This window comes from Pinus tabuliformis, chromosome 1_2 (assembly GCF_031772625.1).
Source record: "Pinus tabuliformis cultivar Carrire ecotype Pingquan chromosome 1_2, CPIR1, whole genome shotgun sequence".
NCBI classification, from domain to species: domain Eukaryota; kingdom Viridiplantae; phylum Streptophyta; class Pinopsida; order Pinales; family Pinaceae; genus Pinus; species Pinus tabuliformis.
In genome coordinates, this window is record NC_142298.1 from 98,962,127 (window position 1) to 99,034,215 (window position 72,089).

The window sequence follows — 72,089 nt, forward strand, 5'->3', positions numbered from 1 at the left end:
ATCACTATTTTTGCATGCATGAAACTGTTTTGCACGATCGTTCGCCCAATCGACGAACAACCTCACCCACATGCATGTTGATATGTTTGTTGAATATCCCATTCATGTTTGCATGCACTGTTTATCACTTTTACTATCACTTAGTGTCGCCATGCATTTCATCGACTTACTTGCTTTCAGTTGCTCGTCGGTGAGTCGGGCCAACCTTGGCCCAGTCTCTGCCTTCATGTTATAGACATTTTTGTGCCTTACAGCATGAAGCATGAAATGTCGATAATCTAAGGGATCCAAAGTCCCTAAACATGTTGTTCCTACCCCTAGAGGAACAAGGTCAGCAAACCACAGCACTAAAAATCAGTTCTCCACCTGAAAACACTCAAAAACAAGCTAATTCTGGATCATGTCAACTGCTCCACTGAGCATCTGCGCTGAATGTCAACTGCTCCACTCTGTACCTGCGCTGAATGTCAACTCTAATGAAGGCTACCTGCGCTGGGTGAGATTGGCCAAGTGGCACAGTCATTCTACAAGGTGTCAAATGCCCAGGAAGCTTCCAAAATGACACTTGGATCAAGGAATTCGCCTTGTGATGAGTAAGAGGATCTAGACCTCCAAGTGGAAGCAAGAAACTCCAAGTGGACTCAAGAACTGAAGAATAACTGAAGTGGGAGAGGACACTAGTCAGCCTCATGCCAACCTCAAGCTGACTCATCCTTTCTCCAAAACTCCTATATATAGAGCTCTCTCATGAGGTCTAAGGAGGTTGGAATCTTGTGAATGTAAGGAAGTGCTATTGGTTTGAGTATAGAACTATTGGGTGATTGCTTTGAAGGAGGTGAAGAGGAGATTTCTTTCTGCTGGGAGGTGTTGCTGGATTGGGCCTCTTATGGTTGTAACACTCTCAGAACTTTACTTCTTCCATTAATAAAGCATTTGAGGTTCTTCTATATGCATGTGTCTCTGTGGCGTATTGATGCTTGTATATTTGATTTATTCTAATCCTTGAATCAATTATGGATGTATGCTTCTTGTAGTTTCCCTTTCTTGTGCTTTTGCAGGATCTTTGTGTAGCTGGGCCAGTGAAAGAGCAAGGAGCTGGGAGCAAACAGCAAGGAGAGAAGATTGGATCAAACATTAGCGGAAGACAACGGTTAGTGGACCTCTTTCTCCCCTCTCTTACATCTCATAAAGAAGTAATCTTGAATAGCTTTGCATTCGGTTGTTGCTGAGGTACTATCACCCTTAGAGTGGGATAGGGTCATTCCGTATTGGATACTTTTCCCAACAACAAATTGGCGACTCCACTGGGGATCGTATCTTGTTGGTTGTTTGTGTTTTTGCTATTCATTTCATAAACAAAGGGAGTACCGAATCGAACTGCATTTGGATCTTTCAAATGCAAAGTAGAGGGCAGCTACTCTAGCTCAGTTTTTGGGCATGTTTATGATTTGAAGAGCTGATCCACAAGGACTCTGATAAGCTCTTAGTGATAGCTTTTCATCCTCCTTGTCATCCCTTAGTGTGTCCTTGACTGATAGCTTCTGATTTGGCCAAAAACTCTGAATTTTTGAGCAATCTGTGACCCGGAAACCAAGAGAAACGAAAGTTTCGTTCTTCAGTGCAGGCTGTGTGAAGGCTGTCTGCATTTCAGCGCTATTCCCGAAGGGGCTACCTGCGCTGAAGGTCAAACTGCCTATGTTCCACCTACGCTGGACCAGTCTTGCCTAGTGCTACTGGGGTTTCCTGTTGTTTCTTGCCCTGTTTTCACTCTTGTTTTTTGCTGCCTGTTACCAGTCAATGTGCCTATCTAAAACCAACTTTCCTTGCCACTATTCCGCCTCGGTTGTATAAAGAAACTATGTTTGTTCTTTGTGTATTTCCTGTATCATTTACAGTTTCCCATAACGAAAGTGAACTAGTCTTGTTGTGACCTCTTAGATCTAGACCTGTGATAAAGTGTCGTTTTGATCTTAAGAGTTAGTTTGTTTGTTGTTCATAGCTGATTGGGCTTTTGCTTTCATCATTTGGTTTGAGTTTATGCATTTCTAGTGTCGAAACAAGTAAATATTAAGGTGTCTTTTGATTTTGGACAAGCTTGTTTGCTTTCACTTGAAATTGAATTCAAAGTTATACAACAACTTTCTTTTTGTGTCGCACAAACATTAAGAAAGAGAAAAGAAATACTTGCATTGTGCATGTGCATTATGACAGTTTGCATGTTGATTTAGGAAAAAGTGCATTAGTGTGTGCTCTATGATCTGTGTGAAAAGATGTTATCTTTCTTTTCCCTCAGTAGTTAAGATTTTCAAAGTTGAAAGATTGAAAAGCTTGCTTATCATCTTAGACTGCATTTAGGAGTGTTATCATACATCTCGTGGTGATCCATAAAGGCAAACTGCTAAACAAGATCAACCTTAAAATAAATTGAATTTACATAACAACGCATTGAAACATAACGCAAACACATAGAGGTCTAAGCTAGAGACGTGTTCCGGCGTCGTTAAACGTGATATCTTAGCGTTGAGTGGTTGGGTGATTCCTCCACGGTGAAGCGATAAGTATCAATACGGACTTGTGCTCCCACGTACCGTCGCGTATATATTGGGAGACCCCTATAGGAACAAAGCCTTTATCCAATAGGAAACCGTGTCGGCCGCCCTACTGATCGCAATGAAGTGAACACAGCATTCACGAAGATCGACCACTCATACCGTAAAACGTATTCTGTGGTTTTGCGAAAAGTTTGGCACACCCTCTGCCTAGAACTCCAGAGCAGTTTCTTTTGGCCTTTTTCAAACTCTATAACTGAAAAAGTCCATCCGAGCATTTGTCACTTCGGGCTCGTTAAAACATCGAAGGAGACTAGAGTCATCTTTAGCTTTTTCTCGACTCTTAAAAAGTGAAAAAGCAAGTTGTGTCTAAAGCGTCGTTATAAAATTTATTTTAAACGGAACATAATCACCTCCTATTCCCGCGTTGATCTTAGGTTGAGAACATGGAACGCCCCAACCAAGGAATTCCACATGATGGAAATCCTAGTCCTTTCTCCTCTTGGGGAGAAGTTGGTGCGCCCCACATGGCCACATTGTCGCTTCCAGGACTGACAATTGGCCTGCCTATCTGGCTATTCTCAACCAATGTAGTTCAGAACACCATGGTTCCTGAACAGTCGAGTCAACAGTTAGATCAGTCTAGAGCTGCCCACCAGCCTTCTACTTCCTATAACTCTTCCTCTAATCCTTCATCTTCGCAAGGTAGAGCCGGCAAAAGCCAAGCTCACATGGAGAAGAAGGAGAAGAAGAAGAAGGAGCCTAAGGCGACTAGGGGCAAGCAAAAGACATCTGACAAAAATCCACACACAGCACAGACCGGGCCTAAATCGCCATGTGTCATATGTAAAGGAGACCACTTCCATAGAGATTGTCCCTGTATTCCCCGGATACTAAGGGACTGGTCCCCTCGTTTGCACAATTCGGGGGCATCAACCTCTGATAGCCATGTTGATTGCTTACCGTCAACCAGCGAAAGTGAAGGTTCAAGACAAAGAGGGGGAGCAAGATCCCCCTGCAGACTGTGTGAAGGCGATCACGCCATCCACCGTTGTCCCTTCTTAGACGAAGCGAAGAGAGTTTTGGAAGATCACCCGGTTTCACCGTTGAGACTTCCTCCTGGATACAAAAAACTCGTGCCAAGTCCTTCGCTGGTTGAAAATACAGCTGGCCCACTCAAGTGGTCAGCTGAAGCGTCAGTCATTGAAAATGAACCTACTGAATCCAGACCAGACGAAAGTCTAAAGGTCGATACGGCAGTTGACTCGGTTCTTCCTTCAGAGGTTTCATCCTCAAATGACACCGTCACTGAAGATTCATCTTCAAATGACACCCTCACTGAAGAGAATAAGGAGGACACCATCCAGATTCTTTTCATCAACACCAACTCTGATGAGCATCAGGGCAATGCGCCCATTCCTTTATCGCAGGAAGGAACATCGTCAAGGTCATATCTGGCCGTGTATTCGGTCCCACCACCAAGCAACCTGGTTGTGTCCTTTGATTGGAACCAACTAGGCAGACCCCGGTTACCAGTCAGTATACCATTCAGAATCATAGTCCAAATTTATAGAATGGTAATGGCTGGAACTATCATTGATGAAGGGGCATCTGTGAGTATCCTTTCCTCTATTGCTTGGAAAGCACTGGGTTCCCCGGAGCTTTTACCTGAGATAAGAAATCTCTCGGGTTTTGATAAAGGAACCAGTCAACCATTAGGGATCCTCCCCAATGTACCTGTTACATTGAAAGGGAAGACCGTTCAGATGAACGTGATGGTCGTTCAAGGACCCTTGGATTATAACCTACTCCTTGGACAAGACTATATATATTGCATGGGAGCTATAGTCTCCTCACTCTTTAGAGTAATGTGTTTTCCACACGAAGGAAGAATGGTCAAGCTCATAGACCAACTTTCATTTCCGGGATCACGCATCGCAAATAGTCACATACCAACCCTCAATGGTCTTTTCACCCGAGAAATGTCTCCACCCCCAGTCCTCCTTCCCGATGAGTGCGAGTGATTCGGAAAGATGGGACTGGAACCCAGGGGGCATGCATCCTGGTCTGCTTCGGGCAGAAGGAACCTTGGGTATAAAGTAGAATTTCCGCGAAGGAATATGACTAGTCCGTACCTCGTCCGTGGATGGAAGAGGGGTTGTTCTAGAACAAGATTCTTTTGATAAGGTTACTTGTTTGACAACAGTCATTCATCATTGTCTACTTCGGTAGATAGTGCCGAGGAAATGTTTTCGTTTGATGGTGTTAACAAAACAATCTTTGGGTGACCAGGAAGAGGCAAGCCTCACCCTTTAAAACAAATGTTTTATCGGATAAGTAGGGGTAGCCTTGAAATTATACTTTATACCTGGGGGCATGCAAACCTTTTGGAGTGCAAGCTAGGAGCGGTTATTTATCTATTTTTGGGATTAGCCGTTTCCGAACTTGCATAAAGAAAGGATGAGAGGGAGCAAAGCTTAGTGAAGATGAAGCTCTATAAAAAATAGAGATCTCACAGGAGACATTTCTTATCTTATGACTGGTATATCGAGCAGTTTTACCGCGGAATTTATGCTCGTTAAAAAATAGAAAAGCGAGATCCGAGCAGTTTTAGCACATAGTTCATGCTCGTTAAAAAATAAACATAAGATCGAGCAGTTTTACCGCGGAATTTATGCTCGTTAAAAAGTAGAAAAGCGAGATCTGAGTAGTTTTAGCACATAGTTCATGCTCGTTAAAAAATAAACATAAGATTGAGCAGTGTTTTGGCGCATTCAAGCTCTTTTAAAAATGAACCCAGTACCGGTAAATAACCATTTGTGATCGTAAAATTATTAGCCATAAAAAGCCTTGGTCGTGTTTGCACCCGCCACCTCCATTCCATTTGGCCAATCGTTCACCTCCATATGATTGTTTACCTATTTTGAGGAACAGCTGCGAAGAGTGATTTCACCTAGCCATCCTTGTGACACTGCCGTGATTGGAAAATTCCAACCTGTACCTGGAATCTGCTGCTATCCCTGTTTATCACTCGTTCCTCAAAAGACGAGTCTTCTTTGAGCTCTTTTCATCTGACTCGTAAAATATGAAAAATTTGCCGAGTTTTGGCCTTCCAGCTCGTTAAATTGACCGGAAGAGTTATCCCTCCTCTAGATTTTAATCTTTTTGGACCGGAGGGATTATTACACAAAAAGGTCGAGCGCTTGTTTTATTCGGCTCGTTAAAGTTATCGAAAACTCATCCCTTCTGTATTGTTTTATACTTTTTCGAACTTAAGGGATTAGATGACGAAAAAGGAATTTTGGAGTTAACTTTCTGTACCTTTTCAGACTCTCTAAAATTGAAAAGGACCGAGTTTTCCTTGTCGTTAGACTCGTTAAAATGATTAAATAGCGACAAACTTGTCTTTAGACGAGAACGAGTTTCCCTATCGCTAAGCTCGTTAAAACATAGCGATGGGCTTGCCCGAAGGGCAGGTTATAGAACAAGCATATGTTATCCTCCTCAAGCTTGACAAAAATAAAGAGGTACTGGTCAGAAATGACTGGGGAAAAATTGGGAGAACCTCAAAGCTTTAATGGTAGCAAGTCACTCTTGAACATGACACTTTGTCCTCCGTATCACATCGGGTTGGGTTGTTTCATACACCGGTCTCATCACCATGGTCCTTGCCAAACCATCCAAATTTGGGGTAATGCTACCGATCCATCACATCAGTGTCGTTATATGTTCAAGAGATGTTGTTCAGAAAGAGTCAACCGTGTCCCATCCACTGCCATACATTATCCTTCATCCACCCATGATCGCCACCCTGAATCATATTTCACAGATTGTTTTTCATCTCCACTAAAATCATTAGCTCTGTTCTGTGTCACTGATGTGGGATTCATTAAGGCCCTCCTTTGACGGATCGCTTCTTGTCGACTTCAGCTCATTATCCAAGAAGTTGATCTAGGAACAAACCCCCCAGTACTTTGAAGCTTGCATGCCTCAATGGCAAGTTTCTCACTTCCGGCGATAGGTATACGTCAATGACCTTCGACCAGAAGATTTTGCGTGGTGTTCGACGCCAAGTCCTTTTTTCACACCACGTGAATTGTACTGCAGTACCTTGAGGGTCATTGTCATTATTGGTGATTCCTCTCGCGCTTGTTAACGGTTTACATTATTGACCGGTAATCAAGCGATGTCTTTCCATGTTCGACTTCAGCGCAATTCTCACATGGATCGACTTGTACTTAGAGTGAAGATCGAACGAGTTTGAAGACCCCGGATCTAGTTTCATCCATCCGGGCTGCAATATATATTCAGGATATAAAGACATTTGATATGTACATCATTGCAGCAAATGACATCCTACTCAAAGGATGATAATTTCAGCAGAGAATTATCAGTCTACCATCAGACGATCGTCTGTTCTATGTACCAAAATGAATTTATAAAGCTGAGCATGGGAATGCCCGCCTCAGCTAGATCATGAAAGCAGAATGAAAAATAATGTATTGTATTGTATTTTATTACAGGGCACCTCTCAGCGATTGAATGAACTTCGGATCCTCTTGATAAAGCATTTCACCCGATAAACGACCTCATACTTTAGGGGGCAACTGTTATAGACATTTTTGTGTCTTACAGCATGAAGCATGAAATGTCGATAATCTAAGGGATCCAAAGTCCCTAAACATGTTGTTCCTACCCCTAGAGGAACAAGGTCAGCAAACCACAGCACTAAAAATCAGTTCTCCACCTGAAAACACTCAAAAACAAGCTAATTCTGGATCATGTCAACTGCTCCACTGAGCATCTGCGCTGAATGTCAACTGCTCCACTCTGTACCTGTGCTGAATGTCAACTCTAATGAAGGCTACCTGCGCTGGGCGAGATTGGCCAAGTGGCACAGTCATTCTGCAAGGTGTCAAATGCCCAGGAAGCTTCCAAAATGACACTTGGATCAAGGAATTCGCCTTGTGATGAGTAAGAGGATCTAGACCTCCAAGTGGAAGCAAGAAACTCCAAGTGGACTCAAGAACTGAAGAATAACTGAAGTGGGAGAGGACACTAGTCAGCCTCATGCCAACCTCAAGCTGACTCATCCTTTCTCCAAAACTCCTATATATAGAGCTCTCTCATGAGGTCTAAGGAGGCTGGAATCTTGTGAATGTAAGGAAGTGCTGTTGGTTTGAGTATAGAACTATTGGGTGATTGCTTTGAAGGAGGTGAAGAGGAGATTTCTTTCTACTGGGAGGTGTTGCTGGATTGGGCCTCTTATGGTTGTAACACTCTCAGAACTTTACTTCTTCCATTAATAAAGCATTTGAGGTTCTTCTATATGCATGTGTCTCTGTGGCGTATTGATGCTTGTATATTTGATTTATTCTAATCCTTGAATCAATTATGGATGTATGCTTCTTGTAGTTTCCCTTTCTTGTGCTTTTGCAGGATCTTTGTGTAGCTGGGCCAGTGAAAGAGCAAGGAGCTGGGAGCAAACAGCAAGGAGAGAAGATTGGATCAAACATTAGCGGAAGACAACGGTTAGTGGACCTCTTTCTCCCCTCTCTTACATCTCATAAAGAAGTAATCTTGAATAGCTTTGCATTCGGTTGTTGCTGAGGTACTATCACCCTTAGAGTGGGATAGGGTCATTCCGTATTGGATACTTTTCCCAACAACACTTCACCAAGGCTGCATTGCACAATCTGGGGAAGGAAGGCTCACCTTCCTCTCAAGATTTGTGCATTCTGGCCCAGCACTGGCCTCCTGGACTGTTTTTCACATTCCTAGAGGACAGTGGTTGCTTGGCCCAGGAAATTGCGTAAATCTGTCCCTGGGCCAGCAGTCCTTCCTAGATGGAATTATGCATTATGCACTCCTAGCAACCATCTGCCCAACTGGATTGTGCATTTCACAGATCTAGTAGTCAGTCCAGCCTCCCAGATAGCCCAAACTGCCTTGCATGCAGTTCTGGCAGCCAATCACTCAGCCTCCTAGTGAAATTTGCGCAATCTTTCTCATCAGTTTTCCAGGTATGTGTTATGTCCCTCCCCAGATTTTATTTTTTTTCACTATCAGATTTCTTGCCATGTATGTTGCTTATTTCTAGATCTTTTAGGTGTTCATCTGTCTCAATGGTTTCCAATAAAAAAAGATCTTAGGACACTGATGCTATGGCAGTTGGAGCAGCAGCTGAGCAAGTGTCATCTGGTTTACAAATCTATGAAGATATGAAGTTATATCTTGACAAGGACATCACACTGAAGTGGCAAGAGGTGAATGAAACATTAGTAGGTACTTTTGGGGAAGACCTTGAAGACTGTCAGGTGTATGTGAACATTCATTAGTCTGGCTTGTACCAGATTTCTTGCAGATACCCTACGTTCCCATGCGCCAACATGATTCATTGTATCATCTCTCATACTGACCCCAAGATGATGACGTTGAGATGTGTCAATGGGACAAAGCTTGCAACCTTCTAGGCACGAGATTACAATGATATGTATCAGCTGACGAAGCCCATGACTGTCATGACTCCCTCGTTCAGCTTGCCCAATAGCAGAGGCCACTCTAGAGACATTCTGAAGGATTGGGTAAAGGATCCAGCTCGTTTCAGGATGACCCCCAATCAGATCTATAAGATGAAGATATTGAGGAAGACATACAAATACTTGGTCATATTCGCATGCTGATTGAGTGGCCAAGCGAGCACTGAGACCTTCCTTTAGAGTTGGGGGGTCATGCTGGACCAACTGGTTAGAGAATGAAGACCATGCAATTGGTCTAGCATACTGGGTCATCAGCTGAAGGAGCAAGTCATGAAGACTCAGCAGTCACCCGAAGGCATGCATGTAGAGATTTACATGCCCACCTACATTCTAGATGCAGTATGTGCCCGACATGAGTTCCCGAGATTAGAGTGGGCATGGTCACTGACGAGGACTGTTGTGAGCACGTATTTCAAGTTATTGTCCGAGTGCAGCTTCAGAGGAGTGATCATATGGCTATCTGACCATCTTTTCACCCCAGTGTACAAGTTGATGTTCGAACATCATCCACCTTGCATGTCACAAGAAGAGATGAAAGCATTATTAGGCATTGTAGATTGATATGCCTCACCGAACAACACATTCATCCGAGTGTTCAGTGTGGAGAAGCCTTCGCATGTTCTGCCAAATTTTGCATTGGACGTGCTTGTAAGGCAGGAAGTAGCGTATCATATCTTATCAGGATTAACAACTAGGCTACAGTGGAAGAGGAAGGAACCTTGGCCCACTCTTCCATTGTGGATTGGGTTATACGACATCCGGAGCATCAAGCAAGCAAATGTCGAGGTTGAATAGATGAAGAAGTACCTGTTTGACCTCCGAAGCTTCAACTCGTATGACCCACGTTGTGTTGTGAAGGATCATTGGATGATGATGCAACTAGAGTGTATATCAAAGCCACTAGCTCAAGTGTTCATTTTCTCATAGTTGAGAATGAGTGAATGGTGAAGGAACCACAGGTGACCAAGCAGGGAGGAAACGTGGTGACAATGTCCGCCCGAGCTGAACTGAAGAAGGCAATACTATATGAAGTATTGTCCTTCGACACAATTATGCGAACATTGTACTCCAATTTTGGAATCGTGCATCAAGCAGTCGCTCATCTCCACAGATGGCAGCAGCAATGTGCAAGAAGAGTACGCATCTTGAAGAACATACATACTATTGTTGATAACATGCGAGCATGGACGATGAAGTACAAGGGAGCCCCACTTCACCTGCCAAAGATGATGAAGGCCAATGCGGTCGAACTACAATAACGTATCCAGAGTTAGATCCAGAACTGTGAAGATCTACTGCAACTCATCACTAGCATAGAGGCTTCCCATGCACAAGTATTCAAAAGAATGGAGGTTATAGTGCACACTCATGCGATCCCATCACTTAGGACCCTCACCTAGGCGAAGACCAAGAAGCAGGTCCAACAGGAGCTTGACTCGTACTTCGACGAGCTGATGCACACCGCCACCAGCCTAGAATTGCCTATCAGTGCAGACATCATGTGCGAGTACGTTGCTGGTCCGTCCACACTAAAGATAATTATTCGCATGCTCACAGACGGATTGGATAGAGGAGCCCGAGCAATGTACCCAGATGCTATGGAGGCAAGGTTTAGGTTTCAGACGGATGTCACAGCAGAACACACGAACACTCTCAAGGACTACCAACCTTAGCATCAATATGTCACTGTCAATCAGCATGAGGATGTCTACCAATTGGACTTCTATGGTTGTCTAAATCTGAATGATGTCTAGTTTGGCTTGTCCAAGCCATTGTTCACATGGGTACATGTACATTGTAATGTTGAATCATGTCAAGTGTAAGTCAAATGTCAAGAGTGGATGTAACAGTCATAGAGTAGGTGAAGATTCATGAGGGTAGTTTAATGGTCACAAACGGGGAATGTCAAGGGTCACAACACCCTTTGCTATAAATAGTCCCTCATAACTTATTATAGGGGCTTTTGGTCAGCCAAGCTTCTACTAAGACTATTTTGAAGAAGGCTTGGACAATATTGTAACGTGCCTTGGCTTCTCCACTGCACGGAGCTAGTACATCTCTTTGGAGGAGCAAGCAGATGTGGCTATAACATTCCACTGTTGGGGCTAGCATGTTTACATGGATGTATTGTATGATTGTACCTTACACTTCTTTATATAATAAGAGCTAGCACATTTTCATGCATATGTTGTTATTGTAGTTCGACAACTCCGGTTGCTTTAATGATATGTGTTGTTTAACTTACTTACTTGAACTGATTCACATGAAATTATATGAATCGTGTTGTTAATGTGTTGCATATGTTGTTAATGTTGTCACCGTCCGTGTCGACTACTCTGTCAGACATTAGACAGACCTTTCACTTAAACCTTGCTATAACAACCATCATACTCATCTCGGACTGATCCATGAGTGTTGTATGTGTTATCTTACCTTGTATGATGTGATTGCCGCATCCGAGTGGACTACTCCGTCGGAGGCTGTGCATGTCTTTTGTGTTGTGTGTTCCTAGCCGAGTTGTGACTGCTCCCTTTCAACCTCGAACTCACCTTAACCTCCTTCCCCTTTCGAAGTGTTCAAACCTCTCATACACCTTCCTTGACTCACTACATCAGTCACACCCTTGCTGCTGACAGAGTTATTATACATGCCTCTGTGCGACACCTCGATCAAAGAATTACCTTACAACCCACTACTAGGACTCCTACACCAAATGGTCTGAGGTATAATTGGGACTTCTCACTGGGGAGATCCCCTTGACATGTTGGTGGGTCCAGCATCGTCAACATTTCCGACACTAGAAGGAGGGCGTGATGACAAGCAGAGTCCTCTCATCTAGTTTTGAACCTTTGCATATCTTTCATGTAGTCTTGCATTCTTCTTCCCCTGAGGTGTTTTTCAAATCGTGAAGATGTCTCTATCTCGGGGAAGACTTTTTATCTCTTTTCCACTCACATGTATCATGGTGAAGGGGAAGTGGCCTGGCCTGAGCACTTACATAACTTTCTTTCCATTATTTATTGGAAGATGAGTTTACTGATGAATAGGCCGGTTTGCTGCTTACATTCACACTTTGCGAATCTCCGTTTTGTTGGGTGCTCAAACTACCAGCTGACACCGTGCACTCATTTTAGCAATTATGTAATCTTATTGAAGACATGTTCTATCATTTTGATCCAAACCATCTTGACCGGAAATTGTTACAGTAACGAAGGGCTCCACATGAATTCGTTGTTGATTTTTGGCAGCGCTTCTGTGACTTACAGTTTCAAGCTCCGAGGAGCCAGATGAAGTTCGCTTATCTATGGGATCGGTTTGAGTACTCCCTTAAGAAATATGCTCATACCAAGAGGGAGCTTGATGTCAAGCCTCGCTCAACCTTCTTTGTTGATGGAACTACGCAATATCATGTGGGAGCAGGCACTGTCTCAATGGACTGTCCGCCTCCCTCTCATTCAATAGTTCCACCATCACTCAGTGATGTTGAGGATCATGTTTGCACACTTGTTCATCCTTCACACAATCCCAACATCACTCCACTCCATTTTCACGCAGATTTGGTTGTGAGTCCTTTGAGTTTCCATGTGCATTCTTTTCTTCGACCTCTTTCTTTGCACTCAGGTGTTCCTCCAGATGATGTTGTCTTGTGTTTGTCCACTTCGGACTCTTCACTTGTTGTGAATGAGGAACAACCCACTATCGGAGTTGGTGTTGCACAACCAACATGCACTGTTATTCATGAAGAGTATGAGTGGGAGCTTGAACATCAACACTCAGTGAAGGATGACTCCCTTCCATCCGAGCCCCATCTTTTCTTTCCTAGCCTCTTTGGTGAACCTGCCATCCATGATTTTGCATGTGTGTCTTCATCCAAGGATGCACCCATTGTTGATCACTTGCAGGACTCACCGGATGTTAGTCCATCATTCGAAAATGGAGAGGATAAGTTATTCGTTGAAGATCCACTTGATCCTTCATTTGTGTTTTGTAGAAACACAGATGACGAGTTCATTTCTCTTTTCATCTACCCCTCTGTTCGATTCATCTAATCATGAGGATGCCGAAAACTTCATTGATTTTTCTTATCATGGTGGTCGTGATCCATTTGCTTCCAATTTTGATCACGATCATGAATCTAATGCAGTTGATCTTTTGAAGCCACCAGTGTATGTTGATCTACCTGATGATGAAGTTGAGACACCCAAGACTGTCGAGGCACTTCAGCCCAAGCTGATGGTTATGTCAGGCCCTCGCTCTCTTGAGGTTAGTCTCACTTCCGATCATGAAATTGTTCAATCACCCAAGGCTCCTCATCACTCATCTGTATGCATTGAAGATCCATCTCACACATAGATCACACTTCCTCCACTCAAACTGCATGATCCCATTACTCATGCTTTGGAGGAGACTTACATTGAAAGAACTCGTTCATGATGCAAGATGTCTTTGTTTCTTTCGTCTGCTTGGATATCACAATCAAGAGTGTGATTATGCTTGAAAGTTTCACGTAGTGTCACACAACACCATGAGAAGTCCACGGACTGTCCGTCATGCACTTGCACTCACTTATGTCATGTGGGCACTTTGAAACATGAAGTGTGGTTGTCTTCATTGTTATATCTTTCTTGCTTGCTGGTTCGCACCATTGGGTTTCTCACGGACCAAGCCTTCACCAACATGGGTCTACCAATCCACCGATGGCTACATTGGAAGTATCACTTCACATGATCAGGCTCATGTACCGTTAGTGTAGGAGTAGGAGTAGTGTTTTCTTTCAGTTGTTTTCTTGCATGCTTGTTTGTTTACATGCTTTGTTTGCTTGATTGTTTGCTTGCTTTTATTTCACTTTTGCTTCTGCTTTTGCTTAGTTTTGTTATTATTTCATTCGCTTGTTTCATTCATAGGTTAGTTCGCATGAACCCATGTGTGACTCATGAAATGAGTTAGGTAAAGTAAAAGAGTGTTTGTACAGCTATCGCTAGTTGGCTATCTGTCATCTTGCCTCTGTATGATGAACTTGTTACTCTTAGTCCATGATATGTCGAAGGAAAATGTGTACTCTTCGAAGTGAACCTTGGTGTAAACACAATGCTTGTGCACTAACTAGTGTCACCTTCTCTAGTTGATTGTTTTTGGGTTAACCCTTGTTAGCTCAGTCAAGTAGATTAAGGTGAGGGGGAAAACCTCAACAGGCACGTCAGAGATATAATAAACTAATTCTCTACTGGAACAACCTCCTTTGCTCTCAATAATTCGGGATCCCTCTTTCGCCTCTGAAATGAATAAGTGTTATGCACAGTGAAAATGAAAAATGAAAAGTAAAAAAAATCAAAATGAAAAATAAAAAAGGCAAAAGAATAGAAAGGCTTCCTGCACAGGGAGGTGATGCAAGTAACTCCACGGAGGTACTGACCAGGCTTGCTGGCAGTGGAGCCATGCTTGTGTTCCTATGTGACTCCACCAGGGTACTGTCCAGGCCTACTGGTAGTGGAGCAACACGAGAGATGAAACTAAGACTCTGACAACTATAATTCTTGTGAACCTATATACCCCTCAACCCCAATTGAAACAACTATGTTTCCTTGGCTTGGAATGTGTGTCAATCGACCAAGGGCTTGGCAGATGCTATATCTTACAATCAAGTTAGTGTGAAACCAAGATGAGCTAAGAACTGAACAATACTTCTAGAGGTGTTAGACTTGCTTTTCACGAACAAGGTCTATGCAGAGAGCTAGAGTTCTACCAGTGTGTTGCCAAGTGTTGTAGCGGCTACAACCACCCTCCAAAATTTTTCCTTAGCCTGTTTTGGAGCCTCCCTACCAACCTTACACAAAACTTTGTCTTTCTTTTTCGAGTACTCAAGCTTCAATGTTTTCCTCGCTTGAAGGCAGCCTATCGATCACAGTCGATCCATTCCCTTGACAAGCTGCTTACCCGGACCTGGTCCAGCTGCAAGCTGAGCAGCTTCACCTTGAAAATTGCACATTCCTAGAGGGAAACCAACCTTCCCTCTAGGAATTGCGCAATCCTCTCTGATAGCCTACTGGGATCCAGGATTGTGCAATCATGCCAGCCAATCCTCCCAGCAGGATTTGCGCAATTTTTCCCAGCAGAAGGCTATTCAGCAAAGGATTTGCGCAAATGTGGGTAGCAGTCAGTTGCTCTACCCAGAAATTGTGCAATCCCCTTGGGAATTCAGCCCAGCTCCAAGCCAGGAATGCGCATTTTTCCCGAGGAGTTGGGCACTCGCATGCATGAGGGGTCCAGTTGACCAGTTCCACCCGGGATCGACGAAACTTGACATGCATGCATGCATGAATTGCTCTTCTCGGAATAGCAAGAGTCAACATGAAAAGGGCATCCCATGATTTAGGGGACTATTTTTAGCAGCCGAGGGTTACATGCAAAGTTTTTTTAGAAGTTTCCCTCCAAGTGTCGCTTTTTCCTAGATTTGTGGCATGTGCATCATGAGACCAAACTTATTTATTTGACGCATTAGAGCTCATTCATTCACATCGATCTTGGAGCTCTGACATCCCACAGCTCATCCAGGACTCTTTGACACGTCCGACTCATCTATTCACAGGTAAGTGGCCTCAACTTGTCTTTTTCAGCACTTCTGTCACTTTTTGTGTATTTGCTTGCGTGAGTGTTGTTTTCTTGATTTCTTTGAATTCATTTTGTTGTTTACACATATTCTAGCTTGTCCTAGGCTCCTAGCTCTGTTTCAATTTTCGTTGCTATCTCATTGTTGTCGCATGCATGAAATTGTTTTGCACAGACATTTGCCCAACCGGCGAATGGCCTCACCCACATGCATGTTGATCTGTTTGTTAAATCTCCCATTCATGTTTTTCATGCATTGTTAAGCCCTTCTACTATCACTTAGTGTCGCCATGCATTTCATAGACTTACTTGCTTTCAGTTGCATGTTGGCGAGTCGGGCCAACTTTGGCCCGGTCTCTGCCTTCATCAAGACTGCATTGCACAATCTGGGGAAGGAAGGCTCACCTTCCTCTCCAGATTTGCGCATTCTAGCCCAGCACTGGCCTCCTAGACCGTTTTTCACATTCCTGGAGGATAGTGGTTTCTTGGCCCAGGAAATTGCGCAAATCTGTCCCTGGGCCAGTAGTCCTTCCTAGCTGGAATTGTGCATTGGGCAATCCCAGCAGCCAGCTACCCAACTGGATTGCGCATTTCGCATATCCAATAACCAGTCCAGCCTCCCAGATAGCCAAAATTTCCTTTTGTGTAGTTCGGCCACCAGTCACTCAGCCTCCCAGTGAAATTTGTGCAATCTTGCTCATCAGTTTCCCAGGTATGTGCTGTGTCCTTCCCCAAATTTTCTTTGTTTTCACTGACATATTTCTTGCCATGCATGCTGCTTGTTTCCAGATATTTTAGGTGTTCATCTGTCTCAATGGCTTCCAAGAAAACAGGATCTCATGACACTGATGGTATGGCAGCTGAGTAGGTGTCCTCTGGTATGCCAATCTATGAAGATACAAAGTTGTATCTTGACAAGGACATCAAACTGAAGTGGAAAGAGGTGAATGAAACATTCGCATGTACTTTTGGGGAAGAACTTAAAGTCCGTCAGGTGTTTGTGAACATTCATAAGTCCGGCTTGTACCAGATTGCATGAAGATACCCCGTGTACCCATGCGTGGATATGATTCACTAGATTGTCTCTCACACTGAACCCGAGATGATGACCTTGAGTAGTGTCAGTGGGATGTAGCTTGCAACCTTCTTGGCACGAGATTACAATGAGATGTATCAGATGACCAAGACCATGATTGTCATGACTCCCCCGTTTAGCTTGCCCAATAGCATAGGCCACTCTAGAGACATTCTGAAGCATTGGGTAAAGGAGCTAGCTCGTTTCAGGATGACCCCCAATCAGATCTATAAGACGAATATATTGAGGAAGGCATACCAATACTTGGTCATATTCACATGCCGACTAAGTGGCCAAGTAAGCACTGAGACCTTCCCTTAGAGTTGGGTGGTCGTGCTGGACCAACTGCATAGAGAAGGAAGACCATGCAACTGGTCTGCCATACTCGCTCATCAGTTGAAGGAGCAAGTCACGAAGGGTTGGGAATCACCCAAAGGCATGCATGCAAAGATTTACATGTCTTCCTATATTCTAGATGTAATCTGTGCCCGATATGAGTTCTGAGGCTTAAAGTGGGCACGGTCTCCAACGAAGACTGTTGTGAGCATGTATTTCAAGTTATTGTCTGAGTGCAGTTTCAGAAGAGTGATCATACGGTTGTCCGACCATCTTGTCACCCCAGTGTACAGGTTGATATTCGAAGAGGATCCACCCTGCATGTTAGAAGAAGCAATGAAGGAATTGTTAGACATTGCAGATTGGTATTCCTCATCGGACGACACATTCATCCGAGTGTTCAGTGCGAAGAATCCTCTGCATGTTCTGCCAAAATTCGCGTTGGACATGATTGTCGTGCAGGAAGTAGCGTATCATATCTTAGCAGGATTAACAACTAGGCTACAGTGGAAGAAGAAGGCACCTTGGCCCACTCTTCCATTGTGGATTGGGTTATACAAGATCCGAAGCATCAAGAAAGCAGATGTCGAGTCTGAACAGATGAAGAAGTACCTGTCTGACCTATGAAGCTTCAACCTGTATGACCCACATTGCATTGTGAAGGATCACTACATGAGAGTTCAGTTCAATTGGATCCATGGGGCATGTCATTGGGCCAAGGAGGACTCATGGAGGTATTGCTTCAATTCCTCTAGACCCAATGAACAGGTCGGTTTCGCCGTAGAGTGGTTAGCACAACAGCATGAAGCAGCATCACGGAGAACACCAATAGTAGCAGCAACAGCAAAAGCAACAGAGCCAAGCATACCTGTGTGCAACAAAGGGAAGAGAAAGATTGTCGACCGCATGGAGGAGGAACAAAGCTACAAGTTTCGAGCAGATCCACTTGTAGAACAAGCGGCTATAACTATTCAATAGAAGAGATAGCATCGTGACAAGAGAATCGCGCGAAGGCAGAGGGATAAGAAGAGAATGGAAGAAGCAAAGAAGGAGTTGCACGAGCTGAGGGAGAAACTCGGGAAAGAACAAGAGCTGTGCCAACTAGAGAAGGAAGCGCAACAGCAGCAGATTCAACAAGGGGCACATCACGTGTAGACAGATGAAGCTGCGCCCGTACAAGTAGTTGATTCTTCTGAATAGCTGGCATCAAATGAATAGGGTGAACCCTTGCAGGGGCAAGACTTTTCTCAGGAGATAGAACAGGGTCTTGAACAGTTGGATGCAAACATGGAGTAGCAGGAGTTGGAACAGGACACTGACATCATGCCTCACCAAAGAGAGGTCGACTCACCTGCTTCAATGCATCCAGAGGATTAGCAAGTCTCGGATGACCAAGGAGGCACTAAGATCCGTGATGGTCAACCGGAAGCAAAGATGCACAAAATCTCTTTTGACAAATCTCATCACAGAATTGTGTAGTCTCAAAGAGTACCGACTCCGGATGACCAAACATCCCCTGCGCAAGTTGAAGAGCAAGTGATCATGACTGATGTGCACAAGCATCCAATTGCGTTGGCCGATGCAACTAGAGTGTATTCCGAAGCCACTAGCTCAAGTGTTTGTTTTCTCATAGCTGAGAATGAGCGAATGGCGAGGGAACTACAGGTGACCAAGAAGGGAGGAGACTTGGTGACAATGTCCACCCGAGCTGAACTAAAGAAGGCAATACTAGATGAAGTATTGTCCTTGGACACAGTTATGCGAGCATTGTACTCATAAAGTAGGTGAAGAGTCATGAGGGTAGTTGAATGGTCACAAAGGGGGGATATCAAGGGTCACCCCACCCTTTGCTATAGATAGTCCCTCATAACTCATTGTAGGGGCTTTTAGTCAGCCAAGCTTCTACTAAGACTATTTTGAAGAAGGCTTGGATAGTATTGTAACGTGCCTTGGCTTCTCCACTGCACGGAGCTAGTACATCTCTTTGGAGGAGCAGGCGGATGTGGCTGTAATGTTCCACTGTTGGGGCTAGCAGGTTTACATGGATGTATTGTATGATTGTGACTTACACTTATTTATATAATAAGAGCCAGCACATTTTCATGCATATGTTGTTATTGTAGTTGGACTTCTCTAGTTGCTTTAATGATATGTGTTGTTTAACTTATGTACTTGTGTATGAACTGATTCACATGAAATTATATGAATCTTGTTGTTAATGTGTTGCATATGTTTTTAATGATGTCATCGTCTGTGTCGACTGCTCTGTCGGACATCAGGCAGACCCTTCACTTGAAGCTTTTTATAACAACCGTCACACTCATCTCTGACTGATCCGTGAGTGTTGTACGTGTTATATTACCTTGTATGGTGTGATTGCGCATCCGAGTGGACTGCTTCGCCAGAACCTGTGCATGTCCTTTGTGTTGTGTGTTCTTAGTCAAGTTGGGACTGATCCCTCACAACCTAGAACTCACCTTCACCTCCTTCCCCTTTCAAAGTGTTCGAACCTCTCATACACCTTCCTTGACTCACTGCATCAGTCACACCCTTGCTGCTCACAGAGCTATTATACTTGCCTCTGTGTGACACCGCGGTCAAGGCATTACCTTACGACCCACTGCTAGGACTCCTACACTAGACGGTCTGAGGTATAATTGGGACTTCTTACCGGGGAGATTCCCTTGACATGTTGGCGGGTCCAGCACCATCAACAGCTTCCTACACTAGTGATCATTGCAATCTGGTAATTCAATTCCTTATCTTCTAATTTGCAGTCAGAAATGTCATCCCACAAATGAAAATCGAAGTTGGTTGTAGAAAGCCCTACAATGCCCCCTGTTGTAAACCTTGATGAACTCCCCTGGTTGACACATAGTATAAGATATCAAATACCCGGTGTGAGTTTGATATGTATGAACTCCACAACTGGGCAAGTGGAACTGATGGAAACACACCATACATACATTCAACATCAACATTAGGACTCCTGGGAACCAGTCCAACACTTTAGAGAGCTTGCCCTTGGGTCCCACTAAGATTTTGGACAACATAAGCCTTAGTCACTCTCATGTTATAGGCATGACAGTGTCCAGAAACCCAAATTCACTCTTATAGGCTTTCCTGCTAGTGTCCAGAGACTCATTTAGTCAGTGTTATGCTTAGTCCCCAGGATTTGAGCCACTTTTTCAGGCCCAGAGCCGAGGTCACTGCCCAGAATTGAACCACCTCTCCAGAACAGTAAAATAACATGGAAATGACAATATTAAATAAAATACTTGTTTAATACCTTGATTAGACCCATACTAAATATGATATGAATTTCGTCAAACATATCACGAATATGTAAACTACATTTGTAAATAACAATTCTAAGCATAAGGGTCTCATACTTAGCTGAGAATCGCTAAGAAGCATTGATGCCCCAACACATCAACTTCCATTCCATTTATACATTGATCATTCAATTACAAGTAAAAACAAGGTGAAATCCATACATAGACGTTGTCATAAAACACATACATAACGAGCATAATAACAACATAAATACTCATGAAAGTACAACCATATAGACCACATATAATCCATCAAAATACTCATTGAAATACAAAGAGAACTAACCTTTCATTGATGATGTGAAATCCAAACATGGGATTGGACTTCCATGTTCTACCTGAATGTAGAATGGCTGAGCCAAATCTCTCTTCATCCATTCATCCCCATTCCATATTCCAAGTATGAATGTGGGATCTCATAGAACACATCAATCAAAGCTCATCCAGGGCTTCCAGAGGCCATCCACCTTAACCCATCAAATAGTGATTCCACCTCACAATTGGACATCAAAAAAACATCATTAGATTGGTCTCCATCTAAGCCTTCCAGGGCTTTCAGAGAATTTGTTCCAACCAAGGCTTCTAGGACTAGTAACTAAATGCACAACTATCGTTGGGCTTCTAGAGAATTTGTCTAACCAAGGCTTCCAGGACTAGTAACTCAACCCACCAAGGGATTCCAGATCATTTTTCCAACCAAGGCTTCCAGGACTAGTAACTCAACCCAAGCTGTTACAGGGCTTCCAGAGCATTTTTCCGACCAGGGCTTCCAAGAACTAATAACTCAATTCAATCTAAGGAAACATGAGGACCAACCAAAAACAAACAATGAAAGTAAACCCAAAATCACCATGGCTCTCCAGGAAATGGCAAGGCTAGGCAATCCACTGTCAATCCAAGCAAACATACATGCCAATGACAGATCATGACCAAGGATTCACATGCATATACCATGCATGCCCAAACTAGTGAAGGAAATATATATGCAACTCGGTACCTACAAGAAAATATGATGTAGTTGTTGATCCCGATGCCCTCTTGATCCTTCCTATTGTTCCTTTGCCTTCTTGCTCCAAGAATCCAAGTATGCCACACCCTCCAAGAGTGCTCCAAGAAATCTCTATGTCTCCAAGAGTATGAGAGAGAGAGAGAATAATGAGAGCTCCACTAAAACCTGTCAAAAGATTGAGACAAGAGCTTACACTAACTAATATCTTTCTGTCTAATCCTCATAAACCTTTTTATTACTCAGGCCTCTATTTTCTTCATTTTCCTTTATTTTCCTTCATTTTCCTCCTCACATGCAACCTGTGACCTTTCACCTTCCTTTTCTCCTAATTTCCATCACCTTTACCAAATCCATTAGCCATAATAAACCAAATCAACACCCATTAGGATGTTTCCCCCACCATTCAACTTGGAATACGTGTCCAATCATCTGTGATATTTATATATTTTTACATGGAATTTTCACCAACCAAGGCTTCCAGGACTAGTAACTCAACCCAAGTTGTTACAGGGCTTCCAGAGTGTTTGTCCAACCAAGGCTTCCATGAACTAATAAATCAACCCAAGATAAGGAAACGTGAGGACCAACAACAACAAAAAACGATGAAAGTAAACCCACAATCACCATGCCTATCCAGGAAATGGAAATTCTAGGTAATCCACTGTCAATCCAGGCAAACCTCCATGCCAATGATAGATCATGACCAAGAATTCACATGCATATGTCATGCATGCCCAAACTAGTGAACGAGACGTGCATGCAACTCGGTACTTGCAAGAAAATTCAATGTAGTTGTTGATCCTGATGCCCTTGTTGGCATTATGATACAAGTGTTGTCCTTGATGGAAACTCACTCACAGGTAATTTTAGTTTTGATCAAAGGCAACTCACAGTGTAACAAGTCTATTCAAAGGTAACAGGGCATTGGTACAGAAGAATAGGAAGATGGAACTAAAGTCTACTGATCAGAATGAAGAAGTTGAAGGAAAAGGATTGTGTAAAGCAGGTTAAGATGTATACATAGGCCCACTTAGTCAAAACAACATATACACGCTGGTTTACAGAACAAAAGGGGTGTATACGTATACACGCACTTTCACAAGAAGCAAAGCGTGTATATGTGGGAAAATCAAGGAGATTCAAGAGTAAACAATACCAGGGGTCAATACCATGGTATTTTCCCAAAATATTGACAGGAGTAATGACTATTAGATCCCGTCCAAGAATACCAAGGGTCCTAAGTGGTTTTTGGTTTGAGGTATTGAGAAAGGCCAAAAGCTATATAAGGAAGAGAAGGTCAAAAGGCCATGGTGTGCAAGTGAAAAGGTTTCTCAGGATACTTCTATTTGAAGTATATTTTATGTTGCAGGGACTATGTTTGTGATCTGAAATATTTTGTGCACCTTGACTTTAATGTCGGATCAATATCATGAGACCTAAAATGACTTATCATTGAATGATATGATATTGTTTGGGCTAGATCTGATTGCATACACCTGTTTTATTCTTTAAATGTAATGATATGGGTCTGTCTAAAGTCTAAAATAGCAGCAAAGTTGTGAGCTAATATTTGCAGATCTATATGTTGCTTCGCCTCGGTAAAAGTGTGTATACACACAGGTTCTACTCTTCCAAGTAGTGTATACAAAGGAAAATCCTATTCTTTTGAAATCGTTGATCTATCTAATCAGTTCTACTTTTTTACTGTTGTTTGTCAATGATGTCTTCTTAGATTTGAATGTAAAACTAAATGCATAAGGAGTTTGGTGTCTGATTGATTGATTGTCTAAGTGAGAAGGGTTATCTCTAATACTGCCTATGTAAAGCTCTATAATTTGATAGTAGGTGTTCAAGATAAGCTGGTTGGTACATACTTGATTTAGAAGTTCTATGTTTCAGTAGTTTTGAAGGTATACACAAGTTTGGTTAGAGGAAGTAGCATATATACGTAGGAGGAAGTTTGGTGACAGTGATATGATTATTTAGATTAATTGATTATTGGTTGATGCAGTTTGAAAGTTCTGATGGGTCTAGTATGAAAATTTGATAAAATGAGGCCTTCATTTGTATTGTTGTGTACCAGGAGCATCTAGTCTGAAAATTTATGAAATGTGGTCCCTGGAGGAAGAGAGAAGGTCGTAGCCTTCTATAGGCCGGTGCCTACGTACTAGTAAACTCATTGGCTAGTACAAGAGCTAGGGGGTTGTATCTCCCTTCTAGTAGAAGATGGAAAACAAGAGAAGGTTGTAGCCTTCTGTAGGTGGGTGCCTGCGTACTGGTATGAGTCTACACCAGTACAAGATTGTGAACAGATTTTATTAATATTAAAAGAAGACAGAGACGACAGAAGTAGGTGGTTTTTCTCCCGCATTGGGTTTCCACATTAAAACTCGGTGTTCATGTGTGTTGCTTATGTGTGATGTTTTATTATGTTTTTACTTCACTGCTTAACAAGTTACTGATGCACTGATTAAGGTTCAACACATGATAAATTGACTAAATCATAAGTTCTCTAGGCATATGTTGGTTTCTCTAATAATAGTAGCGTGTACACGCAAGTCACTTCACAGAAGTAGTGTATATAAATCTATTTGGGAAATGAAGAATTATTGAACAGAAAATACTTATTCACCCCTCTCTCAATATTATTTCCAACAATTGGAATCAAAGCTAGGTCCTTCAGAAGAAGCTTGATCGCTTGAAGGAAGATCTTTCAAGATGAATAATGATGAAGGCATGGGATCTATCAGACCACCAATCTTCAATGGGAGCAACTTGGTATATTGGAAAATGAGAACCAGAGCTTATCTTCAATCGGTTGGAGCCGATGTTTGGGAAATTGTGGAAGGAGGATATCAATTTCCAACAGTAATACCTACAAACTCTGCAGGTAAGAAGTTATACGAAACCAATGCCAAAGATTCCAATACTTTATTGGGAAGTCTGTCAGAATCATAATTTTTCAAAGTCATGCAGCTCAAGACAGCCAAAGAGATATGGGACAAAATCATTCAGAGCTACGAAGGAGACTCCCAGGTAAAACGTGCTAAGATTCAAACTCTTAGAATTCAGTATGAAACTCTTAAGATGCATAGTGATGAGAGTATTGCTAGTTACCTTTTACATGTAGATGAGATTGTTAATTGTATGAAGAATCTGGGTGAAGAGATAAAGGAAGCTACTTTAGTTGAGAAAATTTTGAGATCTTGTCTTCTAAATTTGAGTCAAAAGTATCTGCCATAGAAGATAAATAGGATATTCAAACTATTATTGTCACTCAACTCCATGGAATCCTAACTGCCTTTGAAATGAGGAAAGGAGGTCCATTAGATATGAGAGAATTTTCTTTTAAAGCTTCAACAAAAGGAAAAGAAAAGGAAGAGCACAATGAACCAGGATACATTTCAGAAGAAGAAGATGAGGTAAATTTTGTCAAGAAGCTTCAACGGGGTTCCGGAAGATTCAGAGGTAAGCTACCATTCAAATGCTTTTCTTGTGGTAGAGTCGGCCATTATGCTGCCAAATGTCCTCATAAAGATAAATATGAAAAGGGAAAGGAATATGCAAAAGGCAATAGAAAACAGGTTGTCAATAGAAGGAGTTACTATACGCATGAAGATAGTGATGGTTTATCTAATAGTGATGAAGATGAAACTGGAAAAGATTATAGACTTCTCATGGCCTATGACAATGTTGAATTTTTGGATGAAGAGGAAGACTTTCTTGAAGAAATCACAAAACTCAAAATCTGTTTAGAAGAAAAGAATATGATCATAGATATGTTGACACATCAACTCACTGAAAGAGAAAAACACAATGAAAATCTAGAATGTGAAATTGTGGGTCTAAGAAAAGAACTTGAGAAGACAAAATCTCTTAATCTTAGATTTTCTAAAGGATTAGAAACTTTAAATGAAATCATCAAAGTTCAACATTCTCCTCTTATAAAGATAGGTCTTGGATATACTGAAGAATCATCTCAATCACAGAAGCCGTCAGCCTCCACCAGAAGCTATCTTGATGCAGCAAAGACCAGTGAATAGTATGTTAATCGTCAAAAAAAGCTTAAAAATACTCATCAGGTAAATCATACTCAATTTACTCCAAGGATGAATATCAGTAGAAGCTTCAACCAACAGGTAAACAATGCCAAAAGATTCAATGATCGTGGGAAATGTTTTTCATGCCATAACTTTGGGCATAAAGCTACTCAATGTGTTGCTTACAAAACCATCATGACTAGAGAAGCACGAAATCAAAGGAGTGTAACAAGAATCAAGAAAAGTTCCTATAATAACTTTTCTCCTCTTAAAGATGAAACAAAATGTTCGATCTGTAACAAATTTGGTCATGAAGAATTTGAATGCAGGAGAAAATTTTGGCCAACACTTCAAAAGGAGCAAAAATCATCAAATTCCAAGATATGGAGAAAGAAGGAATCTCAATCACAAAGATGTGGCATAGCTATGTATGTAGAAGGATAAGAGAATCAGTGGTACATCGACAATGGATGCTCCAAACACATGACAGGTGATAAAGAGAAACTTCATTCATATAATGCTTTAGAAAAAGAAAAGAATGTCTCATTTGGAAATCACACACTAGTTGTCATTAAAGGTAAAGGTTTTGTGTTCTTGAAAGGAAAGGTTAAAGTTGGAAATATCATGTATGTAGATGGTTTAAAGCATAACTTGTTGAGTGCCAGTCAAATGTGTGATCAAGGAAATGTATTTTTATCAAACGGATGTGTGGTTTGTGAGATTGATACAGGAAAGACTGTAATCAAAGGTACAAGAAATCCAAATAATTTATACATACTCAAAGGAGGACAACAACAATGCTATCTAAGCAAAATAGATGAAAATTGTTTATGGCACAGAAGATTGGGGCATCTAAGCTCTTCTCAAATAAGAAAAGCATGCAGGCTTAAGGTGGTCCGTGATCTTCCAGATAACAGCATCCCATAAAATACCATATGCAAACCATGTCAAGTCGGTAAGAAAACTAGAGTACATTTCATTGAAAGAGAAGGATCAGTAGGTAAGCCTCTTCAATTCATCCATACTGATTTATGTGGGCCAATAAGGAAAAAGTCACCTCGTGGAGAAGAATATTTTATTTTATTTATTGATGATTTTTCCAAGATGTGTTGGATAGGTCTACTAAAGCATAAAGATGAAGCATTGGAAAAGTTTAAAGCCTTCAATGCTTTAGTTGAAAATGAATCAGATTGAAAAATCAAATGTCTCAGATCTGATCGAGGGGGAGAATTCATATCAGATGAATTCTTTGAATTTTGTGAACAACATGGAATGAAAAGGCAATTCTCCATCGCCAAAACTCCTCAACAAAATGGAATGGTGGAAAGAATGAATAAAATAGTTCAACAAATGGCTCGAGCTATGCTTGAAGAATCTGGAACTCCTGCAACCTTCTAGGGTGAAGCTGCATTTGTTGTCGTTGTTAGAGTCCTATTGTGATAGGATTCATAATTTTGAATGGGCTAAGGTTAAGCCTTGTAATATTGTACATAACTTTGCTTTCTGCAAATGTTTTCCATGTTAAAAATTAAAAAATCTAAAGAGGGTATGTCCTAAACGAAATATCAAAGGAAAAAAAGAATAAGAAAAGATCAAAAAATGAAAATATATGAACCCCAAACACAAAAACAGATCATGAAAGTGTGCAAGTCTAAATGCCACTACTATTTTACCGCTTTACCGTCTTAAATAATGGTTGTGTGCAGGTTGTCATACATGCCACAACCCATGGTAGTCAAACTGCTTAATCTTGACTATTTCATGCTTTGAATTTTATGTTTATAGTTAGAGAATAAAATATGACCAAATAACTTAATCTTGGCAGATCATTAGATAGGTAGAGAAAATAAAAGGAGCTCATCAGTTTAATCTGAGCCCTTGGAAGATACAAGTAATTTATAAAAGAAAAAAGAATGATAAGGGTCTGCTAGTCTAAATGCACCCAAATAAATGAAGAAAAAATGTTAGGGTAAGTAATGGGTAAGTAGAAGAAAGGTTGCTGAAGTATAAAGTTGATTGGACAAAAGCACATTTATCATGCTTAATCATATGTTTCAATGTGCATGAGTAGATAAGAGATCAAAAACAATGGTTTACAAGTTGCTTTAATTAATTCTCCCTCATTCATTTCATCCCTATAATTACTAATTTCCCCATCCACAAGTATGTTCTAGTACTAAAAATCATTCAAGGCATAAAGGCTCAGAGCATTTCTCTGACTTTCGATGGGACCGGACCCTCGGCTTAATGACTTATGGACATCAAGTGTTAGAATTCCCTTCATAAAAGTCATTTTCCTTCATTACCCTAATAAAACCCCTTTTCCTAAGTTTAAACTCCATTTTCCTATGAAACGTAAACAACCCCATGCTAAATTCCATTTCATTCAAAATACCCACAAAAAGATTTTATCCTAAGTATAAGTGTATGTGAAGAAAATGCACAAATATTACATTATGCTTAGTGGTATGTCCACTCCACTCATTTCATTTCATATTAATGTTTAACATAATAATATAACTCCTGATATACCTTCTCCCCTATATAAATAAATCTCGCATATAATACCGCAACCCTTAGTTTAACTATAAACTATATTTATATCCCATGCCCCCCGACAAAACCCTCTTAACTCACCACTTCTTGGTAAAGTTAAGATAATCCCTTCCTTAACCTCGTCCGATCATTTAAATCCATGTTTAACTCGTAAATAATCCCAAACCACCATGGATTAAAGCCCTGGGCCCACCCAAAACCTTTGCCTGTTTCATCCATTCTATTCTGTCACCCAACTGTCGTCCGATCGCAACACCCAAATCCAACGGTTCACAGCCATATCGGGTTCACCCGATATCTGACCTTTACCCAACCTATAAAGTGGTACCCCCATCTGCTACGTGTCAAGCACTAATATAGATTGGTTGACCTTGCAAAAATATCGCCTCCTCCATAAAAGTGGTGTGATGGCTTGGGAAACCACCTCCCCACCCAACCTGAAAAACCACCCACTATTCATTTGTAATTTACCCGCCAAAAAGTGACTGTTGTTCAATAAAAAGGCCGAGAAGCCCTATTCGGCCCTTTTTCGATCAATTTCTGTGTAAAACCTTTGCAAACCACTGCGACACCTTCAAGCGTTGAAATCGCTAATTGACCTCAATTTCACTCCTGAAGAAGTTGCAGAGACCCCAATCAAGCTCTCAGTCCATATCAGAGCCCATTCAAAGTTCTGCAGATGCCGAGAACACCAATTTGAAGTTCATTTACCCTAATTATAGGTATTTGGAGACAAATTACCAGACACCCTTTCAATTTGAAAACGTTCAGTCTTTAAAGTGTTTTAATTGAGTAAAATTAATTGAAATTACTTTAAAAATTAAAGTGTGTGCCCAAACCCTTCTGAAAGCTTCCAAACTACCTTCAAACCTCTGATATAAACCTGTATAAGTCAAATTCAAATCCACAAAAACTGAATTATGGCTGCCCCCGTCTCCATGGATGTCAGACTTGTCACAACCCCCCATTTGGACCTTGACCACCTTCCCCTAGCAGACTGGGATTTTCAAATCAATGACACAAGCGCCTATACACTCCTGCTCAAAATTCATTGTTTGAGTAAGGACAGATATCTAAACCATGCTGATGACATTGGCCTTTGGGACTCCAATTTGCCCAAATACCAGTTTCCACAAGTACATGTCTTTCCTGAGATTGTCCATATGTGCCATGCTTGTTACATTCCCAGCCAGAGAGCTATAATGTCCCCAGACCAAAAAGTCTTGTTTACTATTACAGCTAAGTCAAGCAATGAGATGTTTCAATTCCAACTAGGTCCAAACCTGACCCCACTCTCCATTGGGGATTTGTTAAACCAGTACACCAAATTGAGTCCATCTAGACTAACCCAAATATTACAAAATTTCATTGTAGAAGAGCAACACATTCCTACAGATGCCCCTCCATATGTTTCTGCTATTTTCTCTAAAAGGGGCAAGCAAATTGTAACTATGATATCATGTATTCTGGGCTATACCACAGATAAATTCGTTGATGAGCTCATCCTGGCCTTCATTTCCATTTTTCACCCAAGGAAAACCTCCTGCTACTTTGTATAATTATGCCCAGTTTATACTTAAAAGGATGCATGAACAATTTACCAGAATGCACAATGAAAGAGTATTCAAGTACTCATCTGTACTTTACCACATGTTTTTGCATTTTCAGACAGACAGATTTCCCTTCACCATCCAGAAGTTGGATACTAAAGGCCAGCCCAGGTTTGTTATATTTTGGACACCACTATTCCACAGATATTCATCACCATGCACCTGCATAGACTTCATTGACTCTTTTGTGCATCCAGTCATGACCATGCTGACAAGAATCCCTCCACCCAGAATAAGTCAAGAAATCAAAAGAGTGCTCCAATTGTCCAAGCAAAGTAAGGTGGGAGATTGGTACCTTTACCAAAATCACACTAAAATAAGAATCTATGGTTGCCAGCTTTCCCCATACAAACTGCCCAAATACCTCCCCATGAGGTTATTTCCTCTGGAATATTATAGGCAGATAATGAACGCTGATAATATCAACTTTGTCTCAGCCAAGAAAAGGACTCATTTCAAGGTCAAAAATCAGTTAGGCCCTTTTATTTTCAATTCTAGAGAGGCAGGAGAGGAAGCAGATCAAATTCTGCAACAAATGAAGTTTCAAAACAGTTTCATGTGGAGGTATGACCCTCAAGGGTTTATGACCAAACTAAGACAAAATGCCAAATTGGGACCTTACATTCATCACCCTATACCAAAAATAGAAAGATATGCCATCCAATCTAAATGGTTGGAAAACACTCTCATAGATAGGGATAGTACAAAGGTAGATGTTGAAAATACCTTGCTTGATTTAGAGAAACAGCTTGATGAAAGCTCATTCCTGCAGGTACCAGAGCAAGAAAGAAACATGAGTACCCCCTTCCTATTTTGCAGACTCCTCGGAATGAGGAAAAGAATCCCAAAAGGAATAGAGAGGAAGCCTCCAACTCAAGTATGGACACTTCCAATGTACAGTATGAAGCTAGCCAGAGAAAAAGGCCTAGGCTCAATCCTATTTCAAAATAGGAATACACAAAAGGCTCAGTAGAAATAACTGAGGCTGAGTTAGACATGAGCAAAGGCACAACTCCATCTACAGAAACACAGGAGCCATCTACATCAAAGACTCAAGTTTTAGAAAGGCATCTCAGTGTAGAAGTCTCCTCATTCAATAAGTCTGCTGATAGAGATAGGGACATTAAAGACAGGTTCAAGGAAATTAAAATGAGAAATGATAAACTGAAGGCACAATCTTATGCACAGTATCTCAAGCTTACACCCCCAAATCAAAGTAGGTTGATGTCAGCTTTTGATATCAAGGAAGGAAAAATGCAAATGTCCTTCATTAAGCCAACTGTACAACAACCAAGAACATCAGCAGATTTCAAGAAGATAGACTTTGAAGTATTGGCAAGGGATATTCATCCCATTGACCAGATTGAATTTCACAAGTAGGCTGGAGAAATGATTTACTCCACCCTTACAGGAAAATCCATAGCTGCCCATTAGTTGCAGAATTCACTGAATAATATTTCGGCCCAGTATCAGTTGGAAAAGGCCTCCTCATAGGCCAAAGACACCAGAATCAAGTCTTTGGAAGACTTGGTAATTGAATTGGGACATGATCCCAAAGACATCAAGGCTACTGAACAATTAATCAAAAGTAAGAATGATGACATTGTAGCCCTCAAGAAATAGTTGAAGATACCTCAACTACATCACCCTAGACACAGGAAGTCTTGGAAATCCAAACAAAGCATGAAGAGTTGATGGACTTAGTCCTTAAACTCAATGATCAGTTGAGGGAGATAGAAAAGGAAATGGACAGCTTAATCTAATTAAAACAAACTGATCATGGCACTACCTCAGAAAATGCCATCCCAACAGTTACCACAGTTGTTCCTTCCACATTAGTAGCCTCATTGGCTCCCACAACTCCAATGGCCACAACACAATTGGTTTCTAAAGCATCTACATCAGCAACAGGTACATTAGGTGAAGAAGCAGCAAGATTGGTTAAAGCTATGGAAGAAATGTCCATACAGACAACAGAGATGAATAAGATCAAAGAGAAAGTGACAAGCTTGGAAACTGATTACAAACTTGCCAAAAGCATGCACAAAGAAGAAGTACAAAAGACTACCAGGATGAGTGAAAGATTGAAAGCCCTGGAAAAGGACTTAACACTGAAAGAACCCCTTGGGCAGGCTAAGGAACAACTATGGGCCAATATCATTGACTCTGTCATTGATATTTGACCATCTATTCAGGTGATTTTTGAGCAAATAGATTTGATAAAGTTGGCTACAAAGGCTATCCAAAAAGTATAAGCAGAACTGGGACAAATGCCAAAAGAGGCTACCAGAATTATCCAATTCCTTAACAACAAGAATAAGTATGAGCTTTAGGAATTGGAAATAGAGGACAGAACAAAGACAATTTTGGAGGTCAGAAAGGTCCTCCCTAAGAGGAACTTAATGAAAAACTTGGAGGATAAGTGTCAGAATATGTAGCTAGCCATTGACAAATTTATGGCTAAGTTCCATATTTTGAGAGAAAATTGATTACCCAGTCCCTTAGTGATAAATGATAAGCTGATGACACATGAGTATTACAACAAGAAAATCAAAGAGGTAGCAAAATATCAAGTGAATACATCATCAATGAAGGCATTGACAACAGACAAAGTACTCTACCAAACATTTGAAAACTTGTTTTACCTCCAGCATGAGGTAAAACACTTGTTTATCAATAAGCCTACTTTTTCCAAATACACAGAGGAAGATGAAACATATAGGAGGATGCTAAAAATCCAATTACCTGATGCTGAAACATGGGAGAAATTAACTGATATACTATAGAAACATGCAGTAAAAAAGGTTAATGTACAGTAAAAGTAAAACAACATGGTAAAAGGAATTTGATAGATCAACAGAGTCAAAGTGTATGAGAGTGAAAGTGTATCAAATGAAAGACTAAAGTAAATGAAGCATCCAACGTGAAAGATCAAACAACAAAGCAGATAAAAGGGCAAAAGATCAAAGCCAACAGAACCAAAATAAAAGGGACAACATGAACAATTCAATAGCTCTCTCTATCTTCTTACAAGAAGATATTTTTCTTTCCTAGATTAAATCTCAAATTAGTTTAAGATATTTTGTAATAAACTTTTGTATAAATACTTCACAATTCGAAGTATGTAGGGTGGATTTTATTAGACATTTCTATAAACTTTTTGATCAGAAAACCCAGAGGGTTATTGTATCATTTGCAGAGCCAGCAAGCTGGATTGATGAATAAAGATCAGACATTTCAAAGGATTCATGTGTTAATCGAATTTCAGACAAGTATTCTCATGTTTTTTTGTCATTTTTCTCAAGTTATTCATAATCTTTAATGTTTTTCCAAATCTAAATGTTATAACTGGAATAATATCTCATAACTTGCTTAATTACACTCTGCCTTAACAGTTATGAATTTAAATGTTTTCTTCTGATATTTAAATTAAAGAATTCTTAATTGCTCTTTGGTTTAGATTGATTTCTTGAATATCCAGATTAAAGGATTCTTAATTGCCCTTTGATCTTGATTACCCCTTCATTCCTCATTAATTATCCAGATTTGAGAACCCTTAACTGCTTTCTCATCCCGAGTGAAACCCTTTCACCCCTCTATCTCAAAGATTTGAAAAACACTTTGCTATCTTGCCCTTTGAACGTTCCCTTTAGTGATTTAATCCAGTTTTGCTTCCTTATTATTTGACTCCATAGCCCAATGGTCTAAAAGACATCATTCTATCCATCTGTCTAAGCAGATCCCACACCCAATCTCAAATACAAATCAAAAACCCTTTGAACAATCATAGCTAGCCTAAAAACATCTAAACTAAAAAAAAGTTAAATTTTAAAGAGAGAGTCCTCTCTGAGGATCAGGAAGGCTAGGTCCTGATCTCCAAAAGCGATTTGTGGTTACCTTTGGTTTTTGTTTCTTTTTACTTCAAATGAATTATCAGAGTGATAACATTTCTGGAAACCATACTGGGGACTTCGATCCTTAGTCTCATAAAACTTTAAGGAAACCTTAAATTAAATCTTGAGCCCCTTAAGGTCTTTACCTGAAGTAAGTTTTGAGAAAATTTCATAAAAACAGTTTAAAAACTTAAAATTTTGGCTCCTAAAAAGATTCACTATACTAGGGCAAACCCAGATCCAAACCCTGCAACCATAGTGGATGACCCAGAGAGGATTTTAAGACAACCCAAAAAAACAGAAACTCAAGCCAGTAGTAGCAGGTTAGTTAGATCCAATTCACTCCCTAATGAGTTGTCAACATTAGAGGACATCCCTTTCGATTTATCATTTGACCTCTCATTATTCAGAACTAAATCTGAGAATGCAATCCACGAAACAATCTTAGATCCTAAGTTTGTTAAACTCATTGAATCAAAAAAGGTTATTCATTCAAATTTAGATAAATTAGTTGTTGAGACTTTTGACAAATTATAAGCTCGGGCCTCTAAATTGTTAAGTAATGTACGTGATTCTTACATTCAACAATCTACTGAACTAGCTACCCTTACTACTATTGTCCTTGGAGTTTCTTCACAAACTTCACTCGCTGTAAATCCACCCTCCTTTACCACAACTTCATCATTTTATCTACCACAATTCAATTACATAAACCACTTATTAATCAATCATCTTCATCATCATCTAGTTCACCTCCATCAGTTTCAAGCCCTTTTTCAACCACCACAACTTTACCCCCAAAATCAAATCAGAATCACAACAATGGAAAATAGATATTCTCCTCTTGTTTTACCTGCCCAACTCCATCCCATGCCTATAGATTATCAGAGTAAGATTTACCTGTTTGATGTTATTGGTCATTACACTGCCCAACGACATGTAAACAAGATGTATGACTTTTTTGAATTGCATGAAATAGATGAAGCAGATGCCCAAATGAGATTGTTTGCCCAAACTTTAACTGGTGATGTCAAGAAATGGTTCAAAGCATTTCCTGCCAACCATATTGTAGACTTAACCAATTTTCAAAGGTTATTCACTGATAGATGGGCAAGAAAGAAAAACCCATTGCAAATACTTTCTGAATATGACAATATTAGGAGAGCTCCCAATGAGTCAGTTCAGGACTATTGCACTAGGTTTAATAATATCTATAATGCAATTCTAACCAACATTAAGCCTCCACCTGACCTAGCATTAATTAAGTTCCCTGATGGTTTTGATGCTGACATGTCATACTAGCTAAGGGAAAGAAACCCTGAAACACTTGAACAAATGCAGAGTAATGTTGTCAGTGTAGAGGCCAACCTGTTAGCTAAGAAAGCATGAATGAGGAATGAAAAGAAAGTTGTATTTAAAGAAGAAGCTTCAACTTCAGATGGAAAAGTAGATGTTTTAGCTAAAAGTTTAGAAAGAATCATGGATAGGTTAGAGAACATGGAGAGGAAAAATCAATGGGAGAATCAACAACAACAACCCCCAATAAGAAACCCAAATTTTAGGAAGAACCCTAATACTGCAAAAAATGCTACACCAGACCAATAGATTAGGCCCCCCTTCCAAGAAAACTATGTTGAGGATTCACAAAACCAAGAAGCAGAGGATGATACCCAAATTAACTTACTGGAAACCATAGAGGAAGACACTGTTTTTCTTACTCAAGAAGAACAGGAGTTATATATGCTTCAGAAATTGCAGTTAGAATTTGGTGAATATTTTGATTTTAAATAGGGATATGAGTCGGCTATATATGAGGTACATAAACAATATAGCTTGAGAAGTAAGAAGAATAATGAGACTCCCATTAAAAGACCCATCCAAACCCAGACTAAGATCATAAAAGAAGCTCAATTAACAAGGTGTTGCAAATTCTCCCTAGAGGAACACCGGAGACTTCAACCCTTAGGATTGTAGATATAACCTCCATTGAAACCCAAACAGAGCCAATCATTGAAAATAATCAAAATAAAAGAAATCAAGATAAGACAGTAGAAACACAAACTGAGATACCTACCACTAAGAAACAAAATAAAGACACTCAAACTGCACACATTAAGGAAGATCTGAATCAAACAAACAAACCTCAGCTCCCTTTCAACATTAAAAATGAAATAGATAAATTAAAGATATCAGTTCCTTTGAACGAATTGGTAAAGAATGAATCTTATAGGTCACAGATAACTGAGACTTTGAACATAGGAGAGTGAGAGGATTTTGTTAATTTGAATGATGACCAGCCTAAATTGTTGTTTGGCCCTGAGGAAAATGAAATTCATCAGCAAGGGGGAGTTCCCCCTTTTTACATCAGCCTAAACAGTGATGATAAAATTTTTCATAACGTTATATTGGACTCAGGAGCATCCCACAATCTCAAGCCAAAAGCAATAATGCAAAGACTGAACCTAGAAATTACTAGGCCTTATAAGGATTTATTTTCTTTTGACTCCAGCCAGGTTAAATGCCTTGGTCTGATCAAAGACTTATGTGTGACTCTTGTCCAGTGCCCTGCAAAGAGCATTCTGATGGAAATTGTAGTTGCAAACATCCCACCAAAATATGGAATGCTACTATCTAGCTCATGTGGAGCAAAACTACAAGGATCTTTGCAGTTGGATATGTCTTATGCCACCATTTCCATTTTTAGCCAACCAAGGAAATTATATAGGGAGACCTTGATGAAGTACATGGTCAATAGTGAGGAAAAGCCCCAAAACTTTCCCATATACTCCATGCATTTAGATATGGACTCTTTCATCTTATACAATGCAGAAACTGATAAAAAGGAAATTACAGCCAAAGACCTTAAGTACAGAACAACTCATAGTGAGAACATATTCCATAAGTCACTTTGGCACTTAGACTTTGATGGGTCTGTAAATAGGTTAGGGGCTGGTGCAGGAGTTTGGATCCATAATATGGAAAATAACCATGCTGAGGGACACGCTTTCAAATTGAACTTCAAATGTACCAATAACATGGCCGAATATGAAGCCCTGATTCTAGGGTTACAATTGGTTAGGAAATTGGGAGCCAAAAGAGTTTCCATCATGGGAGACTCAGAGCTGATTATCAAATAGATCAGTGGTGAATACTCTGTCAACAACCCTAGGAATGGTAGATATAGGGATATTGCTATAGACTTGATCAAGGACCTCCTGGAATCAAACTTTGTTGCCATTCCTACAAAACAAAACATGCAGGCCCATAGTCTGGCTACCTTTGCTAGTACTTGTAAATTTCCATTTCAACCAAACCACCAGTACACTGCAGAGGTCAGACATAGGCCTGTTATACCAGACAACCTTAAGTATTGGTAGATTTTTTCCTCGGACTCTCAGATCTACGATTTCATGACAATGAAGGGGAATTTCAGAATTGCAAGATAGATATTGACTGTACAATAGATAATAATATAGAAAGTAGCTTAGATTTAAATATTTTCAATATAGCTAAAACAACTAAATTTACTAGTGTAGAAATAGATAGTTTAGAGAATGTAGAGATAGATGAAATAATGGATGATGATCCAGAGATTCTTAATTTGAAAAATAATTTTTTTCCTAAAGGATTAGTACCTTTAGAGGATTTGTTTGACTCTAATGATGTAGCTAGGAAACCCAAGATGGAACCTCTAAGAGCTGACATAGAAGAGGTTAATATAGGAATTGAAGATAATCCAAAACTCATTAAGATATCTAAAGCCTTACCCCCAGAGGAAAAGGTCAAATATATCAATATATTTAAAGAGTTCCAGGATGTATTTTCCTGGAGTTATGAAGACTTAAAATCTTATGACACCAGCATAATCCAACACAAAATACCTCTAAAATAAGATCATAAACCTTTCAAATAGAAACTTATGAGGATAAACCTAGTTCTTATGCCATCCATAGAAAAAGAGGTTAAAAGAATGTTTGATGCCCAAATAATAGCCCCCATTAGATACTGAGACTGGATTTCAAACTTAGTTACAACTAGGAAAAAGACAGGTGAAATTAGAGTTTCTGTAGATTTTAGAAACTTAAACAAGGTCTCTTTAAAAGACAACTACCCATTACCAAAAATGGACCATATACTGCAAAGGGTAGTGGGCTCATCTAGGATTTCACTGTTAGATGGATTCTCTGGGTATAACCAGATATTAGTCCAACCTGAGGACCAAGCCAAAACTGCGTTTACTACTCCTTGGGGTACCTTCATGTACTTGAAGATGCCCTTTGGATTAATGAATGCAGGTGCCACATTTCAAAGAGCTATGGATATAGCTTTTGCCAAGAAAATCCATGATTTCTTAGTAGTATACCAAGATGACATCACAATCTTCTTTAAATCTGACAATGAACATTTGGACCACCTCAGAAGAGTATTTATCAAATGCAGGAAATTTGGAATTTCTTTAAATCCTAAACAAACACGTTTTGGTCTTGAAGAGGGAAAGTTGTTAGGACACATCATATATAAAGATGGGATTAGGATAGAGCCTGCTAGAATAGAAGCCATTTTGACCATTTCCCATCCCCAAAACATAAAAGAGCTACAATCATTTCTAGGAAAGATTAATTTTCTTAGGAGATTCATCTCAAATCTAGCAGAATTAATTAGGGAATTAAATAACATACTAAGAAAGGACTCAGTGATTAAATGGACATTGGAGGCCAAACAATCCTTTGAAGCTATTAAGGAAGCATTAACCAAGACTCCAATCCTAATTAGTCCTAACTTTAACAAAGATTTTATTATTTTTTCTTTTTCTTTAGAACACACCATTGCAGCAGTCTTGCTGCAAAAGAACAATCAAGGATATTAACAACCAATATCATTCTTTAGTAAATCCTTAAGAGATGACACACTCAAATACAATATCATGGAAAAACAGGCTTTGGCTTTGGTTAAGGCTATCAAATATTTCAGAGTATACATTTTGTACTCTCACATTATTGCTTATGTTCCAGACTTTGTAGTTAAGGACATTTTGACTCAAAATGGGCCTGAAGGAAAAAGAGGCAAATGGATTGCCACAATATTGGAATATGACATAGAGATAAAACCCACCAAGCTCATCAAAGGCCAAGGTTTAGCCAAACTCATGGCTAGATCGAACTGTCAGGCCCTTGATATCAACTTAATTAGTGCCCTTGATGATCAGGAGGAGATGGCGACTCCACAGATCAGTGAACCTTTTACTGATTCAACACGGTATGCAGATATTACATTTGTATTACTAAACTTACAACCTCCTCCTGGATTGCCAAGAACTAAAGCTAGATTCTTAAAAATGAAGTCATTAAGATATTGTGTTGTAGATAATGCATTGTTTTGGAAGGACAGTAGTGGTATTCTTTTAACATGTTTATTAAAGGATGAAGCTGACAATATTTTACAAGAGTTTCATGCAGGGGATTGTGGAGGACACTTGTACTGGAAGAGTACTGCTGACAAAATTCTGAGGGCTGGTTTTTATTGGCCTACTTTGTTTGCAGATGTTAAAAAACATGTGACCTCCTGTCATAAATGCCAGATTTTTGAGGGAAAGAGGAAACTTTTACCCTTGCCTCTTAAACCAATTTCCACTAAGATGCCATTTCAACAATGGGGGTTAGACTTCATTGGAGAAATACACCCAGCCTCCTCAGCTCAGCACAAGTGGATTCTGACAGCCACAGACTATTTTACCAAATGGATAGAGGCCATACCTTCTAGGCAAGCCACAGACACTGTCATAATCACCTTCCTAGAGAGTAATATCCTTTCAAGATTTGGATGTCCCTAGAAGCTCATTACTGATAATGCAGCAGCCTTTAAATCCAAAAGAATGATAGATTTCTGTAACAAGTACCACATCACCCTTGACCATTTCACAGCCTATTACCCTCAAGGTAATGGATTGGCAGAGTCATCCAACAAAAGTTTGGTCAATATTATCAAAAAGTTACTGGAGGATAACAAAAAGACATGGAATAAGAAGTTAGTCAATGCCTTATGGGCAAATAGACTGACTACTAATAAGTCCATTGGAACATCACCCTATCAGCTAGTTTATGGGATGGATGCAGTTTTCCCATCATCCTTGGGAGTTCCAGTCATGAAGATCCTTCAGGAATTACAAGTGGAACCAAATGATATTCAGAGAAGAATAAATCAGACCATACACCTACAGCAGACCAGAGAAGAAGTATATGTAAAATCACAGATAATCCAGGAAAATATTAAGAAATTATTTGATAAAAAGACTAAAGAAGATGATTTTCACATAGGAAACAAAGTCCTTAAGTGAGATTCAAGGAGAGAAGATAAAGGCAAGCATGGAAAATTTGATTTTTTGTGGCAAGGGCCTTATGTCATTTATGGCTACAGAGGCAACAATGCCTTTTTCTTGAGAAACATAGATGGATCAGATCTACCAAGAGGACCTGTTAATGGTAGGATGCTGAAGCATTACTTTTCCACTGACTTACAATAGTTCATTTTAATTTGCATCATTGTACATAACACTGCAGAGTGTAGATTGGATTGGATGGTAATCTTTTGAAGTTGAAGCCTGGAGAGAAGGCCCTAAGCTTTGAAAGATTTAATGTCATAAGTATCAATAATGCATATTCACAGAAGGACACTTTTCAAGGTAACTTTAGCCACAATTCAAAGGCTACTGATATTTAGAGTTATTGACATTTCACTAAGAAATGTCATCCCCATGTGGAGCCACTATTAGAGTCCTATAGTGATAGGATTCATAATTTTGAATGGGCTAAGGTTAATCCTTGCAATATTGTACATACCTTTGCTTTCTGCAAATGTTTTCCATATTAAAAATTAAAAAATTTAAAGAGGGTACGTCCTAAAGGAAATATCAAAGGACAAAAAGAATAAGAAAAGATCAAAAAATGAAAATATATGAACCCCAAACACAGAAACATATCATGAAAGTGTGCAAGTCTAAATGCCACTAATAAATGAAGAAAAAATGTTAGGGTAAGTAATGGGTAAGTAGAAGAAAGGTTGTTGAAGTATAAAGTTGATTGGACAAAAGCACATTTATCATGCTTAATCATAAGTTTCAATGTGCATGAGCAGTTAAGAAAGAAAAAACAATGGTTTAAAAGTTGATTTAATTAACTCCCCCTCATTCATTTCATCCCTATACTTACTAATTTTTCCAGCCACAAGTATGTTCTAGTACTAAAAATCCTTCAAGTCATAAAGGCTCAGAGCATTTCTCTGACTTTTGGTGGGACCGGACCCTCGGCTTAATGACTTATAGACATCAAGTGTTATAATTCCGTTCATAAAATTTGTTTTCCTTCATTACCCTAATAAAACCCTTTTTCCTAATGTTAAACTCCACAAAAAGATTTTATCCTAAGTATAAGTGTATGTGAATAAAATGCACAAATATTACATTATACTTAGTGGTATGTCCACTCCGCTCATTTCATTTCATATTAATGTTTAACATAATAATATAAATCCTGATATACCTTTTCCCCTATATAAATAAATCTCGTATATAAGACCCCAACCCTTAGTTTAACTATAAACTATATTTAAATCCCATGCCCCCCGACAAAACCCTCTTAACTCACCACTTCTCGGTAAAGTTAAGATAATCCCTTCCTTAACCCCGTCTGATCATTTAAATCCATGTTTAACTCATAAATAATCCCAAACCACCAAGGATTAAAGCCCCGAGCCCCCCTGAAACCTTTGCCGGTTTCATTCGTGCTATTCTATCACCCGACTGTCGTCCGATCGTCAGCACCCAAATCCAACAGTTCACAACATATCGGGTTCACCCGATATTTGACCTTTACCCGCCTGATAAAGTGGTATTTCCTGGGCCCCCATCTGGTATGTGTCAAGCACTAAGATAGATTGGGTGACCTCGCCAAAATACTGCCTCCTCCATAAAAGAAGTGCGATGGCTTAGGAAACCACCTCCCCATCCAAGCCGAAAAACCACCACTGTTCATTTGTAATTTACTTGCCAAAAAGAGACTGTTGTTCAATAAAAAGGTCAAGAAGCCCTATTCGGCCCTTTTTCGATCAATTTTTGTGTAAAACCTCTGCAAACCATTGCGACACCTTCAAACACTGAAATCGCTAATTGACCTCAATTTCACTCCTAATGAAGTTGCAGAGACCCCAATCAAGCTCTCAATCTGTACCAGAGCCCATTCAACCTTCTATAGTTGCCGAGAACACAAATTTGAAGTTAATTTACCCTAATTCCAGGTATTTGAAGACAAATTACCAGGCACCCTTTCAATTTGAAAATGTTCAGTCTTTAAAGTGTTTTAATTGAGTAATATTAATTGAAATTACTTTAAAATTAAACTGTGTGCCCAAACCCTTCTGAAAGCTTCCAAACTACCTTCAAACCTCTGATATAAACCTGTATAAGTCAAATTCAAATCCACAAAAACTGAATTATGGCTGCCCCCGTCGCCATGGATGTCAAACCTATCACAACTCCCCATTTGGATCTTGACCACCTTCCCTTGGCAGACACGGATTTTCAAATCAAAGACAAAAGTGCCTATACACTCCTGCTCAAAATTCATTGTTTGAGTAAGGACAGATATCTAAACCATGGTAATGACATTGGCCTTTGGGACTTCAATTTGCCCAAATACCAGTTTCCATAAGTACATGTCTTTCCTGAGATTGTCCATATGTGCCATGCTTGTTACATTCCCAGCCAGAGAACTATAATGTCCCTAGACCAAAAAGTCTTGTTTACTATTACAGCTGAGTTAATCAATGAGATGTTGCAAGTCCAACCAGTCCAAACCTGACCCCACTCTCCATTGGGGATTTATTAGACCAGTACACCAAATTGAGTCCATCTAGACTGGCCCAAATATTCCAAACTTTAATTGTAGAAGAGCAGCACATTCCTACAAATGCCCCTCCATATGTTTCTGCCATTTTCTCTCAAAAGGGCAAGCAAATTGTAACTATGATATCATGTATTTTGGGCTATACCACAGATGAATTCGTTGATGAACTCATCCTGGCCTTCATGTCCATTTTCACCCCAGGAAAGCATCCTGCTACTTTGTACAATTATGCCCAGTTTATACTTGAAAGGATGCATGAAAAATTTACCAGAATGCACAATGAGAGAGTGTTCATGTAATCATCTGTAATTTACCACATGTTTTTGTATTATTAGTCAGAAAAATTTCCCTTCACCATCCAGAAGCTGGATACTAAAGGCCAGCCCAGGTCTGTCATATTTTGGACACCACTATTCCACAGGTATTCATCACCATACACCTACACAGACTTCATTGACTCTTTTGTCCATCCAGTCATGACCATGCTGACAGGAAGCCCTCCACCCAGAATAAGTTAAGAAATCAAAAGAGTGCTCCAATTGTCCAAGCAAAGTAAGGTGGGAGATTGGTACCTTTACCAAAATCACACCGAAATAAGAATCTATGGTCGACAGCTTGCCCCATACAAATTGCCCAAATACCTCTCCATGAGGTTATTTGCTCTGGAATATTATAGGCAAATAATGAACTCTGATAATATCAACTTTTTCTCAGCCAAGAAAAGGACTTAGTTCAAGGTCAAAAATCAGTTAGGCCCTTTTATTTGCAATTCTAGAGAGGTAGGAGAGGAAGCATATCAAATTCTGCAACAAATGAAGTTTTAGAATAGTTTCATGTGGAGGTGTGACCCTCAAGGGTTTATGACCAAACTAAGACAAAAGGCCAAATTGGGACCTTACATTCATCGCCCCATACCAGAAATAGAAAGACATGCCAACCAATATGAATGGTTGGAAAACACTCTCATAGACAGGGATAGTACAAAGGTAGATGTTGAAAATACCTTGCTTGATTTAGAGAAACAGCTTGATGAAAGCTCATTCTTGCAGGTACCAGAGCAAGAAAGAAACATGAGTATCCTTCCTATTTTGCAGACTCCTCAGAATGAGGAAATGAATCCCAAAAGGAACAGAGAGGAAGCCTCCAACTCAGGTATGGACACTTCCAATGTACAGTATGAAGCTATCTAGAGCAAAAGGTGTGGGCTCATTCCTGTTTCAGAATAGGAAGACACAAAAGGCTCAGTAGAAATAACTGATGCTGAGTTAGACATGAGAAAAGGCACAACTCCATCTTGAGAAACAAAGGAGCCATCTACATCAAAAACTCAAATTTTAGAAAGGTAGCACAGTGTAGAAGTCTCCTCATTCAATAAGCCTATTGATAGAGATAGGGACATTAAGGACAAGTTCAAGGGAATTAAAATGAGAAATTGAAGGCAGAATCCTATGCATAGTATCTCAAGCTTACACCCCCTAATAAAAGTAGGTTGATGTCAGCTTTTGACATCAAGGAAAAATGCAAATGTCCTTCATAAAGCCAACTCTACAACAACCAAGAACATCAGTATATTTCAAGAAGATAGAATTTAAAGTATTGGCAAGGGATATTCATCCCATTGACTAGATTGAGTTTCATAGGAAGTCTTGAGAAATTATTTACTCCACCCTTACAGGAAGAGCCATAGCTGCCCATTAGTTGCAGAATTCACTGAATAATATTTCGGCCCAGTATCAATTGGAAAAGGCCTCCTCACAGGCCAAAGACACCAGAATCAAGTCTTTGGAAGACTTGGTAATTGAATTGGTACATGATCCCAAAGACATCAAGGATACTGAACAATTAATCAAAAGGAAGAATGATGACATTGCAGCCCTCAAGAAACAGTTGAATATAACTCAACTACAGCACCCCCAGACACAGGAAGTCTTGGAAAGCCAAACAAAGCATGAAGAGTTGATGGACTTAGTCCTTAAACTCAATGATCATTTGAGGGAGATAGAAAAGGAATTGGATAGCTTAATCCAATTAAAACAAATTGATCTTGGCACTACCTCGAAAAATGTCATCCCAACAGTTACCATGGCTATTCCTTCCACAATGGTAGCCTCAATGGCTCCCACAGCTCCAGTGGCCACAACGCAACCGGTTTCTACAGCATCTACATCAGCAATAGGTACATCAGGTGAAGAAGCAGCAAGATTGGTTAAAGTTATGGAAGAAATGTCCATATAGACAACAGAGATGAATAAACTCAAAGAGAAAGTGACAAGCTTGGAAACTGATTACAAGCTTGCCAAAATCATGCACGAAGAAGAAATACAAAAGGCTACCAGGATGAGTGAAAGATTGAAAGCCCTGGAAAAGGACTTAACACTGAAATAACCCCTTGGGAAAGCTAAGGAACAACTATGGGCCAATATCACTGACTTTGTCAATGATATTTGGCCATCTATTCAGGTGATTTTTGAGCAAATAGATTTGATAAAGCTGGCAACAGAGGCCATCCAGAAAGTAAAAGAAGAGCTGGGACAAATGCCAGAAGAGGCTGCCAGAATTATCCAATTCCTTAACAACAAATATAAGTATGAGCTTCAAGAATTGGAAATAGAGGACAAAACAGATACAATTTTGGAGGTCAGAAAGGTCCTCTCCAAGAGGAACTTAAAGAAAAACTTGGAGGATAAGTGTCAGAATATGCAGCTAGCCATTGATAGATTTATGGCTAAGTTCCATATTTTGAGAGAAAATGGATTACCCAGTCCCTTAGTTATAAATGATTAGCTGATGACACAGGAGGATTACAACAAGAAAATTAGAGAGGTAGCAAAAGATCAAGTGAATACATCATCAATGAAGGCATTGACAACAGGCAAAGTACTCTACCAAACATTTGAAAACTTGTTTTACCTCCAACATGAGGTAAAACACTTGTTTATCAATAAGCCTACTTTTTCCAAATACACAGAGGTAGATGAAACATATAGGAGGATGATAAAAATCCAATTACCTGATGCTAAAACATGGGAGAAATTAACTCATTTACTATAGAAATATGCAGTAAAAAGGTTAATGTACAGTAAAAGTAAAACAGCATGGTAAAAGGATGTTGACAAATCAGCAGAGTCAAAGTGTATCAGATGAAAGGCTAAAGTAAATGAAGCATCCAACGTGAAAGATCAAACAAAAAATTAGATAAAAGGGCAAAAGATCAAGGCCAACAGAACCAAAATAAAAGGGACAACATGAAACAGTTCAATCGTTGTCTCTATCTTCTTGCAAGAAGATGTTTTTCTTTCCTAGATTAAATCTCAAATTAGTTTGAGATATTTTGTAATAAACTTTTGTATAAATACTTCACAATTCGAAGTATGTAGGGTGGATTTTATTAGACATTTCTATATACTTTTTTATCAGAAAACCCAAAGGGTTATTGTATCATTTGCTGAGCCAGCAAGCTGGATTGATGAATAAAGATCAAACATTTCAAAGGATTCATGTGTTAAGTGAATTTCAGACAAGTATTCTCATGTGTTGTTGTCACTTTTCCCAAGTTATTGATAATCTTTAATTCTTTTCCAAATCTAAATGTTATAACGGGAATAATATCTCATAACTTGTTTAATTACACTCTGTCTTAACAGTTATGCATTTAAATGTTTTCTTCTGATATTTAAATTAAAGAATTCTTAATTTCTCTTTGGTTTAGATTGATTTCTTGAATATCCAGATTAAAGGATTCTTAATTGCCCTTTCATCTTGATTACCCCTTCATTCCTCATTCATTATCCATATTTGAGAACCCTTAACTGCTCTCTCATCCCGAGTGAAACCCTTTCACCCCTCTATCTCAAAGATCTAAAAAACACTTTGCTATATTGTCCTTTGAGTGTTCCCTTTAGTGAGTTAATCCATTTTTTCTTCCTCCTTGTTTGACTCCATAACCCAATGGTCTAAAAGACATCATTCTATCCATCTGTCTAAGAAAATCCCACCACCCAATCTCAAATACAAATCAGAAACCCATTGAACAACCATAGCTAGCCTAAAAACATCTTAACTAAAACAAAGTTAAATTTTAAAGAGAGAGCCCTCTCTGAGCATCAGGAAGGCTAGGTCTTGATCTCCAAAAGCGGTTTTTGGTTACCTTTGGTTTTTCTTTCTTTTTACTTCAAAAGAATTATCAGAGTGATAACATTTCAAAAGAATAAGTTAAATGAAAATGGAGAAGTTATTAGAAACAAGGCAGGACTTATTTGTAAAGGGTATTCTCAACAAGAAGGTATATATTTTGAAGAAACATTTGCACCTGTTTCCATACTTGAAGCCATAAGAATTTTTCTTTCTCTTTCTAGTTTTCGAAAATTCAAAGTATATAAAATGGATGTAAAATCAGCTTTTCTTAGTGGAGATTTAGAAGAAGAAGTTTATATTGAGCAACTAGAAGGATTCATTCTAGGAAATGATGGCAACTTGTATGCAGGCTCAAAAAGTCTCTTTATGGTCTGAAACAGGCTCCAAGGGCTTGGTATTACCGTCTTGACAAATATCTACAACAACAAGGTTTCATAAAAGGTTCTGCAGATAGAAACTTATACACAAAGATTGAAAATGATAAACTACTAATTATTGTTGTTTATGTTGATGATATCATCTTTGGTAGCAATGAAGAATCTATGAGTTAGAATTTTGCTTCGGTAATGCAGCAAGAATTTGAAATGTCCTTACTTGGTGAACTTACTTATTTTCTTGGTCTACAAGTACAACAAACAAAAGATGGTATTTTTCTTTCACAAACCAAATATCTCAAGCAGATCTTGAAGAAGTATGGAATGGAAGATTCTAAACCAGTATGTACTCCAATGGTAACAGGATGCAGTCTCAGTTCTAACAATGAATCACCAGCAATAAACCAACCAACTTACAGATCTATGATTGGAAGTCTGCTTTGTCTAACAGGTACCAGACCTAATATCATACATGCAATAGGAATTGTTGGAAGGTTCCAAGCAAATCCAAAGGAATCACATATTTAGGCAGTTAAAAGAATTTTCAAATATCTTCAAGGAACTCAAGACTTTGGACTATGGTATCCTAAAGATACAGATCTTACTCTTCATGCATATACAAATGCAGATTGGGCAGGAAATGTTGATGATCGAAAGAGAACTAGTGGAGGTACATTCTATATGGGTTCACGATTAGTGTCTTGGTTCAGCAAGAAACAAAGTTCGATTTCCTTATCTACAGCTGAAGAAAAATATGTGACTATTGCATCTTGCTGCACACAACTACTTTGGATGATGCAAACATTTCAAGAAATTCAATCACATGTACTCCACCCCTATCCATTCTATGTGATAATACAAGTGCCATCATTATTTCGAAAAATCCTGTCATGCACTCCAAGATCAAGCACATACCCATTAAGTACCATTTTCTAAAAGAACAAGTGCTTGAACAAAATGTTAAATTGGAGTATGTTCCCTCCAAAGAATAGTTTGTTGATATATTCACCAAACTGCTTCCTAGAGAAACATTTGAATATCTCAGACAAAAGCTGGGAGTAGTTGTTGTATCATCCTACTGTTAAATCCAGTTTTCAGAGGAAGGTTCTTATACGCGGGTTTCATGAAGTATAGTCGCGTATACACGCAGGTTTCTATGGCTGCAGAAGCGTATATATTTTTCTGACAGAAAAAAAAAGTGGGTCAAACTCTGATATGGGTGCTCAATATGATATTGATGATTACAATATGATGATATGCTTTTTTAATTAATTTTTTATCTGACTGACAAAGATGCCTTGATGAATGACTTGTTGGCAATGCACAGGTAGCACAGGTTCATGGGGAGCATTAGCCTTCACACACATTCTGCATTGTTGGCATTATGGTTGTTGAGTTCAGCTATGGTTTTAGATATTTATATCATTTGTTTCATAAGTCATGTAAAGATCTAAGGTGTGATATGACTCCTTCTCCCATAGTCTATGTTTGCATGAGTCCTATTGGATATATGATGTAATAATTATTGTATTTCTGTCATGTATAAACAATTGGTATATCCCCACTTGGCTGGGTGGATGAGTCAAATATGGTGTATCCCCACTTAGTTGGGTGATTGATGTATGTATGACTCATTGGTATTAGGGAGGTCATACTCACTTAGTTGAGTTATAGACTCATGTTATTCTTTTGAAACATATCTCTGCAGACTATGCACGTACTAAGGGGGAGAGTAGCTTGGTCCGCCCTTTGCCCTTGATGTCAAAGGGGGAGAGTATTTTTGTGTTGCTTGTTATCTCTAACAGTTTCTACATCTTGAAGTAATCAACACCATCATGGTTTCCATCAATTCCAAAGGGGGATATTGTTGGCATTATGATACAAGTGTTGTCCTTGATGGAAACTCACTCACAGGTCAGTTCAGTTTTGATAAAAGGCAACTCACAGTGTAACAGGTCTATTCAAAGGTAATAGGGCATTGGTATAGAAGGACGGGAAGATGGAACTAAAGTCTACTGATCAGAATGAAGAAGTTGAAGGAAAAGGATTTTGTAAAGCAGGTTAATATGTATACACAGGTCCACTTAGTCAAAATCGCATATACACGTTGGTTTACAGAACAAAAGGGGTGTATACATATACATGCACTTTCACAAGAGGCAAAGCACATATATGTGGGAGAATCAAAGAGATTCAAGAGTAAACAATACCAGGTGTCAATACCATGGTATTTGCCCACAATATTGAGTGGAGTAATGATTATTAGATCCCGTCCACGAATACTATGGTCCTAAGTGGTTTTTGGTCTGAGGTATTGAGAAAGGCCAAAATCTATATAAGGAGGAGAATCTCAAAATGCCATGGTGTGCGAGTGAAAGGGTTTCTCAAGATACTTCTATCTGAAGTATATTTTATGTTGCAGGGGTTATGTTTGTATTCTGAAATATTTTGTGCACCTTGAATTCAATGTTGGATCAGGATCATGAGACCTAAAATGACTTATCATTGAATGATATGATATTGGTTGGGCTAGATCTGATTGCATACACTTGTTTTATTCTTTAAATGTAATGATTTGGGTATGTCTAAAGTCTGAAATAGCAGCAAAGTTGTGATTTAATATTTGTAGATCTATACGTTGGTTTGCCTCGGTAAAAGTGCGCATACACGCAGGTTCTACTCTTCCAAGTAGTGTATACAAAGGAAAAGCATATTCTTCATAAACGACTGATCTATTTGATCATTTCTACTATTTTACTATTGTATGTCAATGAAGTCTTCTTAGATCTGAATGTAAAACTGAATGCATAAGGAGTTTGGTGTCTGATTGGTTAATTGTTTAAGTGAGAAGGGTTATCTCTGCTATTTCCTGTGTAAAGCTCTATAAATTGATAGTAGATGTTTAGTGTATAGTTGGTTGATATAGACTTGAATCAAAAGTTTTATGTTTCAGTATTTTTGAAGGTATACGTAGGTTTGGTTAGAGGAAGTAGCGTATATACGCAGGTTGGCTTCAGTAAAGTAGCGTATACATTCTGATGCATGATTTTTGAGGTCACAACTGGTTCTGAATGATGATGCAGGTTTCTGGGTTCAGCATGATGTTCTGGTGACAGTGATCTGACTGTTCAGATTAACTGATTATTAGTTGATGCAGTTTCAAAGTTATGATGGATCCAGTATGAAAATTTGATGAAACGAGGCCTTCATTTGTATTGTTGTGTACCAGGAGCATCCAGTCTAAAAATTTATGAAATGTGGTCCCTGGAGGAAGAGAGAAGGTCGTAGCCTTCTGTAGGCCGGTGCCTATGTACTAGTAAACACATTGGCTAGTACAAGAGCTAGGGGGTTGTAGCTCCCTTCTAGTAGAAGCTGGAAAATGGGAGAAGGTTGTAGCCTTCTACAGGTGGGTGCCTGCATACTGGTATGAGTCTACACCAGTACAAGATTGTAAACATATTTTTTTAATATTAAAAGAAGACAAAGATGACATCAGTAGGTGGTTTTTCTGTCGCATTGGGTTTCCACCACAGATCTTGGTGTTCATGTGTGTTTCTTATGTGTGATGGTTTATTATGTTTTTACTAGATTGTTTAATAAGTTATGGATGCACCGATTAAGGTTCAACACATGATAAATTGACTAAATCATAAGTTCTCTAGGTATACACTGGTTTCTCTAATCACAGTAGCGTGTACATGCATGTTCACTTCACAGAAGTAGCGTATATAAATCTGTTTGGGAAATGAAAAATTATTGGACTAAAAATATTGATTCACCCCCCCTCTTCGTATTATTTCCAACAATGCTCTTGCGCTTTCCTACTCTTCATTTTCCTTCTTGCTCCAAGAATCCAAGTATGCCACACCCTCCAAGAGTTCTCCAAGAAAACTCTAAGTTTCCAATAGTATGAGAGAGAGAGATAATAATGAGAGCTCCACCAAAACTTGTCAAAAGGTTCATCTAAGAGCTTGACATCTGATCCTTCGAAGCCTTTTTGTTAATGAGGCCTCTATTTTCTTCATTTTCCATTATTTTCTTTATTTTCCTCCTCACATGCAACCTGTGACCTTTGACCTTCCTTTTCTCCTAATTTCCATTATTTTCATAAATAAATGTGCGAAAAATGTCATTTTTCCTTTCCAAATCCTTAGAGATTGTCTTTGTCAATTTCCTTAGCTATAATGAACCAAATCAACACCCACTAGAATGTTTCCCCCACCATTCATCTTGGAATACATGTCCCATAATCCATGGTATTTATATATTTTTACATGGAATTTTCACCAAGGTTGTTACAAAGAGTTTGAGTACATGTGTTGTTCTTACAATACTCGGCCCAAATAAGGATGGAGGATGGATAATTTGTATTAATTCCAAAGTCATCAATAAAATACAATAAACTGCATATTTCGACTTCTACACATTAATGATTTAATTGATCTTTTAAGTGGTGCTAAGAATTTCATTAAAATTAATATAAAGAGTGGATACCATCATATTAGGATTAGAGAAGGGGGTGAGTGGAAGACAAATTTCAAAACAAAATCATGGATTGTATGAATTGTTAGTGATTCATTTTTGTCTCACTAATGCACATAACACTTTCATGAGGTCGATGAATGAGGTTTTCAAGGAATTTACTAACATGTTTGTTATATTTTATCTAGATAATATTTTGGTATAGTCAAACAAAGGAGTACCATTTGAAACATCTCAAATTAGTCTTAAATACCTTATAATGAGACAAATTATTGATTAATTTGAGGAAATGGAATTTTGTGAACAAGAAATTGGTATACTTGGGTATTGTGATATCCGAAGATGGTTTGTAGATGGATGATAAATTTAAATCTATCATTAATTGGATTGTTCTGAACGATGTCTTTGGGGTGAGAATATTTAATGGCTTAGGAATATTTTATATAAATTTTATTAGAAACTTTAGTAGCATGTGTGCTCATATTATAAAGACAACGAAGGAAAGCAAACAACCATTCAAATGTACTATAGTATCTAAACACAATTTCATATTGTTAAATAAAAACATAATGGAACAACATGGCTTGGCCTTCCCAAATTTTAATAGATTTTTTCTTGTTAAGACAGATGCAAGTGCAATCATTATTGGAGTTTCCTTGAGTGAGGAGGGAAAACCAATTTCTTATTTCATTGGAAAACTGAATGAAGCAAAATAGAAATATTCCTCTTGTGATAAAGAATTTATTCCATAGTTCAAGCCTTAAGCAAATGGATAAATTATCTAATGCCCAAGAATTTTTTTTTGTATGCTAAAAATCGTGCTTTGTAGTTTATCAAAATTCAATCAAAGTTGAATCAAAGACATGGTAAGGGGGTAGAATTTCTGCAAAATTTTACATTTTTTATTAAGCCCACAATTCGTACATCATACAAGGTAGTTGATGCATTGAGCATAATTAATTTAATTCTAAATGAATTTCAAGTTAATTTTTTGGGTTTGATGAGTTAAAAGAGACGTACATAGGTCATGCAAGTTTTTTAAGGATACATATGCAACATGTGAAAATCTTGTTAGCAATAATAGAACTCAATTTTTGAATTATATGGTTTAAGAGGGATTGTTTATTAAAGATATGCAAGGTATGCAAGCTGATGTTAAAATATTTTTTGATAGGTACAAAGTATGTCAACATGCTAAAGGAAGGACTCGAAATGTAGGTTTATATAAGACATTGGTGATTCTAGGTAGACCAGGGGACTTTTTAAGTATGGATTTTGTTTTGGGGTTGCCTAAAACACAAATTGATAATTATACTATTTAACTTATTGTGGAAATATTTTCTAAGATGCACATTTCATAGCTTGTAAAAAGACCAGTGATGCAACCAATGTTGCAAATTTATTTTTAAGAGAGATTGTAAGGTTGCATGGTTTTTCTAAAAGCATTGTTTTAGATATACAAGATTTGTAGGCAATTTTTGGAGAAAATTGTGTAAGAAACTAGGAAGTAACTTCAATTTCAATTCAACGTACCACCCATACACTGATGGGAAAATACAGGTGGTAAACAAATGCTTATAAAATTTCTTGAGACATTTGGTGAGTGAGCATCCCAAACAATGGGATTAAGTAATTGCTTAGGTTGAGTTTCCATATAATGATTCACCCAATAGAAGCACATGGATGAGCCAATTTCAAATATTATATGCAATGCAACCGAGGAAAAATTTAGAGTTAAGAAATTTTGGAAAACGAGAATTAAGGAATGTTGATGGTGAAGACTTTGTAGCAAGCATGCAAGAATTGCAGGAAATAGTTAAGAAACAGTTGCAAGAGAAGAACAACAAGTATAAATAAAGAGTATATATGAGAAAAAATGAACTAGGCTTGAAAGTGGTGACCTAATAGTGGCATATCTTAGGAATTTCCTATAGGGATATACAATAAATTAAAACTTACAAAAAATGGTCCGTCTAAGATTTAAAAAAAAATTATTCTAATACTTATAAGTTACAAATCCCAATTAATATTGTGATTTCCCAATTTTCATTGTTGAAGATATGTGTGCCTTCAAGGAGATATAAAGTGTCACAACAGATGAGCCTACAAATGATCAAGGTCATACTAGAATATGGCAGAAAAAAATACCAAAATAAATTCAAAAAGTGATTGAAATATTGTTGGATCAAAGGATAGACAAGAGAACCAAAGGTAAATAATATTTTCAGTATTTGGTAAAATTGAGGAACCAACCAATACAAAATGATACTTGCATGATCGTAGTAGAAATTTATAAGTATGACAAAAATATTGAAGACATCATGAATAATTATTTTCTACCCCACGAGTCTGGTGCAAGAGCATCTACCAATCAAAACCTCTAATTGACCATCTTAGGTCAATATATTTACTAAAGGAAGTCGGTTTCCTTAATTTTATTTAAATTCTAACATTTTGCTAGTTATAAATCTAAGAAATAATCCATATTGCTATAGATGATAGGATGAGAGTCGTTTAGTTGCGATGAAAATGGAGAGACTAAGCCAAATTAAGATTTTTTTTCATATTATTTAGCAAAATAGATTAATCTTGTTGAGTTTGGGTAGGAGAGATCTATGTAATATATTTTTCAATGTAATCGGGAGAAAGTGAAAGATGTTGACTTTTTGAGAGTGTGAATGATGTGTAAAAGACTATAGGAAGATTAATAATATGTAATCCTCCCCTTCAACTTGAATTAATATATTGTCTTTGTATATGATGTTGTGTTTGTGGGAATTATGTTGAGTTGAGTGCATACTAGTTTGGTTTTATTTATCTATTGTAGGAAGAATTAATTGTCGAAAGTAAGTATTTCCTAGGTTTAAATCTAGGGTCACAACTTCAAATATGGGTCACAACAGAGTTCGAAGGTTTCTAGACCATACTGCACCCGATTTATTATAATTTAAATCTTTGATAACACTAGATATTTTATTTTTTCAAATTTTTTGTCAACTAATGGAGATGTGAAAGTGTTCATCATGCATTGCCATCAATCCTAATTGGTAAGGGTTTAGATTTACAACAATAGTTTGAACGATGAGTCATCAACTAGATTTTGGATTATAGTTGATAATCCAAATTACATAGCATCCATTTTAAACTTATATGCAAATTATAACATTAAGCCAAATACTAAAATTTGGATCAAAGATAATAATCCTATGATTCATAAATTACCGTGGATATTCTACTCTATAGTTCATCACAACATATCTGATATAGCTATATCTAAAAATATAAAATTTTACATTTTCATTGTTTTATTTCTCTTTAGATTTTCAGATATGTAGAATATAGTTAATTTTGTATGTATGTAAATTAAAATTATGAAAAAATATAGAAAAATGAAATAAAACTCAAAAACCATGATTTGTCAAAATATATAATGTGGGAAACCCTTTCGATAAAAAACCCAGCTGGAAGGTGAGGCCACTTTGTTGTCTTTCTCTAAATAGAAAATGACTGCAAGTACAAAGAAGTATGGCTAGTAGCTCGTGGTCTAATATAGTGCACAAATCATCTCTATGTGCTCTATCCCTTATCCCTCTTAGATATTTTCTTCATCTATGGAAAATAATGGAACTCCCTGTCCTCCTAGTGGCCTACTTATAACAAAACTTGATAGCCTACTAGTGCTTAGGTTTGACTACCTCGACTTTTAACCTTATTTACAATATGGAATCATCTAGAGTATTATTCATCATAATCATTTGGATAGCCCATTTTCCATGACTTATGGTCATTGATGTGGCATCCTCTCGAATTATGTTGGTGAAAATAGAAGGTCAACTTCCTAATGGGATACATTTTGCATACAAACTCTAGTTGAGGTGATTCTTACACCATTGAAAAGGTATTTGTGTGAAAAATAGTAAAAATAAGGGGTAATGATAAAGTGACAAATTTTTATCCCAAATAAGAGTCATTTAATGCCTCAAAATTCTCTTGAAAGGTTTCACACCCCAATTTTCCAAATTGGGTCTCATGGGTAAAAATGGTCCTCTAAGTTATTCCTCAAATGTTTCACCCTAAGAGCATTATGATGGATGAAAAACAATATAGTGAGCCAATATGGATAATGCATACCCATTTTTGGAGGATTTTGGTCCCCAAACGATTATTTAAATGAGTTGAGGAAATTTTTCATCCACCTTCTATTGGGTTTAACAATTCTCTTTGCTTAGAAGTTTTCCTTTCAACCCACTCTAAAAAATGCCATGCTACCCCTATATTATAGATCTACATCTCTTCTACAAAATTTTGTCTTCCACTAACTCTACATGAGCATGTGGTGAAAAATATTCTACATAAGGTAGCACCTATTCCTCTTCATGATCTAGCATGGAAGGCTCATAGAGCTTCATATTTTCCATAATCACAATTAAGTAAATGCGCATGTATGGGGGTAGTTTGAGTCTTTTCCAGTATCTCAAAGGGAACATATCACAAAGCCTTTACTTTTCTTAAGAGGACCATGTAGCCCATCCTTATTCAACTATAACCATACTCTGTCTCCCACTTTGAATGACTTCTTTGTTCTGTATTGATCATGCATGGACTTGTATTTTTCTTGTGACTTTTGTAGTGTCTCTTGTACCTATATATCAATCTACTTCATATTTTGTAGAAAAATTTCAACCCTCAAGGCATCCCCGGAAAGATCCTCCCTTATTCCTTTGTGTTTCTGATACACAATATCCAAAGTTGAAGGAGGAAAATATCCAAAATAATTTTCAAATTTGGACTTACCAATAGAAGTGTGGTATTATCTATATTAAGAGTGTTGTATATATGCCATATTTTTATCCTAGGTATTTAGTTGCTTCTAGTTATAACCCTTCAAAATTTGCACCAAAATCCTATTGAATCTTTTATTTTCCTATATGTTTAAGGACAAAATGTTGTAGATCTCTTCAACACAGTGTCCATCTTCAACCACAATGTAGTACAAAATGCATTGATAAATCTCATGTCCCTATATGAAATCATGTACCTTGGTATCCAAAAGTGCACCCAAACCTATCCAATGAACAAGTTCACCACTCGTTACCTACTGATGGTCTTTTTACAAGGCATCAAAATAAACATCATGCTAAGCCTTTCAACTACCACGAATAGGTAGTCATGTCCCTTACTCGTTGTTGGTAAACCTCCCGCAAAGTCCATGGAAATGCTTTCCCATAGATGAGTGGGTACAAGTAACGGATGACAGAGACCGTGTTTCTTGTTACTAGGCTTGGCTGTACAAGCAATCATGCATCCTCTTATGAACCTAGCCACATGTTCTTGCATCTTGGGCCAATATACATACCTCTGCAAGTTTTCCACTATCTTCCCTACACCAAACTACCTTGTAACCATGTGAGGTGTGAGCCTCTCTAATTAGCTACAATCACTTGCCTTTAGGAACACGTAGCTTATTGATCCTATAGAGTAATCCATCTTAGAGATGGTAGTTAATGCTTTTTTCACCATCAAGCACATGACTTTGACACTGTAACTTTTTAAACACCTCCTTGAAGTCCTCATCCTCTAAATATGTCTCTATGTATGAATTATGGTTGAATTTCTCTATGTGCACCAAAGTTCCCAAAATTGTGATCTTTGATGTGGGTTGCCTTACAAATGGGTTGGACAACTTGTTTGTGTTTCCCTTCATACACATTATCACTAAATGAAACTATTGTAGAAACCCCATCCACTTATAATTCCTGGTATGTTGTATCTTACTCTTAGCCTACAAGTACTATAGTGGTTGTTGATCTATGTGGATTATTGTCTCCTTTCCCTTTATATAGTGTTTCCACGTCTTCACATCTTGCACCAGGGCATAAAGATCCTTATTATAGGTAGGGTAGTTAGGAACTACCCCCTAAAATACTTCATAATGGTAGCATACATTCCTTCCTGCATCAAGATTGTTCCCATAACATACCCACTTGCATATCTCTCCACTTCCAAGGGTTGCTGCAAGTTTGGTAATTCTAAAACTATTGCTTGATTGATATTCTTCTTTAACTCCTCAAAGGCCCTTCATTGACCCTTTCCCCACTACAAACTCTTTCCAATTGTTGTTTTGGTGTGGAGTGATGCTACTATTACTAAAAATGAGGTTATGAATTTCCTCATGTACTATGTCACCCCAACGAAACTCCTAGCCTGAGAAACATTAGTATTGGTCATTTCGTGATCACCTCCATCTTGGAAGGATTTATTTTTAGTTGTCCTCCACCATGGGGGCTTCACTCAATGAACCCGTAAGATGTCATGTGTGTTCATGACATACTAAATAATACCACTAATTTGACTATATATTAGAAAATACATCTAAAAATCGCATTATTTAACCCCATACCAATACAAACCCAATACACCTTCCTAATTAAAAAAAACCTAGTTTCACTAGATATTGTAGGTATCCATTTTTTTATTAACATTTTTTATACCCTTTTATATTTTTTCAGTAACATTCAACTCCATTTTTTATACCTGCCAATATAAAAACTATTTACCGCCTAATACATGTATAATATATTATGTCATTTTTTCCTAAATATATATCCACTAATATGAATGCAAGTGATATGGTATTTCTCCCCTAGTGAAGCTCTCGTTTCCTCCACCCATCACACACCCCATATACACTAAAAACTGTTATGCTCACACTGTTGAGATTTTCTAGTAATTGTTTTGTCTTTAATGTCTTTGTTGGGCCTCATACTTACCTTATTTCTTAGTTCTTATATTATTTTCCTAAGTCTTTCCTACATTTAGGAGATGATAATCTACGTAATATGGATTCTAGAAGAATTTAATGTATTTATATTATTCTATTGCCTTTATAAATTGACTTGATCACAAAAGCATTATTTACTCACAATTGGATCCTTATTTTGAACAGGAATCTATCGATGATCTAGCGCTTGATGTTGTTCCTTGGATTTATCATAGAAAATCGTATAACATAATATTGTCAATTGTTGTTTGGAGTAAATTGGTTAAAGATAGGCTTCCGACTTGGTCATCCATAAATTTTAAGATTTCTTGTAAATTAAAATAAGCATCCTGAGAATCTTTAGATTCTCAGCATTTCTCTTTATCAAAAATAGATTTACAATCTTATCTTCTATAGTCATAGTATAAAAACTAGGAATTAAGCCTAGAGAGAGGTTGTTCAATTGTAATATCTTTGACATATGTCGTGAACCTGAGAAAGCATTGAGTGTAATTGATCCTCTGTAATTCAATAAAAGCTTTTATCATTCAAAGTTAATTTGTTGTGTTGATTTCTTTTACAAGATGGTTTGATTCTGGTTATTTAGGCTCGATCCTAGAAGCAACATTGTCTTCATCTGTATAATTAAATCTGTGTTATGTTCCTTCCCTTCAGCTACTTGTTTTTGTAATTGTTTTAAATTTATAGTTGGAATTCGGTTAAGTCATTGTTAGAGCACATGTTCTGTTATAAATAGAAATTACAATTGTTGCATAGTGGATTTACTTTAGCTCATATAGTTGGGATTGTTGTTTCTTGGAAATTGTCATAGGATTATTATTTGCATGCCTAAATACCTTTCTATAGTGTTATTTTCCCATTTTATAGTTATTGTTCCTTAGGTAACAATTAAGTGTCTAATAGCCTTTTTGTGTTGTTTCTTGCAGAAAATATCTAGGATTAGATGTTTTGAATGGTTTGGTTTAGTTAGAAGTAGAAGTTCTTAATTGTGTTATGGGTTGGTTCTTTTATCATTCAAGTTTCTCTTTATATTAGGGTAATAGTAATTAGTTATACCAACATTTCTCTTGCATAAATTATGTAGATAACCTTGAAATAGAAAGACGAGACCTCAGGTTGACAATATAATTTGCAACAGCTAGTTAGTCCTTTCAGGAACACTTAAATGGCTCAACATTTTGGCATTGTTGCCAGGGAGGTTTTCAAAGAGAGTATTGGTTATATCTCTAAGGTTGGGGTATTAAATACGGAAGGTAAGAACCTTCGTACACACCTTGGTGAAAAACAAGGCTTGTGGTGGTGCATTCCCTCAGCTGATATGTTTAAGTTGTTTAGTATGTACGAGTAAAAGGAAACCTAGGACTAGGAATAAGGTAGAGATAGATCATAAATCTAGCCTGAATATCACCAAAATCCAAGGTCATGTTGGCCTTGGAAGAACGACCTTCATATAATAAATCATTCGAAATGCAAATTCTCAAGCGTCATAATGTCCCCAAACAATATCTGGGAAGGGCTCTACTATTATTTCCCCTCGAGTAGCAGAGTTTTTTGTTGTAGCTAATGCTGAGATTTATGATAAAACTTTAGGATCAGAGCAAAGCTTCTAATGTAAACCTAATAAGAATATTAGTCCTTTTAGAAAGGGTGAGGGGCACTCTTGCAACCTAAGGGAAACAAGATGCAAGAAAAGTGAACCATATCCTCAACCTTATGCGCGCGAATCTCCTGTGACACCCATTATAGGAAGAGAAACCAAAATTCTTGACTTGAATAGTGTTATAAGACCCATTCAATTCCTAGAACCCTGAGAAAATACCAATATTTTTCAGTTAGTACCCCTTGACTACGAGATTTCAGAAGGTTATTGGAAGATCTTTAATCAAATGGAAAACCCAGTAACAGGGACAAAAACCTTGACCATTCACTATCACATCGTTGATCCGCAAGCTAATTCACCAATGAAGGTTATCCCACTTCAAAACCTCCCAAATTTTAATGGGCTAGCCTCTGAAGATCCCGATGCATTTTTATTTGAATTTGATGTTATATGTCAAGGGTACAATTACACAACTAAACCCCCAAAATTAATATTTTTTCCCTCTACTTTAAAGAGAGCATCATTACGATGGTTTATGTGATTGGGGGTAGTACTATTAATTCATGGGATTAAATGAAACAAGATTTACTTACTAAATAACAGGATTATTGTCAATCCAGAGATTTAAGAGAGGAAATATTCAAGTCTCAAGATGACATCAAAAGAAGATGAAACTTTAGAAGAATATATTGAAAGATTTCAATGCAATTTACAAGGATCACCATATACCACTTTACCTAGGGATGTGTTAAAAACTGTTTTAATTAATGGTATGAAATATGAATGGATAGAAACACTCAATTTAATGGGGCGGGGTTATATTTCTAAAGAATAATATGATGATATTGTAAAAATGTGAATTCTATGTTCATGTGGGAGTACACGAACTAAGCTTGGAACTCATGATCCTCTCAACATATCTAGCAAAGTTGCAGGAGGAGAAGTTACATGAGTAGATATTGGTAATATTTTAGAAGATTTTAAAAATGATATCCTAAGTAAACCTATGACACATTTATATGTTTTACAGGTCAAACAGAAGCAACTTGAAGTGGATAAAGAATTAGCCATCTTTTGTCCTTATGGTCAGAAAAATCACAGTCGCAAATAATGTTTGTTGGACACAATCGATATATGTGTTATATATACCAAAGATAACTCAACCGATCATTTCACCTTGCTTCCCAGATTGAAAGTTGTATTCAAGGAAGCTGAGGAAGAACTAGAGTCAACATATTTCATGGCACAATGATGACAATGATAGAACCATCCACAAGGTATGATGCAGGACCCTTCTACGTTTCTTTCCTGGACAATTTTCGCAACAACAATTTCTTGGATTAACTTAATAGGGTTAGCAACATTCTATTACTTCCTAGAAACCTTAGCCATATACCTTATCACGTGGGACAAATTAATCAATTCCTGGTCCTTCTTAGCCAAATCAACAATACCCTGCACCCTCATGGAAGAATTTACCAAATAATACATACCCTATGAAAAGGGTAAATTAACCTATTGAGGGACCAATGTAGTCTCAGAGTTGGCAATGCCCCACTCAAACAATAAATCAATCAATGGGAACGTTACCTCAGTCAAAACCACCATTACAACCCCCACTTTAACTACCTTCAAACACTCCACTTCCATTATGTCCCTAGCTACCTACACAGCCTAAATCCGAACCTGAATAACATGCCTAAGCAATTTTTAAAAATTTTGGAAACCCCAGACTATTTTCTCCCTCCTTGGAATGTAATGAATTAAATCTAAGGTATGGGAGGACTATCTTTCTAAAATATCATCAAAAGAATCAAGAGAAACCAGAAAATGAAAATTCTACTAAGGAGCAACCTTTTGCAGAACGCCCTCCTCCTACTGTAATTATTACTGAAACAAAATCGTCCAGTAAATTGATTAAACATCAGGAATCCATTAATATTATGTACATTTCTCCCCCGTTCCCTCAAAGATTAGCCATAGTAAAATCACCTTTATATCCTGATTCTTATCTCATAGGGGAATTACAAAATTTATGTATCAAAATCCCTCTCCTACAGGCTATTAGAGAAACACCTATCTATGCTAAAACCATTAAATAATTGTGTGTTAAGAAGCCTGGAAGGAAACAAAAATATTCTCCTAAAGTCCATCTTATTGGGAAACTCTCTAATCTTATCCTCGGAAAATAGATACCTATCAAATATGACAATCTTGGAAACTCTGTAGTTGTCGTCCAAATCTAGGGGCATAAATTCCCAAATACTTTATTTGACTTAGGAGCTTAAATAAATATCATAACAATCGAAACCAATGGCCTCCTTGGAATAACCATATTTAAAACAACTCCAACCATGCTGGAACTAGCCAATAGATCTGTAGTGAAACCAGAAGGAACATTGGATGATATCACTATTTTTGTAGAATTCTAGGAATATCCAGTGGATTTTCTGGTCCTCAACCCTCAAAATAAGTTGGAGGGACACCCTATGATATTAGGAAGACCAATGATTACCACTGCAAATGCATACATTGGATGTCAAACTAGAATCATGACCATTGCCAGGGGACATGCTATTAAGAATCTCATTTTATATCCAACCGCTAGACCAAGCATGCCAACTGTCAATTCTAGATGGTTCCCTCCCAAATATCAGGAAGGAAATCTATCTTCTACCTTACTATTGATATATCTCTTATCTTTATTAATGGTTTTATTAACCAACCTTCCACTGTAGGAAACCCAACATGTGATATGTTAAAATTCGTGCTTGAAAATGAAGCCCAAAGATATCCACTGAACGATTTGAACAGTGAGCATATACCGAAGACCATAGTTTATAATAGCATCCCCTTTGAAATTAAACTTGGAAAAACCTTGAATATTAATGCCAAACACCTTTAGCATGAAAGAATGATCCAAGTTCTTTAGAAATATAAAAAATTCATTGGTTGGGAATATTCTGATATGAAGGGCATTGATCCACACTTGTGCACACACTATGTCTATATTTAGACAGATGCCCAAGCCATTTGTCAACCCCAAAGAAGATTAAATCCACACCTCAGGGACATAGTGAAACAAGAGCTTCAAAAACTTTTTGATGTTAATTTTATATACCCTATTTCTAACAGTCAATGGGCTTCCCTAGTGGTGGTAGCCCCTAAAAGAATGGAAAATGGAGAATTTGTGTAGATTATAGAGAACTAAACAAATCCATGCAGAAGAATTATTTTCCTCTTCCATTTATAGACCAAGTCCTTGATACTCTTGTTTAAAACAAATATTTTTCTTTCCTCAATGGATTTAGTGGGTATAACCAAATCTAGTTTACTCCTCAAGACTAAGATAAAAATACATTCACCTGTCCATGGGGAACATTTTCATATAAAGTCTTACCATTTGGGTTGTGAAATGCACCTCGGAAAATTTTAAGCATGAAATTTTTTCTTAAAGTTTAGAAACCTTGGAAAATCTTACTAGTCTCCAAATTGCAAATTATAAAATATTTGTTGATATTTTTGTAAAAGCATGCAAATTTATTATAGTTTTATATATATTATTTATACAATTTTGGCAATTTTTAAGGTAAAAGTATTTTATACTATAAAATTTTGGTGAATCATCTTTAGAAAAAAATGGAAATTGGCGAATCTTTTTTTTTTAACCATGGAAAATTAGCCCACTTGTGCATATTAGCCCCTAAAATTTTCCATTCAATGCACCAACCACTTTTCAAAGGGACATTATGAGCATTTTTTCTTATTTAATTAAAGAACGGCTTGAACTATATATGGATTATTTCACTCCTTATGGTAATGATTTTGATCAAGTTGTACATAATCTCGAAAAGGTTCTTTCACGATGTATAACTACCAGGCTGTGCCTTAGTAATGAAAATTGCCACATAATGATGAAAAACGGTGTAGTCTTGAGATACTTTATTTCTGTTGCAGGTATTCAGGTAGACCCCTAAGATCAAGGTAATTCTTAAACTCCTTACCCCTCTTAGCAAAAAAAGGTACGTAGTTTCCTTAGTTATGCTGGTTACTATCGTCATTTCATAGTACATTTTTTAAAACTTGCAACACCATTATATGTGTTAAATGGACATGTGGAATTTGAGTGGACTAATAAATGCGATATTGCTTTTGCAGATCTAAAAAGTTTAGTTTCAACAGCTCTTGTGTTGTGGCGATAAAATTGGATTCTACCATTCCATATATCATCAGACGCATCAGACATGGCGATAGGAGCAGTTCTCAGAAAGGAAGAGGATAAGAAGCCCTACACAATTTATTACATTAGGAAAAACCTCCACCTACAAAGTTGTACTATAATGTGATAGAAAATGATTTTTTGGTTGTTATTTATGCTATAAATAAATTTCATCATTATATAACAGGATATCCATTTTTTTTGTACACTAATCATTCTGTTATTCAGTATTTAGCTAGAAAACTTGTTACCAATCACAAAGTAACTCACTAGTTACTCTTATTGCAAGAATTTGACGTTAATATAAAGGACTAGCCAAAAAAAGAGAGCATTATCGTAGATTTATTATCAAGAATCCCATCTATGGCTGACCCTATACCAATGGAAGATCAATTCCTAGATGAACATTTGTTTGTTGTGACCATGAAGACGTCGTGGTATGATAATGTTGCAAATTACATGGAAGCTGGAAAACTTCCATCACACTTGTCATCCCAAGAAAGGAAGCTTATTATCCAATGAAACGTGCAATTTTCATGGATGGATGGTTACCTCTTCCACATAGGGGTTGTTCTTCAAATTCACAAATGTATTAGAGAAGATGAATTTTATGACATCCTCGAGGCTTGTCATGATGAATAGTGTGGAGGTCATTTTTCTGATTGAAGGACTGGACATAAGCTATTACAGATGGGTTATTTGTGGCCCACAATATTTAAATATGCAAAGAGATATGTCCATAGTTGTGACAATTGTTTAAGGATGGGTCATCCCATTCAGACTGATGAAATGCCCCTTCAACCACAAATTGTATTGGAGCCATTTGAAAGATGGGAAATGGAATTTTTAGGTCCCTTTAATCCACCTTCAAAATAGGAGACATATATTTTAGTCTGTACAGACTATGTAACCAAATGGGTTGAAGTGGTGGCACTTTCAAGAGCCACAAAAGAAGAAATTATCAATTTTTGTATTTGAAAAATTCATTCAATATGAGTTACCTCAAGATATTGTAACGGATGGGGAATCATAGTTCACTACTCATAAAAAAAATTCTACACTGTAAAAATACCATATCAAACACAAAGTTACATCTCCACCACCCACAAGAAAATGGGTAGGTGGAAAGCACAAACAAAGTCCTAGAGGTGATTTTAACTAATACAATATATAAAAACCGTTGAGACTGGGCTTCCAAGCTTCTTGAGGCCTTATGGGCCTATCAGACAACTTGATGCAACACTTCTGGCTATTCATCTTATCAGCTCGATTTTAGTAAGGAACTTATCTTTTTTATTGTTATGAAACCAACTCACAAAAGATAGAAAAGAGAGATAAACGCCTTAGAATTCAGCCTCTTCGAGGGGGCAACCTCCTTTACATTACACAAAGGAACAATTCTTGGATGATACAAATAACAAGACCTCCTTTCTATATATAGGAGTCTAAGGGGTCATAATATAATCAAAGCCAACGTAACAATAATATTGTAAGGGCACAATAATAACAATAGTGGGCTTCTATAGGGCACAATAATAACAATATGGGAACTACATGGGTACAACAATATAATAATGGGGTTGTACTAATAACAATAAGGGGTTACACTAGTAGTATAGGGGCTTAACATGCCCCTCTCCTTCAAAAAGTGTTGTCCTCAATGCTTGAGTAGTTCTTGATGCTTCTGTATAAAATTCATGTCCTCCCATGTGGAATCTTCAATGGGTAAGTTCTTCTACTTGATGAGATGCTTTGAAATTGATTGATTTCGTAGCTGTCGAGTTCTTTTTTCTGTGACTGCTCCAGGTTCCAATATGATTTTTTCTTCATCTTCAAGTTCTGGTAATATTGTTTGAATTGGGATCTTCTGCAACTTTTGAATGAGTGGACACACTTCTTCATCCTTCTTCCATTCATACCTTGTTTCGTTTATCAAATCTGGTTGGATAATAGAAATAGCACAAAACAATGCTTGCACATCCTCATCCTTTCTTGAGGGTGCATCTGCAACAAACTTTTGCTTCCCTTTTCTATAGATGATGTCAAAGTCATAATCCAACATATTTGTGACCCATTTTTTCTGTTCTTCTAAAGATAATATTTGTTCTAAAAAGTATTTAAGACTATCATGATCCATTTTTACCTTGAAGTGTCTTCCCATTGGGTAAGGTCGCCATTTCTTAAGTGCATGTAGTATTGCCAACATTTCCTTCTCATAAATAGCTTGCCTGAGATGTAGCCGTAAAAATACCCAATCACCTACATCAAAACTTTTTTCACTGCGATTTTGATCTACCTGTTGTTTCATTTGATTCTGCACCGAAGTGGCATTATCCTTTAAAAATTGGAGAACCTGTTGTTGATGCTCGATGTGATCTCTCATTGCTTGAACCTTTTTCTTCTTGATATGTCCTTCTATCTTGATAGTTTGAGGAGTGGTAATTTCGGCCAATGCATTACAAGATATGGTTGGATTCATTTCTTCTTTCTCGATGTGATCTTTCACTTCTTGAACCTTTTTCTTCTTGATATGTCCCTCTATCGTGATAGTTTGAGGAGTGGTAATTCTTGCCAATGCTTTACAAGATATGGTCGGATTCATTTCTTTTTTCTCTGGGGTTGGTTCCTGGTGTATATCCTCTTCTTTTGATGTTTCTTGATCCTTTTCTTCCTCCTCTTCATAATCTATGTAAAATAATTTCTTCTCAGCACACTTATGACCTTTAGTGCATTTTCTATCACAATTGTAACAAAGCCCTTTTTCTCTTTTTTCTTCCAATTGTTGTGGTGTAACCCTTGTAGGTTGTGGAAGGCTAGGAGAAACAACACTTCCATATTTCTAGTTGTGAGGGGTAGACTTCCTTGTTTCCATAATTTTGCTTTCCACTTTGTAACAAAGCCCTTTTGCCCTTTTTTCTTCCAATTGTTGTGGTGTTGCTCTAAAGAAGGTGTTGCTCTTTGTATCCTCATAATGTGCTATAATTTCCTCCGTGAAAATTGACCACGTAACACGTGGTTTGCGAGAACAAAGCCCTTTATACCATAAGAATTGATCATTTTCTAAATATGAAGATGAAATAAATACCTTTTATAGCAGTGGTACACCATGTAGATCAAAATATTTCTCCATTTGTAGTATCCAATTTACTAGATCCTTGCCATCAAACTTCCTCATCTCGATTTTTCTTGATTTTAGGAGCTCGATCTTGAAACGACTATAACTCTATACTTAAGGATCTTTAAGTTCTAAAATTTGGGTCTGTAATAGCCCTTTGAGTCCTCTTTCTAACTTCGCAAGTCTGATTGCAATTGGATTCCTGAAGAAAGATTTATTCCCAATCTCTCGCAATGACCTAATTATAGACCTTTTCAGAAGATCTAACTTGTATGAAGTGCCACGTGTCACTGTTTTGACCTTCGGATCTGAAACATATACAGAGGAAACTACAGTCCATCCTATTTTTGTAACTTCTTATGAAATTTTAATCTGATGCTCAGAGAGACAGTTATGACTATTTTCCCTAGGTCACCTGTTTGGGATGTAATTCGAGAGACTGCAGAAACCCTAAATGTCTTGGACTGTATCTCTGAAAATATAGCAAAACAAGAGCGAAAATTCAGACTCAAGGTTTAGACAAATTTCTTCTCAAATGGGTTTTTGTTTTACGTTCTGAATCTTTGTAGCGAAAAAGTTATAGCGAAAATTCCACGATGACCTGTTGTATATGAAATTCTAGAGCTTGCAAAACCCCTAAATTCCTCAGATCATATATCGTAAAATATAGTGATACAAGATCTGAAATTCGGACCCAAGGTTCAACAAGATTTCATCTCAAATGGGTTTTGTTTTTAGCTTCTGAAACTTCATAGAAAAACGTTATTGCAAAAATTCCATGATGACTTGTTTGGAGCAGCGAAACCCTAGAATCCAAGGCTCTGATACCAAATGTTATGAAACCAGTTCACTAAAGATAGAAAATAGAGACTAACGCCTTAGAATTCAGCCTCTTCGAGGGGGGAAACCTCCTTTACATTACACAAATGCACAATTCTTGGATGATACAAATGACAAGACCTCCTTTATATATATAGGAGTCTAAGGGGTCATAATGTAATCAGAGCCAACATAACAATAATATTGTAAGGGCACAATAATAATAATAGTGGGATTCTATGGGGCACAATAATAACAATATGGGGACTACATGGGTACAACAATATAATAACAGGGTTGTACTAATAACAATAAGGGGTTACACTAGTAGTATAGGGGCCTAACATTTATCGAGTTTGAAGTAAAGACTCTCATAACTATTAAGGAAGTCGGAATGGATCTTATGGAGGTACAAACACAACGCCTACAACAACTCAATGAAATGGATGAAATGTGTCATCTTACTTTACAACGCACAACCATAGTCCAAAAATAAGGAGCTAAATGACACGATCAGCTGATAAAAAAGAAAACCTTTCAGAAATGGGATTGGGTGTTGTTATATGACCTCGTATTCGAAGACTTTCCATGTAAACTCCAAACAACATTGTTGGCTCCTTACGAAGTTACTGAATTCTACGACAATGGAACGGTGTGCCTCACTAAATTTGATAATTTTGGCATTTCTTTCCTTTCCAATCGACACCAACCATGTCTATATCACGAGATACTTACACGAGAATATTTTTCTCATGAAGTTAATAATGATGTGAACTTGCAGGTTGTAGTTGATCGAGGAAATTTCCTCGTAGTCATAACCAGGTAATTTTTTTCGAAACCACTTCCATTCTGTACATAATGTAAATCATTTTTCTTTTTTTATGGTATTTACATTTTTTATTTTGGGGAAAACATCACAAATAATTTTATGAAAACATTTTTATTTCCTTAATCACAACAACTACTTCCTTAGTATCACTTGATGTTTCCTTAGTCACAATTGTTGTTTCCTTAATCACAGTTGTTGTTTCCTTATTCGCAGTTGTTGTTTCCTTAATCACATTTATTCTTTCCTTAATCACAGTCTCTATTTTCCTAATCATATTCGTTGTTTCCTTAGTCACAACACCGATCATTATACTTGTTGTTTCCTTAGTCATATTTGTTGTTCCCTTAGATGCGATTATTATTTCCCTAGTTTGTTATTATTTATATTTATTTAGGGTAAGGAATATTTTAAGCCTTATTTCTATATGATGGTTGGACAAGAAATTTGCCTAATGATTATCGTAGGGTGATTTTTTATAAGAAATCATTATCAGGATTCCGAATTTCGATAAAAATTTAATTCCCCTGTTTTTGTAAGAAATATATAACATTACTCATGATGCATTCCTTCTATCACCACTTAAGTAGCTTTCCTTCACTTCAAATTTTTAATGATTCTATGATCTTTTTGAAAATATAAGTTTTGGAGACAAAATTAGTGAAATAAAAAAGTAATTATAATAATACTTTTGACACCATCCCTAGCTCTTAAGGAGTTGATATGCCACCCCATTCACTAAGTATTATGATTAAAAAAAAATTATAACAAGAAAAGTGAACATGAAACAGAGGATAGGAGGTCGCATCATGAGTCGACCTACCATGATCATAGGATCTAGCAGAGTGACATTACCACATTTGGTCACCAAGCCAGGGTAATGGCCTTTGTTCTTCAGGCCAAAGGACAAGAGATCTCATCACGAGACGACTTGTTCACCTCATTATCTCTGGTGGATGGAATTGTTATTATCTCGTTATCACGCAATAACAATTGCCTTCTATAGATGTTTCATAAAAAATTTAAAAAAAGGGAGTTGTGAATTTTTCCTACAAAATGGGATACTAGCATCTCAATGGATTAAAAGGAAACATTGTTGAGGCTATGGACACCTGCCGGCAGTAGAGGACATGCCTATGGTATTAAAGTAAACTTAAAATTACAATTTAAGTTTCCTATTTTGTCTCCTCAAAATTAATAAAGAAAGATCACTAGATTTATTATGGAACTTTATAAAACCCTCCTAGAAAATGGTGATGTTGGTTGATCATGAGAAACTAATTATAATCCTTCATACCCAAGATATAATATTTTTGGAAATTCAATATTATAAAAAATTTCTTTTCTCTTTTCTCCCTAACAAATCTCCTTAGGTGACTATTGTTTCCACCCATATATCATTCCTAAAAATATCTCCATGTCTTTTACTTTTCTCATCCTCCATTTTTATTTATGAAGGTTTTCTCACTACGCCTAATTGATACCACCTTACCTATTAACCGTACCAAATCTGCCAACCTATTAAAAGACTGACTGATAGTCGTGGGCGAACTTCAACTCTATTATGGGGGGGGAGGGGGGTGAGGAGGCACTAATACAGGATTTATTACCCGAATTTCCAAAAATATCATTGCATGTTATGTTTGCTGAGTCCATATATTTTGTGCAGTATTACTATATTTTGAATTTTGTTGTTTCCAGTTACAAAATTGGTTCTTGTTGAACAACCGACAATGGGTGGACGTTCGGTACGTTATGAATCCATTCAATTATAGGCCAAGGAACAAGCATGCAACATTTTGGATTAATCATGATGGTTAGAGTATTTTAGACGATTACATGGATTTGATAACAAAATAGAATGGGAATTCACAAATAATTTGGATAATGATGTAGCAATGGTAAAAAATTACAGCTACATATGTCCCATGATCTAGTGCCCTCAATCTTATTATAAATCTGAATATGATTTATGAGAGGCAGGTAAGTATGTGGCATTTTAGGAACTCAGATGTAGGAATGGATTCAACCATAGAGGATAAGAGTCTTATGAAGCTTAATCCCTAACTTCCTTGCATGGTAATCATTTGTTTACATGAGGTCATGCAAAAAGGTCAGCTCGGGGGTGATGTTGGGCTTCATAATTGCTATAATTTCCTTACCTTATTTCTTAGTTCTTGTATTATTTTCCTAAGTCATTCCTGCATTTAGGGCATGATAATCTATGTAATATAGATTCTAGAAACATTTAATGTATTTCTATTATTCCATCGACTTTATAACTAACTTGATCAAAAAATAATTCTTTACTCACGGCTGGATCCTTATTTTGAACAAGAATCTATCGATGAGCTCGCACTTGATGTTGTTCCTTGGATTGATCATAGAAAATAAGATAGCTTGATGTTTTTGATTCTTGTTTTGAGTAAATCAGTTAAAGACAGGGTTTTGACTTGGTCTTCTACAAATATTAAGATTTTTTGTAACTTAAAATGAGCATCTTGAGAATCTTCAGATTCACAAGATTTCTCTTTATCAAAAATATATTTATTGTTCTTATCTTCTACAACCATAGTATAAAAACTAGGAATTGAGCCTCGAGAGAGGTTTTTCAGTTGTAATATATTTTACATAATTCATGAACCTGAGAAGAAATTGATTGTAATTGATCTTATGTAATTCAACGAAAGATTTTATCATTCAGATTTAATTTGTTGTGTTGATTTCTTTTACAAGACAGTTTAATTCCGATGATTTGGGCTCGATCTTGGAAGAAATGCTATCTTCATATGTATAATTAAATATGTGTTCTGTTCTTTCGCATCAACTACCTTTTTTTGTAATTGTTTTAAATTTATAATTTCCATTTGGTTAAGTAATTGTTAGATCACATGTTCTATTATAAATAGAAATTACAATTTTTATAGAGTGGATTTACTTTAGCTCGTTCAGTTGGGATTATTGTTACTTCATTGTTGTTTCTTGGAAATCATCATAGGATTATTATTTTCATGCTTGAGTACCTTGCTACAGTTTTCCTATTTTATAGTTGTTGTTCCTTATGTAACAACTAAGTGTTTAATAGTCTTTCTTTTTTGTTTCTTATAAAAGTTATTTAGGATCAAATGCTTGAATGGCTTGGTTTAGTTAAAGGTAGAAGTTCTTAATTGTGTTATGGGTTGGTTCTTTTATCTTTAAAGTTTCACTTTCTATTAGGGTAATAGTAATTAGTTATACCTACATTTCTTTTTCATAAACTGCGCAGATAACCTTCAAATAGAAAGATGATACCGC